Genomic DNA, 71,073 nt, shown 5'->3' on the forward strand with positions numbered 1-71,073 from the left:
AGTGGTCGCAATGAGGCTCCTTTTGATTCAACAGTCTCTTTCATGGAGAGAAAAACTTACCAGCACAAACTTCCTTTAAGGTGACTGTCCTGGATGCTATGCTATCCTTGCTTTCTCCCTCGCAGGTGACTATTAGTTCAAGGTCTTGGGAGGTGAGCTCCATCACAGAACTCCCTAAGGTTTCATCCGTGGCATAGAAATCTGAGATCCATCTGAGGTTCACCTCGCCTTTCCAGGTCTCTTGAGAGCAAATCAGCTGCCAGGTTCCATTTCCAGCCCCCTTGGAAATGCAGGTCAGTCGTAACTCAGAGTCTGGCAACTTTCCTGAGCAGGAGATGGAGAGACACATCACATTGTGAGAGACCACAAAATCACAGTGAGGCCAGAGAGGAAGGGGAAGCAGCAACGGCATGAGTCAATCCATAGATTTGCTTAGATTAGAGCAAGGAAAATACGTCTCATCCATTTCTGTCACAAGTAACAACACCACAACAATCCCCCCTCTCACATCATAAAGACACATTATGGCCACCATGATACAGGAGGGCAGGCACCCCACACCCCACCCTCTGCCTTCCAGCAAGCCCTCCTTACACCAAACCAGGGATTGAGGGCAAGATGATAACCTTCCAGGCTCAGGGACCCTCAGGGACCCCCTGACTCTTCCCCCAAAGTCTTTGAGGTTCCAACCAGTCCCACCAGATCCACAGACAGACTCCTAAACTGCCTCTCTGGAGATCCCAGTTTCAAAGCACACCAGCCACTCCCTGCTACCCCGTTTGGGAACCCACATGGTCTGGCCAATGCAGCCTATGCCCCTGTGGGAGGGAAGCCTGGAGGGAGCTGTGACGGATCCCCATGGTCCCACTTCCAGAGGGAAGAGCATGCAGGACACGGCTTGAACTCCATTTCTGACCCATCGTAGAAATGCAAGTCCTCAGCTGAACCAAATCTCCTGGTGTGGAAGATGGTGGACAGGGTGGGACAGGGAGCAAAATGGTAGATTTGTGGAGGGGCGGGGGTGGAATATAAGCAAGGCTCGGCCTGATCAAAACATCTTGAACTAATTTGCATTGCAAAAAATGGACAAAGAGCTATCCAAAAATCAGCTCTGGGCTCCCTCCAAAAAGTTCATCTCTGCAGAAACTGGATACCTAAAGATCACCCCTCAAAAGAAAAGCCCCCCACCCTTCCACATCAGCCTGGGCAAAGGAGGGAGGCCAGGAATTTGCTGCCATGGCTGGGATACTTACTACGCACCTGCAGGTTAAAGGACTCCTTTGCAGTTGTGTTTTGTAAAACAATGTCTGCCGTGTATGTGCCAGCATCCTCTTTCTTTAGATTCATGAGAGCTAGTTTTTGGCAGTCCTTAGAGACCCACAATCGGTTTTTATAGGCTGCGTGGGAGCGCTGGAGATGACATGGTTCCCGAAAGTTCACCACAGCAATATTTATGGAGTTGTTGCCGATACCTTTACTCCAGTAAATATTTTGATAGGGTGGAGGTTTCATCAATCGGAAAGTGACAGAGTACCCCAGATCACCATACAGTTCTTCTCTTCCACAAACTCCTGCAGGGCCACAGAAAACGTTCAAAGTTGGACCACGTGACTTTCCAAGAATCCCATTTCTGACCCTCAGACTCCCAGAAAACCTTTGTGAAGAAAGACTAAATGGCTCCAGGATAGAGGACTGTTGATGCATTGCCCCCCATCTTCACTCATATCTTTAATAAATCGCTAGAGATGTGTTGTGCTCTTTCTTGCTTCAAATGCTCTACTATCATCCCAGTACCGAAGAAACCCTCCATCAAGGAACTGAATGACTTCAGACCAGTTGCTCTGACATCCATAATTATGAAAACGTTTGAAAGGCTCGTGCTGGCCCACTTGAAGACCATCAGAGATCTTCTGTTAGACCCCTTGCAATTTGCCTATCGAGCAAATCCTACAACATCTTGAATCTCCAAAGACCTATGCAAGGGTCCTCTTTGTAGACTTCAGCTCAGCATTGAGCACCACCATTCCAGATATTCTTCTAATTAAACTGATTCAGCTAGGTGTGTCTGACCTTGTAAGTGGATCACAAGCTTTCTATCAGACAGGAAGCAGCAGGTGAAGCTAAATCACATCAACAATCACCTGTACAATTAGCACAGGAATTGAACTCCTGACAGTGTTAACAGAGTTAGCCTGCAATACTGGTTTGAAAGCAGTATTGCAGGCTAACTCTGTTAACCACCACCATGGCTCAACCAAGCTCAGAGAGCACCAAGGATCCCACACTTCAGTCCTGACTTATGAATATTCTCTATATCTCTGTACAATTATTGAAATACTCATTGCCTGTCTTTATAAATCAGCAGGATTTTGCTTTGAAAAACAGTGACAGAAGTATTGTTTCATTCACTGCAACAAAAAATTACATCAACAGAAAATTATAGCAGAGATTGATATTTTTATTTACATGCTCTGGATTTGCATTATTACTACAGCTTGGTCTGACATTGGGTTTTTAGTCCTATTAATTGAGGGTGTACTGTATCCCCACCCCCACCCCCACCTCCAAATAAGAGACATTGTTTATAAAATGACAAAAAATGAACCCATGTTTTATAAAAAGAGCCTTGGTAGTACAGTTGTTTAATGTACCCTGTTATTAACACAGCTGCCTGCAATTACTGCAGGTTCGAATCTTACCAGGCTCAAGGTTGACTCAGCCTTCCATCCTTTCTAAGGTAGGTGAAATGAGGACCCAGTTGTGGGGGCAATAAGCTGACTTTGTATAAATATACAAAAGTATGAAGGCTATTGCTTAACGCATTGTACGCCACCCTGAGTCTCCGGAGAAGGGCGGCATATAAATCAAATTAAAATAAAAAAATAAAAAAAAATGCAAAGAAATAATTACGCTAAAGCAAGTACCTAAGAGAATAAGAGAACTAAGAAAAGAATATTGGTTCCTAGCCACATTATTAAATAAACGGCATATACCATTTAGATGGATAATACCGGAAGGAATGGTGGTGTCGTGGCAAGGGAAAAAAATAAAAGTGGATTCACAGCACAGAGCACAGAACCTGCATGACCAAATGATGGGCATAGAAGGAGCAAATAGTAACAGGGAGGAACCGGAACGGAGGACTAAAAGGACACAAAAACAGGAAGAGCGAGAAAAACTACTAGAGGAAGGAGATAAAGAGGAAGAAGGGGAACCTCAAGAGGAAGAAGGAGTGAAAACAAGAGCTAAGAGAAAGGACAGGAAGTAATAGGAAATATCGCATAGTAGAATCACAAAGGAATGGAACAAAATTTAAAAATCTTATCATTAAATGTAAATGCTCTCAATTCTCTGGCTAAACGACATCAAATTTTTAGAAAAGTGATTAAACAAAAAATGGATATTGTGTGCCTTCAAGAGGTACACATAAGAAAACAAGATGAAAAATATTTATTACGTAAAAAATTAGGGGAATCATTTGTAACACTAGCGGAAGAAAAGAAAAGAGGAATAGTGGTGTACATTAGAGAAGGAATAGAGTGTAAGTTGAGATATGCAGATTCAGTAGGAAGAATATTGATGATAGAAGTAAAATTTAAATATAAAAGTATGTTATTGGTGGTTATCTATGCGCCGAACAGTGGACAATTAGAATTTTACCAAAAAAAGTACATCAAAAGATAATAGAAGAAAAAATAGGGAATATATGTTTGATCGGCGATTTCAACGCAATTGTAGATGTAAAAAGGATTATAGCAGTGATCAGAGTAATAAAAAAAAGAAAAATGTACTGCCTAGAACTTTTATGGATTTAGTACAAGAAGTGAATTTAATAGATGGTTGCAGATTTTATAATTCCGAGGTAAAGAAATTCACATATTATTCTAACCCCCATAAGTCCTGGTCCAGAATAGACATGGTTTGGGTAACCAAGATACTTATGCAAGAAATAGAAACAAATGTAAAATTTATGCAAGCACAAAATTTAAGAGAAAATTTTTATATAATGTTTTACAGATGGCATTTAGAACCTAAAAAGTTGGCTTGTATGTATCCGAATTTGCAATCTAAGTGTTGGAGATGTGATTGTGATTATCATATATGGTGGACTTGTAAAAAAGTTAAAGCATTTTGGATTAAAATATGGTGGATTATCCAAAATATTCTTAAAAAGAAGATAAAGTTTACCCCACAATTGTTTTTCTTGGGTATAATTGTACGGTTATAGAGACTAAATTGATTTTAAATTTAATAACTGCAGCTAGACTTTTGGTGGCGCAATACTGGAAGAAGGAAGAATTGCCTACTATTGAAGAGTGGACATTAAAAGTGGCAAATTTGGCAGAAATGGCAAAAATTTCAGCATATTTGAAAGATCACTCACAAGAAAAATATATATTGGAATGGAGAAGATGGATTGATTATATTCAAAACAAATATCGGACTAAAAAGTATCAAATAGCTTATGAATGAATAGAAAAGTTAAGAGTATGTATATTTAGTTAAGTAAAAGGTGAGTTAAAGTGTCGAGGGGGGGATAGGAATCTGTACTTAGTTAGCTTAGCTTAGCATATGACTGTTAATTGTTTTACCCTGTATTTTGTTCTGGGAAATCCGGGGGGGGGGGGGGGTAGAGGGGGGAAGGAAAGGAGGGGGGGGAGGGGAAATATTTGAAAAAAAAAATTCTTGTTTGTAAAACTTTTCAATAAAAAAAAAACAATTAAAACCCATTCACACCATTCATGGTCAGATCTTGCCAAATCGCAACAAAAATGTGGTGGAAGAATCCTTTGACGTGAGTGTTTCTAGTAGGTATCCCAATCATGTCAGGAAGTTCCTGGCCTCCTTCCTTTGCCCAGGATGATGTTGTTAGGCTTGCCAAAAGTAGGTCGTTAGGAAAGAAAGACCCTCCACTCCATTTTATTTATTTATTTATTTATTTTATTAAATTTCTATACCGCCCTTCTCCCGAAGGACTCAGGGCGGTGAACAGCCAGAAGATAAAACACAGAGATACAAAATTTAAAATAGATTAAAACGAATTAAATAATTGGGCTGAATTTTAAAATACCCCATAATTAAACAGATTAAAATTTCTATTTAAAATTTAAATTTAAAAGAGGAGAAGATTTAGGCCAGGCCAGCTTGATGAAATAAAAACGTTTTAAGCGCGCGACGGAAGGTGCGCAGATCCGGGATCCTCCCGGACACTTGGTTGAAGTGTCACTTGGTTGAAGTGATAGGTTTTTAAAAGAGGAATTAGTGGTTGCAGCAAAAGCAGGCTAGAACTAAAGCTCCTGGTCAAAAATTTGCAAATTTCTCCCCTTCTCACCATCCCATCCACCCACCCCGACCGGTTCGTCTTCAACCAATGGTGTGCCGAGGAGGTGTTTGGGGAACCGCTCAGATGTTTGGTGCCTCTTGGTGAAGTTTGCATTCTTTTCTCAGGCTTTGTGGACTTGAAGACTGGAACAGGCTGGTTCTCACACCTGTGGTTTCTTTGAAGCCTGTTACACGCCCTCCCTGTAGGCCAACTCTACCCTGTCCATGACAATTGCCTCCATCCTCTCCCCTAACAATTGGTGGCAGGACGCCAGTGAAGTGCCAAGTTGAAGATTGCAGTTCTGACATTCTGCCCCCTTTTTCAGAGATGTTAGTCCTGCAAAAACGCTTAAAACGTTTTTCTTTCATCAAGCTGGCCTGGCCTAAATCTTCTCCCCTTTTAAATATAAATTTTAAATACAAATTTTAATCTGTTTAAATTATGGGGTATTTTAAATTCAGCCAAATTATTTAATTCATTTTTAATCTATTTTAAATTTTTGTATCTCTGTGTTTTATCTTCTGGCTGTTCACCGCCCTGAGTCCTTCGGGAGAAGGGCGGTATAGAAATTTAATAAAATAAATAAATAAGGAAACACAAATGGGAGGGGAGATAAAGACAAATACGAATGCAGAGTTAACTGATGTTCAATGAGGTTTCAGGGCTTTGAAGACTGGCATAGGCTGGTTCTGTTATGTATAAATGCCCACCATTCACCATCCCAGGTATGATAAGGGTTAACTCTACATCCACCTAGATCCTCCCCTGACCCCTCCTTACCTTAGCTCCGCCTCCCAGGTACTTAAGTCATGGTCCAGGAGTCCAGGGGCCACTTCCAGCTAAATACCTGTAATAGAAACATTGATCAATAAAGAGAATTGGTTCACTGCATCCTGTGTTTGGAGTTATTGGGTAAGATCCTAGAAATCAGTCACAGGTTGGTAGCAGAGGACAGTTTACCCACAACTCACAGAGATGGCAGAATCAAGAACCCAGACAGAGGCAGAGAAAAGAATGGCCACCAGAGCCTACATCAAACAGATGAAAGAACTGCAGGCTCTCGAAGGTGCCACAGCAAGGACCACCACAACTGAAGGTGATGGAGACTACAACCCGAGTCCACAACTCAGGGACGAAGGGCCAAGAGAAGAAACCTACTACTGCGAAAGGGCAGAGCCACCAAGCAATGAAGAATTCCGATCCACCATCCTGGGGATGATGGAAGCGACTGCCAGCAAAGAGGAGCTCACCGCAAAACTCCAAAGCCTACTCGAAAGCAATGGAGCAGCGATGAGCACCCAGCAACAGAGAGAAGAAATCCTCAGCCCGGCAAGAGGAAGGTATCCCCAAGCTGAAGCTCCGGACGTAGAGGATTTCATTTCCGCGCCATGCTCTCGGTGGCCATCTTGGAATGGCCAACAGCCAATGGGAAGCCAAGATCGAATGGCAGGAAACAGCGAGAACCCCAACTTCACTGGGGAAGACCCCCAAAACAGCACCCAAGCAAGATCACAAGCCTGCGGGGGCTCACCCATTGAGCCCGAAGCAGACGAAATGATCGAAAACCTGGCTGCAGCACTCGGCTCAGCACTCAAGCCCCCAGGAGCCAGGAAGAAACAAAGCGACGCTCAGCACCCCCAAAAGAGCAGCAGGGTAGCTACCGGAACCCTTGCAGCATGCCAGCAGACACCACGCAGGACAACGCACCCCAAAAACTACACCCAAGACCCGGCCTCTTGCAGGACTGAATACCCGCAGGATTCACGCTCGCCACCCGCTGCACCAACTTCCCTAGGCCGCGGAATGAGGAGAAGAAACAACGACTCACCAACCACGCGGCCTCCACCAGGCTCCCCGACCCATCCGGAGGTCCTCCAGCGTCGCCCAGGATCCACCGCTGCTGCCGTGCCGCCGAATCCGGGAGATCCTCGACTTACGACAGCCACTGCCGCCGTTTTCAGGGATCCTCGACCTGCGACCGCCTCACCTCCTCGCCTTCTTCCAGCCTTCGCCCAAGATGCAGGGGCCCAGCCATGGCATCCGACGCCCAGGGAGGGCTACGGGCCCGCTAGGAGCGAGCCCAGCCCCCCACCAGCAGGCCTAGGCCTAGGCCTGAGAGCAGCAATAAGGAGCTCCTCACCAGACGACCTCCGGCGCGAAATGAGCCTCGCGCATGCCCAGTCGCCACCTACAGGAAGTACAAGGAACATAGAGATAAGTACAAGGAACATAGAGATAAGTACAAGGAACATAGAGATAAGTCAGTTCAGACTGGCAACAAGCATTCCCCCAGCATATTGTGAGTTCACTCACATAAAGAACCATGGACAGCACCAGACTGTAAGTAACATAACTTTTACTGCTGACAATTACAAATTGAAATTAGATGGGGCCAATCTCTTGGAGTGGTACCACCAACTACAGATTGCTTTTCTGAAAGAAAATATGTTGTACTTATTTGATGACCCACCCAAGAAGCCATGGACTTTTGAGATTGACTGTTTGCACCACAGGGCTTACTATCTGCTAATGTCTAGCTTGTCACCCAGCATTTACCCCAGTCTTGGCCGCCACTTAACTGTGGCAGAGATACTACAAAAAATACTTAATTTATTTTACAGTAAGAGTGCAGCCACTACAACCAAAATATCCAGGGAATTTTACTCAGCCAGGCATAAGGCAGGGACACCCATGGGGGAACATATACTCAAGCTAAACACCACCAGGGCAGAACTCATACAAAGGGGGGAAACCATTTCTGATAATATCATGAAAAGCATCATCATAAACTCCCTAAACCCCAGTTGGGAGAACTTTATCATGCAACTGGAGAGTCTCAACATAGAGCACCTCTCTTTAGAGACATTATCCAACAGGCTGATTGCGGAGGACAGCCTGAGAAGGGAACGCTCATCAAGCCTCAGGGAAAGCAGACCAACAAAAAGGGTAGACTTCCAGACCAGGGACCAAGATAAGCCAGAATGTTTTAACTGTGGGTCTAGGAATCACTATAGGAGAGATTGCCCCAGGGGGACAGGGACAGGGACCACGGCTACCGTAGGGAAAGGCAAGGCCGCAAACCAGGATACTCAGACAGGCGCTCCCCAGAAAGCAGGTTCAGGCGCAGGGATTCACCCAACTCCAGGGACAGGAGAGGATATAGGGATAGCTCCAGGGATAGTCAGACCGGGTCACTATACGAACTTAGAGACCACCAACACCCAAACACCCAGGCAAAAGGAAGGAACACATGGCTCATTGACTCAGGAGCCACCAATCACACCACTAACAATAGGAACATACTGGAGGCATTCACGCCTAAGGAATACCACATCAATGTAGCCAACCAGAACAAGGTATTGGTGAAAGGAGAAGGGAGCACACACATAGATGGAATAGGGAAGATAGAGGGGGTACTATTCATCCCAGAAATACCCCACAATATATTAGCAACAGTCAAACTAAGTAAAGACTTGGGCATTGAGACAACCTTCAGGGAAGGGAAAGCATATATGACCAAAGGAAAGAGAAGCATAGGAAAGATCATCATAGAAGGGGGACTATCCTACTTAGTGCCCCAAGAGCACTCAAACACTAACTCAGAAAGTAACGAGAAAGGGACAAGCATGCCCACAGAAAATAGAGGGGGTGAAGGAGAACACACTGCAGGAGGCAAACCCACCACAAACACAACACACAAAGGGAAACCACATGTTGGCAAACCCATTCATGATGGGTGCGCCCACTTACTACACAGAAAATTAGGCCATGCTAGTTTTCCAATGGTACAAAAGATGAATGAATGCTCAAATGGCTTGCCATTAAAGAACTGTAAAAATTATTTGGAGTGTTCTGTGTGTAAATGTTCGAAAATCAAAACCAAACCAAGGCCCAAGAAGGCCTCCCGCACCACCAACTCAATATTCCAATTAGTTCACATGGACGTGGTGGGACCCATGAGACCCTCTATTAAATACAAGAAGAGGTTCTTCCTTACCATAGTCGATGACTATAGCCGTTACGGATTTGTATACACCCTCAACCACAAAAGTGAGGTGTTCCAAAAATTTAAAGAGTTCTACAAAAGGGTAGAAACTCAACATAACGTAAAAATAAAGCAAATCATGACAGATAGGGGCTCAGAGTTCCTATCTAGGGACTTCTCCAATTGGACAAAGAAGCACGGGATACTACACTTCTCCTCTTCTCCGTTTTCGCCATTCCAAAATGGAGTATCAAAACGCAAAAACGGCGTATTACAAACAATGGTAAGGTGCGTCTTAGAAGACGCCGGACTAGGGCAACACTTCTGGGCAGAGGCACTCACATATTCAAACTACACACTGAACAGAATATGGTCAAGCGTAGTGAACAAAACTCCCTACGAGGTCATGTACAATAGGAAGCCTCAGATAGCACACCTGCACATATTTGGGGTAACTGCAGATGTACACATACCCAAAAAGTTAAGGAGAAAAGGGGACAAAGTGTCAAGGAGACTAAGATTCATGGGGTATGAGTCCGGAACCAAAGGTTACAGGTTCATCGACAAAGACAACAGATTTGTCGTGTCCAGATCAGCTGTGTTCCACGAGAACACAAACTGGTCAAGAATACACCTCAATGAGGTACTGCCCGGGCAAGAAACTGATGACAATGCTAGGACCAATAACAAACCAGACACAACCGAAAGCGAGACGCGCGAGAAACAAAAACCCAAACACAAAAGGGTAAACGCCAAAGAATGGAAAGAGAACCACCCCATCCTAAAGGTAAAAGTAGATGCACTCACTGAGAGGGAGGCCCAACACATGCACGACTCAGAAACGATACCCAGCAGGCCCATAAGACAGCAGATCTCGTCTGAGCTCTCCATATTTGCTCTTTTGGGAATTTAGTCAGCTTCTCTAAACTGGAGCTCAAGGTGATGTTCAGAGAGGCCAACACCTACCTGCCCCGTCCCGATCTAAGAGAGAAGACCATCGGGAAGCTTTTCTTCTCGGGGGTGAGGAGACCTTGGGATGCACCCCAATATTCTGGACAGCCATTTGTCTGACCTTGTAGAGCAGGGGTCGTCCAACGTTTTAAAGAGGGGGCCGATTCATTTTTTTTGCCTTTCTCCTTCCTAAGCCCCCGTTTAAATTGCTTTTAAAGACTTTTAATTTGAAGGAGTTCTTTACAAGCCCAGAGCTGCTTTTCCAGGCTGCACCGGCGAGATCACCCCTCAGCTGGCCCTCAGCTGGCCTTACAGCTGGCTCGCTGGGAGATAAGGCAGTTAGGGGCGGGGCAAGGGGCGGGGCTTAATCACACCACCCCGCGGGCCGTATTCTTTGCCCGTGGGCCGTAGTTTGAGGGTGCCTGTTGTAGAGGGTCTGCTGCTTGAGCAGGGGGTCTCCAAGGTCTTCTGCTAGTCTGTTAATCGGTGGAATGGCTTCCCTCCAGAAGTTGTTGATGGGGAGGGAGGGAGGAAGAAAAGAAGGAAGGAAGGAAGGATGGAAGGAAGGAAGCAAAGGGAGGGAGGGAGGGAGGAAGGAAGAAAGGATGGAAAGAAGGAAGGAAGGAAGGAAGGAAGGAAGGAAGGAAGGAAGGAGGGAAGGAAGGAAGGAAGGAAGGAGGGAAGGAAGGATGGAAGGAAGGAAGCAAAGGGAGGGAGGGAGGGAGGAAGGAAGGAAGGATGGAAAGAAGGAAGGAAGGAAGGAAGGAAGGAAGGAAGGAAGGATGGAAGGAAGGAAGGAAGTAAAGGGAGGGAGGGAGGGAGGAAGGAAGAAAGGATGGAAAGAAGGAAGGAAGGAAGGAAGGAAGGAAGGAAGGAAGGAAGGAAGGAAGGAAGGAAGGAGGGAAGGAAGGAAGGAAGGAAGGAAGTTCGCCTGATTCGCCAGTTGCGTCCCTTTCTGGATCGGGACTCGTTAAATACAGTCACTCATGCCCTCGTCACTTCACGCCTGGACTACTGTAATGCTCTCTACATGGGGCTCCCCTTGAGGAGCACCCGGAGGCTCCAGCTGGTCCAGAATGCGGGCCGCGCGGGTAGTTATGGGAGCAGCATGGCGCTCCCATGTGGCTCCCCTCCTGCGCGAGCTGCACTGGCTCCCTGTGGTCTTCCGGGTGCGCTTCAAGGTCTTAGTTACCACCTTTAGAGCGCTCCATGGCTTAGGACCGGGGTACTTACGAGACCACCTTCTGCCACCAATAGCCTCTCACCGCCCAGTACGCTCCCATAGAGAGGGGCTTCTCAGGGTGCCGTCAGCCAAACAATGTCAACTGGCGGCCCCCAGGGGGAGAGCCTTTTCTGTGAGGGCACCCACCATCTGGAACGAGCTCCCCCCAGAGATACAGAAGATTCCGGATCTGCGCACTTTCCGCCGTGCCCTCAAAACATTCCTGTTTCAGCAGGCCGGCCTGGCCTAACTTTCCCTTTATATTGCTTTTTGATTTTATTTTAAACTGGGATGTCTTGAATTATCTAGGACCAGAGTGTTTAGTATATTTTAATTGGTTTTTTATTAACGTTTGTATTAAATGTATTTTTATCGTTCGCTGTTCACCACCCTGAGTCCCTTAGGAATAGGGCGGTATATAAATTTAATAAATAAATAAATAAGGAAGCAGAGGGAGGGAGGGCGGATGGGAGGAAGGGAGGAAGGAAGACTCAATGACCCCAAATTCTTTTTACTCTTTGCATTATAGGCAGTTTTGTATTTTTACAACTGTCATTTACACTACCTTTTCCCATAGTATACTCCTCGACATATGACCGTCATAGAACCTCCAGTGGTCACTAAGTGATCGCAGCAGTCCTTAAGCCAATGCCGTGGTCGAATACTTAGGATAAACCAGATCTTTCAGTGATTTCCTTCTATAGATTGTCCTCGTCTTACGACCACAACTGAGCCCCAAATTTCTGCTGCTAAGCGAAACAGTTCTTCAGCAAGTTTTGCCCCACTGTACGACCTGCAGTTGTTAAGTTAGTCACGCGGTTCTTAAGTGAATCCGGTTTCCCCATTGACTTGGCCTATCAGACGGTCATTGATGGCTTGGTGGGCGTGGCCAACTTGACGTTGGCCGAGGGGAGAGATGGGGAACTCATCAAATTTGCAGATGACACCAAGCTGGCAGCAATAGCCAACACTCCAGCAGATAGGCTCAAGATACGGAAGGATCTTGACAGATCTTGAACATTGGGCGCTATCTAACAAAATGAAATTCAAGAGTGAAAAGAGCAAGGTTCTACTTTTAGGGAAGAAAAACCAAATGCACAGGTACCGTAGATGTGGTCCCTTGCTCAGTAGTGGTGACTGTGAGAGGGATCTTGGAGTCCTAGTGGACAACCATTTAGATAGGAGCCAGCCGTGTGCAGCAGCTGCCAAAAAAGCCAACACAGTTCTGGGCTGCGTAAACAGAGGGAGAGAATCAAGAGCCCGTGAAGTGTTAATACCACTGGAGGCGAAAACATATGAAGAACGGTTGCAGGAACTGGGTAATTTAATTTAATTTAATTTAATTTAATTTAATCAATTGAATTTATATGCCGCTCCTCTCCGAAGACCGCTCCTCTCCGAAGACTCAAGACTCCTCATGTCTAGTTTGATGAAGAGAAGGACTAGGGGAGACAGGATAGCAGTCTTCCAATATCTCAGGGGCTGCCCCAAAGAAGAAGGGGGCGGGAGAAGAAGCAACGGGTGGAAACTCATCAAGGAGAGAAGCAACCTAGAACTAAGGAGAGATTTCCTGACCGTTAGAACATTCACCCAGTGGGACAACTTGCCTCCAGAAGTTGAAGCTGAAGTTGAAACTACAATACTGGAAGCTTTTCAGAAGAGATTGGTCTGAGATGATTGGTCTGAGATGATTGTAGGGTCGCCTGCCTGAGCTAGGGGTTGGACTAGAAGACCTCCAAGGTCCCTTCCAACTCTCTTATTCTGAAATAATTGGAGAATTCTACTCAGTTCAAAGTTCAACTGATTAAGACAATAGCTGTGACTCGTGGAAACAGCAGATAATTTGGCTCAGCGAGGACATTCAAAATACACAAAGACATTATTAATAGGGTATATTTCTCACAGACGCTGGGACCCTGAACATAACACGCTCTCCTATTGTTGTTTGACTTATTAGCGTTTATTTCATGTCTAAAGTTTATTTGTGTCCAATCCAGAAAACGTTCAGCAAGTGAATGGCAGCTCAAATCTCTGGAGAAAGAGCAGACACCTTGATGTGCCGTGTAACCCCGTGAGAAAGAAGGAATGGTTAGGTGCAAAACTGACGGTAGGGAGATCTGATGCCATGAAGGTTGTTCAAAGCTGAAGAGGCCAAGAAACTCGAAATTTAAAGAGCTGCCGGTGTTTAAAGCAACTGAAGCAAACTCAGCTCTGAAACCAGAAGCTGCATTGAATCACCAAAATCGCCCCCTTCAAAACAAACTTTCTTTCTTTCTTCATCTAAGTGAAAGGATTGTCCATCTCACAAAGGAAGAGATTCTGGATGGTCTGCAAGGAAACTGAAACGCAGGCAACCCTTGACTTGCCATCACAATCTAGGCCAAAATTGAGGTTGCTAAGCGAGACGGTCCTTAAGTGAGTTTTACAACCCATTTTACAACCTTTCTTGCCACCGTTGTTAAGTGAATCCCTAGAGTGGAAACTAGACAGCCACTTATCTGAAATCTATAGGTTCTCCTGCTTGAACAGGGGGCTGGAATAGAAGCCCTCCAAGATCCCTTCCAGCTCATTCTATTCTATTCTATTCTGTTCTATTCTATTCTACTCTACTCTACTCTACTCTACTCTACTCTACTCTACTCTACTCTACTCTACTCTACTCTACTCCAGTTCCAACACTCACTCTTCACAACAGGATGGATCATAGGCTGAAAAAGCTTCCCTTCCTGAAGAAGGACAGCAAGGAGTCAGAGTCACAAATCAGCAACAATGACCTGCGTCAGTGGGACAATCAGGAAGTCCTCTTCTCTGGCTCCCACCCATCCGGTTCTTTAGCCAGTCAAAGAACCATGGAGGCCTTGCCTCTGATTGTGATGTCTTCCCCAGTTCAATTGGACATGAGGAAGAAGGTGCAGCCTCCAGCGCTGGTGCTGCCAGATTTGGTGCGCAGGACATCTGCCAGGACCCCTCTGAAGGCTTCTCAGGGGGAGATGAAGCCTGGCCTGAAAGAGCCCCCTCCCTTTCCAAGGAGGCCCAAGAGGGAAAGGCCTCGGGGGAGTAAACCCACTCCAGACGCCGTCCTGCCTTCATATCCAGGTATAGACGCTACAGGGCTGGGCTACCTATGGAACCACCTTGTCCCATCACATCAGCCCACCCCACACTACCAATCAATCTATCTATCAGAACACAGCCAGAAGGGACCTTGAAGGTCTTCTAGTCCAACCTCCTGCTCAAGAAGGAGATGCTACACAATCCCAGACAAATGCCTATCCAGTCTCTTCTTAAAAGCCTCCAGTGATGAAGCACTCACAACTTCTGGTGGCAAGAAGTTCCACTGGTTGATTGTCCTCACTGTTAGGAAGTTTCTCCTTAATTCCAGGCTGCTTCTCTCCATGAGTAGCTTCCATCCGTTGCTTCTCTTCCTGCCTTCTGCTGCTTTGGAAAATAAGTTGACCCCCTCCTCCATATATGGAATTGGAAAAAATTCCAATTCCATATATGGAGTTCAAAGTTCCTCCTCAAGACGGTTGTCTAAGAACATGAAGATCAGGGACTCGAGAGTTATGACACGTTTGACCCTTCCCTCAGGATCAGTCTGGTCTAAGCACATTTTTTCTCTCTTCGCTTTGAGAAGACTTGTCCCATCAAATTGCCCATCAATCTCTGTCTGTCTCTTCTTCTCAGAACTCTCTGACGAGTGCTTTAGAAATTTATGGGAGAGCAAGAAGCCGCTAAAAGGCAGACCCGTCAAGGAAGTCCTCATGAACCTCATGTTCATGAGGACATGAAAACCTCAGGTTTCCCCCAAGTTGATGTAAGACTACAACGGAGCACCAAATTTCTGCTGCTGAGGGAAACAGTCGTAAAGTGAACTTTGTCCCATTCTTGGTGATGCAGGCCAAGGAAACGTGGAATTGACCAAACCAGCGTGAGCTCTAATAATCCACTCTATTATTTGAGGGGGAAGAGAAAATGGGAGGCCGATTTGTTGCTGTTGCTTGTTTGTTTTGCATTGTGTTTTGTGGTTGCTGCACAAGCCGCCGAGTGCTCTCCTGAACAACAGCGGGAGGCCGATCGGTGTCAGCGCAAGCCTGGGCTTTGCAGGGGGCCTCGGCTGAATGATTGGCCCCAACTCTTCCTCCTTTCTTGGATTTAGCAATGCAGTGCAAGCCATCAAAACTTTAATATTATGTGCCGGCTATCAGGAGGAGTTCAGTCAGTTGGAGAAGGTTAGATGCTGGGACATGATGGTGACTCCTGATGGTTTGTTCGAAGCCATTTTCTTCCTGGTCCTGTAAGAAATTAAAAGACAAAAGAGGTTGGCTACAAGTGGCAGCGGGTGGGAGAGGGAGGGGAGGGGAGAGGGAGAGGGAGAAGAAAAGGCAGAGAGAGAGAGAGAAAGCTAGAGAGAGTGGGGAGAGGGAGGGGAGGGGAGAGGGAGAGGAAGAAGAAAAGGCAGAGAGAGAGAGAAAGCTAGAGAGAGTGGGGAGAGGGAGGGGAGGGGAGAGGGAGAGGGAGAAGAAAAGGCAGAGAGAGAGAGAAAGCTAGAGAGAGTGGGGAGAGGGAGGGGAGGGGAGAGGGAGAGGAAGAAGAAAAGGCAGAGAGAGAGAGAAAGCTAGAGAGAGTGGGGAGAGGGAGGGGAGGGGAGAGGGAGAGGAAGAAGAAAAGGCAGAGAGAGAGAGAAAGCTAGAGAGAGTGGGGAGAGGGAGGGGAGGGTAGAGGGAGAGGAAGAAGAAAAGGCAGAGAGAGAGAGAAAGCTAGAGAGAGTGGGGAGAGGGAGGGGAGGGGAGAGGGAGAGAGAAAGAGAGGAACTGGGAGGGGGAGAGAGAGGAAGAGGAGAGAGGGAGGGAGAAAGAGAAAGAGGGAAAGAGAGAGGGAGGGGGAGAGAGAGAGAGAGGGAGAGGGAGGGAGAGAAAGAGAGGGAGGGTGAGAAATTCTCTAAATGGAGTAATTCATTGAGTAATTGAATTCACATCATGATTTCTCTAGCTTGTTTTTTTCTCCCTAACCAGCAGATCTCCTCTGAGCTCTCCATATTTGCTCTTTTGGGAATTTAGTCAGCTTCTCTAAACTGGAGCTCAAGGTGATGTTCAGAGAGGCCAACACCTACCTGCCCCGTCCCGATCTAAGAGAGAAGACCATCGGGAAGCTTTTCTTCTCGGGGGTGAGGAGACCTTGGGATGCACCCCAATATTCTGGACAGCCATTTGTCTGACGTTGTAGAGCAGGGGTCCTCCAACGTTTTAAAGAGGGGGCCGATTCATTTTTTTTGCCTTTCTCCTTCCTAAGCCCCCATTTAAATTGCTTTTAAAGACTTTTAATTTGAAGGAGTTCTTTACAAGCCCAGAGCTGCTTTTCCAGGCTGCACGGGCGAGATCACCCCTCAGCTGGCCCTCAGCTGGCCTTACAGCTGGCTCGCTGGGAGATAAGGCAGTTAGGGGCGGGGCAAGGGGCGGGGCTTAATCACACCACCCCGCGGGCCGTATTCTTTGCCCGTGGGCCGTAGTTTGAGGGTGCCTGTTGTAGAGGGTCTGCTGCTTGAGCAGGGGGTCTCCAAGGTCTTCTGCTAGTCTGTTAATCGGTGGAAGGGCTTCCCTCCAGAAGTTGTTGGTGGGGAAGGTGGGAGGGAGGGAAAAGAAGGGAGGAAGGGAGGAAGGAAGGAAGGAAGTCTCAATGACCACAATTTCCTTTTACTCTTTGCATTATAGGCAGTTTTGTGTTCTTACAACTATCATTTACATTACCTTTTGCCATACTGTAGTCCTCGACATGACTGTCATAGAACCTCCAGTGGTCACTAAGTGATTTCAGCAGTCCTTAAGCCAATGCCATGGTCGAATACTTAGGATAAACCAGATCTTTCAGTGATTTCCATCTAAAAGTTGTCCTCGATATACGACCACAACTGAGCCCCAAATTTCTGTTGCTAAGCGAAAGTTCTTAAGCAAGTTTTGCCTCATTGTTTGACCTTCCTTGCCACAGTTGTTAAGTGAATCGCTGCAGTGCAGTTCTTACGGTGGTCAATCTGATGAATTAGTGAATCTGGTTTCCCCATTGACTTGGCCTATCAGACGGTCACAAAAGGGATCACGTAACCTCGAAACACTGCGACCGTCATAAATATGGACCGGCAAGTACCCAAATTTTGATCACATGACCATGAGGATGCTACAATGGTCTGAAAGTCTGAAAAATGGGCATGTCCCTTTTGTCAGTGCCGTTGTGACTTTCAGTGGTCACTAACCGAGGACTGTATTTTCTTTTTCTCTCCCCGTAATGGCTGAAAGTGGCATCTTTAGTCGAGGCTCTCAGGGCAGTTCCCTTCCTTGGCTTGGCTAATGCTCCGTATCTCCACTCTTCTTCCTCAGCTGCTGTATCACCCGGAGGTTGGAGACTTCTTTATGACGCAAGACATTCTCGATGATTCAGCCGTATCCTCTCATCCAGATCTTTAGCGTGAGAGGGCTGGGATATGTTCTTCAGCACCCCTTCGAGGTAAGAGATGGGGGGCAGGAAGGGAGTGGCTTCCAAGGTAGTAGCAGGTGTGGCCTCACTCTCTGGGAAGTCTTCAAGGCTGGGAAGGACAGAAGAAGGAGAAGAAGACAATCATCAGGAACAGGATGGACTCAGCTAGAGTGGTGTCTCTTCTACAAAGACGGGTGCACCCCTGGAAGATCTGAAGGATCAAGTAGATCTCAAAGCAGAACAAGAGGAAACAGATGGGAACTGATGAAGGAGAGAAACAACCTGGAACTAAGGAGAAATTTCCTGACTGTGAGAACAATTCATCCTTGGAACGACTTGCCTCCAGAAATTGTGGCTGCTCCATCACTGGAGCTTTTCAAGAAGAGACCAGGCAGCCATTTGTGCAGCATAGTCTAGGGTCTTCTGCTTGAGCAGGGGGTTGGACTGGAAGACCTCCAAGTTCCTTTTCAACCCTCTTCTTCTATGCTCTGTGGGCTTCTCTTGTGTTTGTCATGATCGCTGCAAGACTCAGAGAACTCCAGTGACCGTGTTTAATTGCTCGTTCCTTTCCCTGCTTCCTCCAGAAGAACATCTCAGGGCCAGTTTTCATGCCGGTCATCAACTGCGCTTGTCACCCAGAGAAGAGTGTAGCGAAGGAAACTCTCCGGACCCTCCATTTCCTCCTTAGGCGCCTTGTTGCGGACATCCATGCATTGAGGCGGTCCATCTAATTCCTCTCCTGTTGAAATATTTTCCTGACGAAAGTCAACCAAATCACGACAAACTGGTTTCCCCTCCTCTTTTTTAATTATTTCTGTAAGAAATAAGAAATGAATGAAGGAATCAATAAAAACATGAGTGAATGGATGAATAAAGGAATGAATAAACAAAGGAATAGATGGATAAATGAATAAATAAATGAATGGATTAATGAATAGATGAACCAATGGATGGATGAATGACTGGATGGATAGATGGAAGGATGGAAGGATGGATGGATGAATATCAAAGCTGTTCTGGCGAGGAAGCCCACAGATGCCTCTACTTTCAGTGGTGCATTTTGGGGGGTGGTGGCTTATGCCAAATTTTGCTCCAATTTTTTTTTATTTTTTTTATTAAATTTCCATACCGCCCTTCTCCCGAAGGACTCAGGGCAGTGAACAGCCACAAGATAAAACACATAAATACAAAAAATTTAAAATGAATTAAAAACGAATTAAATAATTTCAGCCCCCACCAGTTTGCCCACTGCCTCCCACCAACCAGGGCATGCCTGCTCTTGATGAGGAGACCCCCCCGAGGCTGACTCTTCTGCTCAGCCCCTTTCCCCTTCCCTCAGGCCTGGCCCACCTCTAGATTTAAGGAAAGCAGATCCGCGGGCTGAGGGCGGGCAATGGGCATGGTAGACTTGCTGTTTCTTCTCCCGATGGCTTTGGTGCTGGGGTCTTGATCCTGAAGCCTTTTGAGGAGGGGCTTTGTGATCTTCAGGTTAGCATAGAGGTCTGCGGCCAGCGCCTTCCATAACTCTCTGGTGCTTCTGTGCAGGTGGAAAAATGGATTGGGGGAAAAATCAGATTCTTTCCCCATTTTCGAAGAGACAGTCAATCCAGATAGATTAAATCCCCCCCCACCAACGGAAGAAAGGATTAGAAAACAGATGGCCAAATGAACCGTTTTAATACAAACAGGGTGTGTCTAACTGATGAGGACTTATAAGTCCAAAATAGATCTATCTTAGTCTCCTTAGTCTCCCAATGGGCAGCAGAGTGTTTGCTGGCTGCCAGGAAAAAAAAAGCCTAGAAACTAGTGGATTGTGATTTCACTGAATTAGGGTTCCATAAAAATCTTGGTTTATGTAGGAAGAACCTGGCTAAAGAGAAATACACGTAAAGCCTATGAAAAGGAAAGGAAAAAAAAAACAAATACTGTACCTTTACAGGGAGGATACATGGGATGAGGGTGTGGCTAACTGATGAGGACTTATAAGTCCGAGATAGATCTATCATAGTCTCCTTAGTCTCCCAATGGGCAGCAGAGTGTTTGCTGGCTGCCAGAAAAAAAAAGCCCAGCATCAGATGCTTGGCCACTGGTTCAGATTTATGACCGTTGCTGTGTCCCAAAGTCAAGCGATCACAGTTTGCGACCTTCTGACAAGGAAAGTCAGTGGGGAAACCAGATTCACTTAACAACCATGTTTCTAACTTGAGAGCTGCAGTGATTCACTTAACAGATGTGACAAGAAAAGTCCTAAAATATCTTTAAAAGGTCATTCCCATATCCTCTTCCCCCTCCCTCTTCCCTCCTTCCCTTCTTCCCTCCATCCCTCCCTCCCTTCCTTCCCTCCTTCCTTCTTTCCCTCCCTCCCTCCCTTAATTCCTTCCTTCCTTCCTTCCTTCCTTCCTTCCTTCCTTCCTTCCTTCCTTCCTTCCTTCCTTCCTTCTTTCCTCAACAACTGTTTCTAACCCAACAACTGCAGTGGTTCACTTAACAACCATGGCAAGAAAGTTCGTAAAATGGGGGGAAATCCACTTAACAACGGTCTTGCTTCAGAACAGCAATGTTGGGCTCACTTGTGTCGTAAGTCGAGGACCGCCCATATATTCCTCTGGGTTGGTATCTCCCTGTGAAGGAGCAAGGGTTGCCAACTGATCTGATTGCAGGAAGCTTACGTTGCTCCTGGGCCTTTGCTGCTTTTTCTCTGCAGCAATGAAAGCCTTCCGAAGCACGGAAACCCTGGTCCACTCCCGAAGTTTGCTTTTCAAGGAAGCCCAGGCAGGTAAAACGTTGGCCATTTCCCTGCCACATCTGCTGAGGAGTTGGCAAGCCACACCACACCCTCCGTGGCTGAGAGTTCAGTGGGCCGTCCCTCACGGAGGGCCTCTGCGCCACCGGAAGTGCCAGGGACCCCAAAACTGATCAAGGGAGGGGAGGTTTCCAGGAGCAGCGTGTCTCCAAAATTAACCCAAAGGTGCTTTTCCCAGAATGACCCAGTTGGAAGTTGGAGCAGTGGTGAAATTCAAAAATTTTCCCTACCGGTTCTGTGGGCGTGGCTTGGTGGGCAGTTGACCGGGTGGGCGTGGCTTGGTGGTTATGTGACTGGGTGGGCGTGGCTTGGTGGTTATGTGACTGGGTGGGCGTGGCTGTACAATTGACTCACACACAATGCAAAAGCTGCTTGACTTCACACAAAATGGCCCCTGCAACAAACAGGAACCTCACAGAATCACAGAGAGCTCAAAAACAAACTATCACACTTTACACAAAAATAACACAAAAGCTGCACAACTGACTCAAACGCAATGCAAAAGCGGCTGAACTTCACACAAAATGGCCCCTGCAACAAGCAGGAACCTCATAGACAATCAGGCACAGCTGATTTCTCACAGCTGATTGGTAGTAAAAAAATGCTAAAAAAAAGTTTTAAAAAAGCTCCGATATTGCCTGGTTCAGCTGATTGTCGTACTTTTTAAAGCATTTTTAAACTATCGGTTTGGGCAAAAGGTAGCAATTATTACTATCGGTTCGGGCTCACCTGCCCAAACTGGTAGCATTTCACCCCTGCCTTGGAGGTCTTCTACTCCAAACCACTCCTTTTTTTTTATTAAAAAGTTTTTTTTTAAATTTTACACATATTTTCCCTTCCCTCCTCTCCCCTCCTGCCCAACCCTCCCCCCTCCCCCCAGACTTCCCAGAGCAAATACAGGCTATAGCATTTAACAAACATATAAAAAAACATAAGCTAACTATCTATATAGATTTATCTCCCTTTTACACTTTAACTCCCCTTGTTCATAACTGAATATAACTATTTAAACCAATTATTGTTTGAAAATAATGAATCCAACTTCATTCTTGTCCGTTCTTCAATAATATGCAAATCTTCTTTCTTCCAGCATTGCACAATCAGCACCCAATTACAATTAACCATCACATCTCCAACCCTTACATATATTAACCCATTGACAAAATATTTTAACCAATCTTAAATAAACTATATTGTAAAAACCTTATTTGTACTTTTTACCCCATAAACTCATATTAATTCTTCCTGGGAACATGCCTTACTTAATAACTTTGCATAAACTTATTCATCTTATTCTCTACAAATACAAATATAATCAAATAACATCTTCACTATTTGATATCTATAAAAAATATTGTAAAAGACCTTCCCTCAACCCTTGCACCACTTATATTTTCCTTATACCCCACAAGTTTATATTTATTCTTCAACAAAACATTCTTTATAAGCTTATATAAATTTTCAGCAAAGCATTCCTTAAAATTAACTTTAGTGTTAATATACTTCAGGACAAAAGTGAAAGTTTGGTCAGTAGCCCATAACAATTCAAACGTAAGATTACTTAATATAACTTTTCAAAACAAATCATGTCCCTAAATAAAAGTCTAGTCATTCATTTTCACTACTACTATCCTCCCCAGGCAAAAAGATTGTAATTTTTCCATCTTGATTTTTTCCTGACTTTTTTGCGAACCTTCTTCTTCAGTCTTATTCCTCCATCTCATCATGTTGAGAAACTGACCGGGACATGTTCAGAAAGTTCAAACAAGGTATGCCGTATATATCGGGAAATTCCAACATTCCAAAATCAAATTCTGATTATTATTTTTTTACAGAACTTGGCTGAGGAAAGACTCGTAAGATTATGCCACCATCTGCTGGAAGAATTTGGAAAGACTTGGCAGAAAGTGGAGAACGAAAAGAAAGGAAACGGAAAGTGGAGAACGAAAAGAAAGGAAACGGAAAGTGGAGAATGAAAAGAAAGGAAACGGAAAGTGGAGAACGAAAAGAAAGGAAAGCCTTGGGGTAAGGTAGTCCTCGACTTACAACAGTTCATTTAGTGACCATTCAAAGTTACAACGGCACGGAAAAAGTGACTTAGGGCTGTTTTCCACAGCATTTCCCAGGGTCACACAATCCAGATCCAGACACTAGGCCACTGATTCACATTTACGACTGTTGCAGTGTCCCAGGGTGACGTGATCCCCTTTTGTGACCGTCTGACCAGCAAAGCCAATTCACTTAACAACCTTGTTGCTTATTTAACAACTGCAGAGATTCACCTAACAATGGTGCAAGAATGGTTCGTAAAATGGGACAAAACTCACTTAAAAATGTCTCACTTAGCAACAGAAACTTTGGGCTCAATTGTGGTCGTAAGCTGAGGACCAACCATGTTTCAACGGTCATCAGTGTGAAAAAGGGACGTAAAACACTTTCTTCAGTGCTATTGTAGCTTCGAACGGACACTAAATGACCGGTTATAAGTTGAGAATTACCTGTCCTGATATTTCTATGCCTTTTTGGTCTGCCTTTCTCCACTTTGGGGCATCTACCATAATTAGACGCTATTCTTTGCTAAAGAAAAGAAGAATTAGGGGCGACATGATAGCAGTTTTGCAGTATTTGAGGGGCTACCCCAAAGAAGACGGGGTCCAATTATTCTCCAAAGCACCAGAAGGCAGGAGAAGAAACCACGGAAACTCATCAAGGAGAGAAGCAACCTGGAATTAAGGAGAAACTTCTTAACAAAGAAGACAATTAACCAGGGGAACAGCCTGCCACCAGAAGTTGTGGGTGCTTTATCAGTGGAGGCTTTTAAGAAGACAAAGTTATCTTAGATTGTGTAAATTCTCCTGCTTGAGCAGGGGTTCGGTTAGAAGACCTCCAAGGTCAGGGGTGAATCTCCTGGTTCGGACCAGATTGCCCGATCCGGTAGCGATGGCGGCGGGTGGTTCGGAGAACCGGTAGCAAAAATCCCTGCATCCCCCCCCCCACACACACACACCATGCCCAGCTGACCCGCACGATCATCAGAGGCTTTTTTTTTACTTTTAAAAGCATTTTTTCTACAACCTCTTCCGCTGAAAAAATGTTTCCGCCGATCCCAGCTGAGTTGCCTGATTGGCAGAGAGGCTTTTTTAAAAAATGCTTTAAAAGCCTCTGACAATCCCAGCTGTGTTGCCTGATCGGCAGAGGCTTTTCAAAGCATTTTTTTGCATTTGCAGAAAAAATGCTTTGAAAAGTTAAAAAAACAAAGTTGGCCATGCCCACCCAGTCACATTACCCCCCCCCCCAAGCCACGCCCAAAGAACCGGTAGTAACAAATTTTACATTTCTCCCCTGTCCAAGGTCCCTTCCAGCTCTATTCTATTCTTCTTCTTCTATTCTAAAAACAATTTCCCCTAGGAGACGCACATGAATATATGATTATTGACAATGTCTGTACTGAACAACTCCCTTAATCCATTTAAAAGTCATTAAATCGATCACGGACGCAGGATGACCTGGTTTATGACCGGTCCAACTTACAACCTATGAGGCTGGGCTCATTCAGGGCTGAAAGTTGAAAGGACTGCCAGGAACAGATATGAGGAGGGGACCAGTGCTCGGCCACCTTCTGGCTTAACAAACTAAGTTGAGAAACGTCGCATGCTTTCCAAAGGAGATCAGGGCCCATGGGAAGACGCCTTTGGGATCCAGAGGTTTTCCTGAAGGCTTTTATTCAATGCTCCATCTATGTGGATAATAATGAGCATCTTTTTGGAGGACATTAGATCTCCCCCCACGGAGTGTTCAGCTCTCTGCATCTGCCCTACTCTAGGCGTTCCTATTTCTGTTGGAAGACGACCAAGAGTGGAGATGTTCCAGATATCATCGATGGTTGATGGTTGCTACCGCCCTTCTCCAATAGCACCTGTGGCTCTGTGACCTTCTCGTGGAACCTTCTCCTCTCTCTGACATTAAATTGTTCTGTCTATCTCCAGGGCCTGTTTCCACAATCTCCCTGCCAGGTCTTGTTTCTGCGACGTTCCTTCGTGGTCCTTCGCGATGTAAGAATTATCTTCACGCTTCCTCGCTTTCCCCAAAGACCAGCTGGAAGGCAGGTGCCCAGAGGGTCATGGGTTGCCCCTTCCCCACTTTGGAAGAGCTTTATAGCTCCCGCTGGCTTTAGAAAGTTCAAAGCATCCTTAAGGATCCATTTCATCCTGGGCCCCCCTCTTTTTGAACTATTACCATCTGGCAGACGGTACAGGACAATAAAAACAAGGACAAATAGGCTGAAAAACAGCTTCTATCCCAGAGCAGTAACTATACAATTCTACGTACAGTGCAATATTAATACAATACCAGGGTTTTTTAATTCAATTGCATACAATGTGAAGGAAGTGTGTTTTTGTTTTATTATTATAGGGTTTTTAAAAAGTATAATATACAGTGAGGATGGCACTTAATTTCATTCTATGAGGTGCCATGACAATAATGAAAACTATGAAACTATGAAACTATTATTGCTTGGTCTCGGAGATCCTCCTGATGACTTTGGAGGGGAGTTGACTACTAACAAGACCCGGCTTGATCAGATGGCCACACTGCCGAAAGATTTCTTGCATTGAGTCAGCTGCAGCCTGAGCCACTGAGGCTTCGGAATCGCCTTGCAGATCCTGGAGACCTGAAACGAATCCAAAAAACAAAGGATTTCCGGGATCAACCGTGAGAACCAGCCCTGATCAGCGAAAGAGCTTCTGGAGAAAAACTCCTTGTTTCAAGCGAGGGAACTTTGAAACTCACCGAGGAAAACTTCTTTCATTTGTTTTGAAGTCATCACTTCTGGTTGCATGTATTGCGCGCAGCAGCCTGGGCACGTAAAAAGAAAACGTTGGTGGGGTTAACAGAGACGGCTAAATCGACTGATTCAGGAAAAAAACGTGCAATTCATTGGTTTCCACTTGGAAGAGTCGCTTTGGGACTTTACGGGATGGTTCCAGGGATTGGGTCTGTCTAATAATAAGAAGGACTAGGGGTAGCTGTTCTTCCTATGTTTTTGTCTCCAGGTCTCACTGGAGGCTTTCAAGAAGAGATTAACGAAGAGATTGGACAGCCACTGGTCTGAAATGGGATCGGGTCTCCTGCTTTAGCAGGGGGTTGGACTAGAAGACCTCTAAGGTCCCTTCCAACTCTATTACTTTATGTTCTAGGACTGTGCAAACAACCATCATCTTGGAAAAAAATCTAAGCAGCCTTGAATCCAGTTAATACTAGAATGGGAGGCCAGCTGGAAATATTTCCAGAGGAAAAACCACGGCTGTGGGTTTGCCTATACAAGAGAGAGGGATACAGGCCAGGTAGTCCTCAACTTCTAACAGTTCATTTAGTGACCATTCAAAGTTACAATGGCACTGAAAAAAGTAACTTACGACTGCTTTTCACACTTAGAAGCGTTGCCACATCAAGATCAAAATCCGGATGCTTGGCAAACCGACTCGTATTTATGACGCTTACAGTGTCTTGGGGGTCAAAGATCACTTCGGCTGAGCCAAATCCGGGAGGAAGCCAGATTCACTTAACAACCATGTGACTAACTTAACAACGGCAGCGATACCCTTAAGAAAGAGGGCAGGAACTGCCTGAGAAACTGTTGCGCGATCGTAGCAGTTCCGGAGAAGCCACCCGGTATAAGAGCAGCTTCCAGTCTGATTAAGCGACATGGCTTAATTCGGCATAGATTCTTTTGGTGATAAGGCCGCCCGCCTGTCTTGGGTTTTCCTGCCCTCCTTCCAGAGTTGGCATTGGTGATTACCAATTAAGAGGGCAGCTGCCTCGCGATGGGAAGAGTTCCGGCTCCTCAGGAATCCCAGCATCTGATCCAACATCGCAGGAAGGTTTTGCTTGCATTTATTCATCTGGGGAAAACAAGGCAACAAACAAGCCAATGAACTATAGAGCTTCCTTTTTTAATTTTTTTTTTTTTTTTACCAAGGGGCTGCTTTCTTGGTTAGGTTTCTAGTCCTCGTGTCCTCAACAACTTACTGTACTGTACTAAACTGTGACATTATTATACTATGCTATACTTTACTATACTAATTGATATTTATGTTATTAGAGACAGTTTTATCCAAATTAAAAGCATAAAGGAAAATAAAGAAAAATAGCAGATAGTGAAAAAAGAAAAAAGAAAAAGAAAAGGGAAAGAAAAATGATAAGGAAATGGCTTCTAAACTTATAAATGCATTTATATTTTGCCCCCCTCTACGTCCTAATTTCCTTTTCCCACAAACTGCCATTTCCAAGCCTCAAACCCACAAACCAGCAAGGTTTCTAGTCCTCATGGTTGCATGGAACCTCTGCTGTTCCCGAGAGAGCAAAAACCCAAGAAGAATCCCTCTAGTCAGTTGAGTCTAGTGCTTAACGCCTCAGGCAAGAAACCAGGAACCGGTGAGTTCTAGTCCCGCCTTCATCATGATAGTGAGCTGGGGGACTTTGAGAGTTCTAGTCCCGCCTTTGGCATGAAAGCTGGATGGGTGATTTTGGCTAATTACCAGGAGACGGTGAGTTCTAGTCCCCCCTTGGGCAAGCAAGCGGACTGGGTGACTTTGGGCCAATGAGCAGGGAATGGTGAGTTTTGGTCCTGCCTTAGGCATGAAAGCCAGCTGGGTGACTTTGGGAGTTCTAGTCCCTCCTTAGTCACGATGGCCAGCTGGGTGACTTTGGTGCAGTCCCTCTCTCTCAGGGCAACCCACCTCACAGGGTTGTTGTGAAGAAAAGAAGAAGTATTAGGGATGCCCACCATCTTGAACTATTTATAAAAATAAGAAAGGCAGGGCAAAATAAAGAAATAAACGGTTAGTATACTCTAATCTGGAAGAAAACAGGCCAGCTTGGCTCCTACTTACAACCACGTAGCAGATGTTGGAGTACATGCTATGGAGACTGGTGTACATTTCATAGTCAAACAAGTTGCTGGGAAAGCCCCCCCAGTTCATAAAGGACACGCAGGAGTCGAGGGTCTTCCTGGAGACCTGGCCGAGGGAGGAAAGAGGGAGATCCTGTCACCTAGTTGGGTCATGAAACAAGTCTTCAAGGAAACAACCAATTTCAGGGAGCACCAAGGACCCCACAACTTCAGGATTGTCCAGAATCTCTTTGCATTCTCCAGAGTGTCCACGTGGTACAACCACGTTGCTCTGAGTGAAGATGGGGGTACAGAGTGGTCTCTGTGAAGGTAGCATGATCAGAGCAGGAGCTCAGGTTAGCCAGCCCTTCAACTCACCTCTTTCGTCCGATCATTTGACAGTTGTATGAATAGGGGAATAAGGCTGTTCAGGATGTTTTCAGCCATATTACTGTTCCGTATCTCCTTCAGTCCTTTCAGGAGCATGCCAAAAATGGTGATGGAGGTATTCCTCAGTTCGATGTCGTCCTACGAAGGAAGAGAGACAGGTTAGTTCCTCCAATAGCAGAATAGCCATGCAGAAGTTTCTTGAAGGAGAACACACAAGTTCAGAGCACACCTATTCCCAGTTCAATGTCCATGGAGAGGGAGGGAGGAGGGGGAGAAAGAGAGGGAGGGAGGGAGGGAGGGAAGAGGGAGAGAGAGGGAGGGAGGGAGGGAGGGAGAGGGGGAAACCATTTTGTCATGATTTGGTTGACTTACATCATGAAAATATTTTAGAAGGAGCGGAATGAGGTTGACTGCCTTCCATGCATGGGTTTCTATCTTGAGGTGTCTGAGGAGGAAACGCAGGGTCCTTATAGCTTCTTTTGCCACGTTCTTCTGTTCGTGACAGGCGCAGTTTAGCACTGGCATCAACAGTGGCTCCAAGATGTTCTTCTGGAGGAAGCAGGGAAAGAAACGAGCAATTAAACATGGTCACTGGAGTTCGCTGAGTCTCACAGCGATCATGACAAACGCAAGAGAAGGCCACAGAGCATAGAAGAAGAGGGTTGAAAAGGAACTTGGAGGTCTTCTAGTCCAACCCCCTGCTCAAGCAGGAGACCCTAGACTCTGCTGGACAAATGGTTATCTAAACTCTTCTTGAAAAGCTCCAGTGATGGAGCACCCATAACTTCTGGAGGGAAGTCGTTCCAAGGATGAATTGTTCTCAGGGTCAGGAAATTTCTCCTTAGTTCCAGGTTGTTTCTCTCCTTCATTAGTTCCCATCTGCTGCTTCTCGTTCTCCTTTCAGGGGTTTGGATAATAGGTTGACCCCCTCTTCTTTGGGGCAGCCCTTCAAATATTGGAAGACTGCTATCAGGTCTCCCCTGGTCCTTAACAGAATCACAAAGATGGAAGGGATCTTGGAGATCTTCTAGTCCAACTCCCGGCTCAAGCCGGAACCCCTAGATCATTTCAGACAAATGGTTATCCAAACTCTTCTTGAAAAGCTCCAGTGTTGGAGCATCCAAAACTTCTGGAGACAAGTTGTTTCACTAATTAATTGTTTTGGGTGTCAGGAAATTTATCCTAAGTTCTAGGTTGCTTTTCTCCTTGATTAGTTTCCATCCGTTGCTTCTTGTTCTGCTTTCAGATGTCCTCCAAGAGGATCTGGCCTCTACTTGCACCTTCAGATCTTCCAGGGTTGCAGCCATCTTTGGAGAAGAGACACCACTCTAGCTGTCCTCTTTCTGCTGGTTGCCTTCTTCTTCTCCTTCTTCTATCCTTCCCAGCCTTGTAGACTTCCCAGAGAGCGAGGTCACACCTGCTACTACCTTGGAAGCCACTCCCTTCCTGCCTCCCATCTCTTACCTCAAACGGGTGTTGGATGAGGTTCCCCAGTCCTCGAACGCTGAAAGTCTGTATCAGCGGATATGGCTGTGTCATCCATTCCATCAGCACCTTGAGGATGTCTTGGATGACAAAGAATTGGCAAATTTCCGGATGGTACAGCAACTGAGGAAGAAGAGTGGAGATACGGAGCATTAGCCAAGCAAAGGAAGGGAACTTCCCTGAGAGCCTCTACTAAAGATGCCACTTTCAGCCATTACGGGGAGAGAAAAAGAAAATAAACACAGTCCTCGGTTAGTGACCGCTGAAAGTCACAATGGCACTAACAAAAGGGATACGTCCATTTTTCAGAATTATGACCATGGTAGCATCCTCATGGTCATGTGATCAAAATTTGGGTACTTGCCGGTCCATATTTGAGTTGAAGATGTGGCTCTTTCGTCAACTTAACTGATCCGTTATGGGTGTACATTGTTATAATTTTAAATTGTTTTAATTGGGTTGTTGATTTTAATTTATTGTGATTTGTATTGGATATTGTTTTTGTAAGCCGCCCTGAGTCCCTCGGGAGAATGGCGGCATATAAATATATATATATATATGACGGTCGCAGTGTTTCGAGGTTACGTCATCCCTTTTGTGACTGTCTGATAGGTAGTGTAAATGATAGTTGCAAGAATACAAAAAATAATGCAAAAAGTAAAAGGAATTTGGGGTCATTGAGTCTTCCTTCCTCCCTTTCTCCCATCCTCCCTCCCTCAATCTCCTTCCTTCCTTCCTTCCTTCCTTCCTTCCTTCCTTCCTCCCTCCCTCCCTCCCTCCCTCCCTCCCTCCCTCCCACAACTTCTGGAGGGAAGCCATTCCAGTGATTAACAGAATACCAGGAGACCTTGGAGGTCTTCTAGCCCAACCCCCTGGTGAAGCAGGAGACCCTCTACCATGTCAGACAAATGGCTGTCTAGTTTCTTCTTCAAGACCTCCAGTGATGGAGAACCCACAACTTCTAGTTTCTAACCATAAAGTTCTGTTGAACCCTGGGCAACTTTCCTTGAGCTCCAGAAGGTTGGGGTGCATCTCAAGGTCTCCTCACCTCCGAAAAGAAAACCATCCCAATGGTTTTGTGTCTTAAATCGGGGTGGCGCACGTAGGTCTCGGCCTGTCGGAACATGACCTTCAGCTCATGTTTCGAGTAGTTGAACAAGATCCTAAGAGAATAAAGATGGAGAGATCAGACAAGATCTGCTGGTTAGGGAGAAGAAAATCACCAAGCTAGAGAAATCATGAGCTGAATGATCGATAAATGAATTACTCAATGAATTACTCCATTTAGAGAATTTCTCACCCTCCCTCTCTCCCTCTCCCCTTCCTCTCTCTCTCACCCTCCCTCTCTCTCACCCTCCCTCTCTCTTTCACCCTCCCTCTCTCTTTCTCCCTCTCCCTCTCCCCTCCCTCTCCTCCCCTCTAATCTTTCCTCTCTCACACTTTTGCCTTCTGTGTGTCTCTCTCCCTCTTTCTCTCCCTCTTTCTCTCCCTCTCCCCTTCCCTCTCTCTCCCCTTCCCCCTATCTCTCTGCCTCCTCTTCTTCCTCCTCTCCCTCTGCCTCCCCTCCCTCTCTCACCCACTGCCCCTCGTAGCCAAGCTCTTTTGACTTTTAATTTCTTACCGGACCAGGTGGAAAATGCCTTCAAACACACTTTCAGGACTCATCAGCATCGCCCAACATTGAACCATATCTAAGTCCTTGAACTCCTCCTGATAGCCGGTGCGCAAGATGAGGTGTTTGACGGCTTTGACTGCGTTGCTAAATGAAACAAAGGCAGAAGAGTTGATGCCAATCATTCAGCTGATCCCCCTGCACTTCCGACCATTACAGTAGCCCTATGGTCATGTGGTCAGAATTCAGACTCTCGGCAACTGAGCCATATTTATGACGGTCACAGTGTCTCAGAGTCACGCGATCCCCTTTTGGGACCTTCTGACAAGCAAAGTCAACGGGGAAGCCAGATTCACTTAACGACCATGGGACTTAACCACTCTGGCAAGAAAGGTTGCAAAATGGGACAAAGTTCACTTAACGACTGTTTCCTGAGCTTTGCAGAAATGGAGAAAGGATCCAGATTGGGCCCAGGAGATTCCTTACCCCAGATGGTAGGTCAGTTCTGACCCGCCCTTGCCTGCTCCCAGCAGAAAATAGATGTGCGTCACGAGCGCCAGGAGCAGGCTGGAGAACTTATGCTGGACAATGGTTGCTGCCTCAGGAAGCGAGAGGAGGAAGGAGAGCGCATTGGTGGCCTAGAAACAGGAGGAGAGGAGAGTCAGCTCGGGCTCATCAGGTTACTTAGATTCATCATCATCTATTTCTTCTTTTAACGACCCCCTAATCCCTTGCGGGGTGGAGTCTGGGCAACTGAATGGAGCTGAGGCTTTCCTGGCTGGATGCCCTTCTTGTCGCCAATGCAGAGTTTTGTTCGGCAGATACATTCTCATTGTGCCCAGAGAAAGAAAAAAATCCTCATGTCCATGAAACCTGAGCCAGGAATGTCCATGTCTGAGACACGGAGCCAAAGGTTGCTAGAAGTGGGACTTCTGAAACTCCCATTCTACACCCCCTCCAGACTTTGAGAGGCCAGTGGGGTGTAGATACAGGACAAAAGGGAGACAACGAGTAGCGCAAGTGAGACAGAACTGGGGACAAAGAGATCGGTAACCTCACGTTTCTCTGTTTGTCTTCATTCCTAAGTGGGCTCTTGACTCTCCACCTCTTAGGGGTCCTTGGAGGGGCCCTGGGTGCTGTCTGAGCGTGTGTTTTTTGGTTGCAGATGTTTCATGACCCAGCTAGGTAACATCATCAGTGCTGGAAGAGTTAGGCTTAGAGGTAGGGTTAGACTGGTTGGGTCGTGAAACATCTGCAAGAAAACCACCAAGCTCAGTAAGCACCAAGGACCCCACAGTTCAAACCTGGACTACAAATCTATTGGTCTTAATTAATTAAATTTCTCCACCGGCCATCTGAGCAATCTGACACTGGGAAGTTTACAACAATGTAATAAAACAATATAACACATAATAAAAATACAGATTAAGAATATTTAAAATAAGATATGACACAAAGTACTCCGTTGGGTGTTTGCCTTTGTTGGTTCCTATCATGTATTTTCTTAAATCAAACTCTTTTTTAGTTATTTCTGTAAGAAATAACGTAAGAAATGAATAAAGGAATCAATTGAATTATGAATGATTGGATGAGTAAAGGAATGAATAAATGAAGGAATGTATGAATAAACGAATAAATCAATGAACGGATACATGAATGAATGGATTAATGAAAAGATGAACCGATGGATGGATGGGTGGATAGATGATAGATGGCTGGCTGGCTGGCTGGATGAATGGGTGGATGAATGGATGGATGGATGAATATCAAAGCTGTTCTGGTGAGGAAGCCCACAGATGCCTCTACTTTCAATGGGGCATTTTGGGGGGAAGGGGGGCTTACGTCAAATTTTGCTCCGATTTCAGCCCCCACCAGTTTGCCCTCTGCCTCCCTCCAGCCAGGGCGTGCCTGCTCCTGATGAGGAGACCCCCGAGGGTGACTCTTCTGCTCAGCCCCTTCCCCCTTTCCTCAGGCCTGGCCCACCTGCAGATCTAAGGAAAGGAGAGCCACCGGTTGAGGGCTTACCGCAATGGGCATGATGCATCTCCTCCCAATAGCTTCGGTGCTGTGGCCTTGGTCATCAAGCCTTTTAAGGAGGGGCTTCATGATCTTCAGGTTAGCATAGGGGTCTGCAGCCAGCGCCCTCCACAGCTCCCTAGCACTTCTGTGCAGGTGGAAAAATGGATTGGGGAAAAAAATCAGATTCTTTCCCCATTTTCAAAGAGACGGCCATTCCAGATAGATTAACCCCCACAACGGAAGAAAGGGTTAGAGAACCGATGGCCAAATCAACTGCTTTAAGGCATGGAAAAAAATATAGCTACAGGTAGTTCTCGACTTGCAACCGTTTGTCTAGTAGCCATTCAAAGGAGGGCCTCTGCGCCACCGGAAGTGCCAGAGAACCCAGAACTGGTCAAGGGAGGGGATGTTTCTAGGAGCAGTGTGTCTACAGAATTAACCCAAAGGTGCTTTTCACAGAATGACCGAGTTGGAAGGGACCTTGGAGCAGTGGTGAAATTCAAAAATGTTCCCAACCGGTTCTGTGGGCGTTGGTTGGTGGGCATGTGACCGGGTGGCCGTTTCTTGGTGGTCATATGACCAGGCGGCCGTGGCTTGGTGGTTATGTGTCCGGGTGGGCGTGGCTGCACAACTGATTCACACACAATGCAGAACCTCACTGAATCACAGAGAGCTCAAAAGCAAACTATCACACTTTACACAAAAGTAACACAAAAGCTACACAACTGACTCACATACAATGCAGAAGCAGCTGGACTTTACACAAAATGGCCCCTGCAACAAACAGGAACCTCACAGACAATCAGGCACAGCTGATTTTCTCACAGCTGACTGGTAGTAAAAAAATGCTGAAATTAGAAATTACAAAAAGGTTCCGACATTGCCCGGCACAGCTGATTGTCGTACTTTTTAAAGCGTTTTTTTTACTACCGGTTCGGGCAAACAGTAGCAATTATTACTATCGGTTCGGGCGAACCAGACCAAACCAGAGGATTTCACCCCTGCCTTGGAGGTCTTGTACTCCAAACCGCTTCTCAGGCAGGAAATCTTATCCCATTTCAGACAAATGGCTGTCCAATCTCTTCTTGAAAACCTCCAGTGATGGTGCACCCACAACTTCTGGAGGCAAGTTGTTCCACTGGTTAATTGTTTGCGCTGCTAGGAAAGTTCTGCACATTGTAGGTTGCTTCTCTCTTTGATTCGTCTCCATCCTTTGCTTCTTGCCTGCCCTCAGGTGGTTTGGAAAATAGGTTGACCCCCTCCTCTTTGTGGCAGCCCCTCAGATATCAGAACACTGCTATCCTGTCCCCCCTCAATCCTTCCTTTCATTGAACTAGAGAGACCCAATTCCTGCAACTCTTCTTCATATGTTTTAGGCTCCGGTTCACTAATCATCTTCGTTGCTCTTCTCTGCACTCTTTCAGAGTCTCTGCATTGTTTCTACAGTGTGGCGACCAAGAAAGTTAAAAAACCAAGGAGGTCCAGCTGCCTTTTGGAAAAGCACCTTTGGGACAATCATGACCTGGATGGTGGAGACAACCAGCCTAGGAAGCTCTCAGAATTCAGATCGACTGCACAGCCAACCAGCGACTGCACTGGCCCTCAACCAACCCAATGCAACCTCCCCCCCAATCAGCACATGACCTGCCCACCCCAAGCTACAGATATTCACCCCTATCGCAAATGGTTGAGAATCTCTGTAGAGCACAAGAAAACAGGAGGCACATCTCCTTGAGGTTCTTCTTACCCATCGCACGCCACCGAGCACTCGAGGAGAATATCCACGACTTTGTTCACCCGTTTGGACGCCAGGTGACACACTGCCTTTAGCATTTGTTGTTTGGTGGCAGGGTCCAAGATCTTCGGGAGACGTCGGTAGATCTCCTTGAGGATCATGGGCAGCTATGGCAAAAGAGAAATCCAAGGGATGACCGACTTTCTCAACAGCCCTAAGATTACCTGGTGGTCTCCATCCAACCCTAGCCTTCTTAAATCCAGCCGAAGTGTTGTCACCAAGTCAACAAGGTCTCACCCATTCTCATCTTTCTTTTCTACAAAATCTCCTCTATCCCTTTTGCTCCAAACCCTGCCATTTTCTTACCTCCTCCATTTCCATCCCACATTCTTCCAAGAACGAATTGAGCAGGAGTCCCGCAGTGTGTGAAATGTTTTTGTCCAGGTGTGTCAGAGCTGCCAGGGCTTTTAAGATCAGGTCGTTTATTTGTGATGGGCTCAGATGCTCGCCAAAGGCCTATCGGAAAGAAGAAAAGGAGACCATGAAGAGATGCATCAGGGTTTTGACAAGCCAGAGACTTTGACCCGTATCTGGGGACAGCACCCCATGTAGAGAGGCAGGCCGTATTCCATGACATCCACCACGTGATATTAGGATGTGGGTGAAAGAAGCCAACATGGCAGCCGAGATCGCCTGCTCCTAGACATTGTGGGGGATGGATATCCACCCTCCGGCCTTTGGAGCCTGCCGTCCCCACTGTGATATTGACTTTTTTGAGTATCTCCAGGTCAAGAGGAGGAGAGAAAGGAAGGTCAATAAGAAGCCAGGCAAAATGCTGAACGAAAACGTACCGTAGCCATTTTGGAGACGTTATTATAAAATATTGTTGGCCCCGAAAAGGAGAAGTCTTCCCTCAGCCAACTGACGACCTTCCCCTTCTTGTTTCTAGGTTTCTCATCCATTTCTTTGGCTTTGGAGGGAGGAAAACAAGAGAAGGTCAGATTTTGGCATTCGGAACTTCTGAACATCCTTCGTCTGACGGCCGGTTTAGTCGTTCCAACAGAAGAGAAGCTCTGTAGCTCAGGGCTGACCTGAGGGGTCCCTGGTGCTCTCTGGGCTCGGTGGTTTTCTCGTTACCTAGTTGGGTCACGAAACCTTCACAAGAAAACAACAAAGCTCAGAGACACCAGTCCTCCTCCTCCCCCCTCGCTCCCTCTTTCTCTGCCCCCCCCTTTCTCTTATCTCACTGATCAGGAACGAAACAGGTACAATGACCTCTTTAGTGGTCCAATTACAGGCAGTCCTCGATTTACGGCCACCATTGAGTCCTAAGCAAGACAGTTATGAAGCGAGTTTTGCCTCATGTTGCGATTTTTTTTCTTGCCAACGTGGTTAAGTGAATTGCTGCAGCAGTTAAGTTAGCAACCCGGTTGTTAAGTGAATCCGTCTTCCCCATTGACTTTGTTTGGCAGAAGGTCACAAAAGGGATCACATGACCCTGGGACACTGCGACCGTCATAAATCGGAGTCAGTGGCCAAGTGTCCAGATTTTGATCCCGTGAGCATGGGGATGCTGCAACGGTCGTAAGTGTGAAAGACAATCACAAGTCACTTTTTTTCAGTGCCGGTTAAACTTTGAATGGTCACTAAATGAATTGTTGTAAGTCAAGGACTACCTGTAACCCCTTTTCTAGGTTAACACAATAGATGGGACTGTAAATGGAGGGGAAATATAGGGCTACATAAGAGACAAATTACATAAATGAAGGAATGAAGGAATGAACCAACAAACGAATGAACAAAGGAATGAATGAATCAAACCGGATTTAATCCAGACTACCTTGGTCTGATGTGCAAATGAAGCATTAGGTTGTGAATTGATTGTGTGCTGCCTGGGGAATTCTGGGCATTGAAATCCACATGGCTTAAAGTTGCCACTGGGTTAAGCTTTTAACTAGCCAAATTTAACCGATCCTTTTCTTTAGGTAAACCATTGATATAAGTGCCTGTCTTTCAACCGATTGTGGACGGCTCCCAATTAAAAATTAGAAGACACGTAAAATGGGGTTGAAACTATAAAATTAACAAATAATGTATTGCAATTATAAACCCTCTTTAGCTCTTTCCTTAACAATGCCCACTCAACCCGTAACTTGGTTAACCCGTTTTCTGGCTTCCTGCAATACATGCAGCCATCCAATGACTAAAAGGTGGCTTTGCAAAACACGCTAAGACCCAATCCATGTGCCAAGACTCACAAGCCCAGGCTGGCTGATGGCAGATGCCTAGCCTAACTCTGTGGTCGGCAAACTGCAGCTCGCGAGCCACATGCGGCTCTTTGGCCCCTTGAGTGTGGCTCTTCCACAAAATACCACCTGCGGGCGCGCACGCACAGTGCGATTGAAACTTCGTGGCCCATGCGCAGAAGTCGGTTTTCGGCCTGGGCGAGTCTATTCTGAAGAAGTGGCGTTAGAAGAAGTGGGGGTGTCTTGCGGGCGAGAGACGGGAGACGCGGCGCAGGTGGGCCATGGGATACGCAGCGTGGGAGAGGCGCACGCGATTCATGCACGAGTTGCGTGAGCCAGTCAGTCAGCAATCTCCTTGTGCAGTGGTTAGTGCTAGTCGCATCCGCAAATCATGCGCGGGTGACAAAAGTAACTACTCGGAGCATAAAGTTACCTGTATTTTTCCAACCAGCTGCAAATCCTACAGGTATTTTTGTCATCAATTTAAGAATTGTAATTATTTTGTGTTGGTGGCTTTATTATTATAAAATGAAACATTTTTTTAGGTGCCCTGTTTGACATGGCTACAAAGAAAAAGCAAAGAAAAACGGAAGACGAAAACCATGAATTTAAAGTTGAACGGACCGAGACTTTCGCGTTTGTTCAAAACTTAAATGGCCTTCCGACCTGTCTTATTTGTCAGGAAAAATTGGTGCATAACAAGAAATAAAATTTGGAGAGACACTTTAAAACTAAACACGTGTCATTTAGTAGTAAATATCCTGTCGGTGATGCAAGGAAGAAAGCAGTTGAGGAACTTCAGAAGAGTCAAGAAAAATCAAGTTCTGTATTTAATTACTGGATTCAATCTTCCAACAATGTTAATATTGCAAGTTTTGTGGTTAGTCAAAAGATTGCTAAGAGAGGAAAACCATATACAGACGGCGAATACATAAAAAGTTGTTTTATAAATGCATCCGAAGAGCTATTTCGGGATTTTAAGAACAAAGCCGATATTCTAAAAAAAATTAAAGAGTTACCATTGTCTGCTAAAACAGTGAAAGACAGAACAGTCAAAATGTCTTCGAATATAACCAACCAGCAAGTCGAAGATCTTAAATTGGTTTCAGCTTTATCAATAGCAGTTGACGAGTCTTGTGACATAAATGATACAGCGCAAGTTTCACTTTTTGTACGATTTATTTCATCTACAGGTCCTAAAGAAGAAATTTTAGGATTATTGCCACTCAAAGGTCAAACACGTGGAGAGGACATGGCAATGCTGTAATTGAGTACATTGAAAAACATCATATTCCACTCAATAAAATTGTCTTAATTTCAACAGACAGGGCGAAAAGTATGACCGGCGTAAGAAACGGGTTTGTTGCTATTTTGAAAGAAAAAATTAATCACGAGGTACTTACTTACCATTGCATCATTCATCAAGAAGCGCTTTGTGCTCAGACATTTCCAGAAGAAATTTGCAAAGTTATGGAATTGGTGATTAAGATTATCAACTCCATTATAACTAAACCTCTTAATCATTGCCAATTTAAAGGATTTTTAGTTGAAATGGAGAGCGAGTACGCCGATCTTCTGCTGCATAACAAGGTACGTTGGTTATCAAGAGGAAACGTTTTGAAACGTTTCGCTTCCTTATTAACAGAAATTAAAGCATTTCTCCATGAGAAGGGGATTCGCTATCCAGAACTAACGAACAATCAGTGGATCCAAAAATTTTATTTCATGGTAGACATTACATCTCATCTAAATCAGCTTAATCGTAAACTACAGGGGAAAGGAAACACCATTTTTTCGATGTTAGAAGAAGTTATTTCATTCGAAAACCAATGATCTCTTTTTGCTCAAGATTTTGAAAGAGAAACTTTGATTCACTTTCCAAGCCTGTTGAAACATCGCCAAGAAAATAATTCTGATATTGACATTTGCTATTTCAAAACAACACTTTTAAATATGAGGGAAGCTTTTCTCAACAGGTTTCAGGAATTCAGAAACAGCAAAGCGACGTTAGCCTTTGTTAAAAAGCCTCTTAATGCTACTGTAACAGAATTAAATTTTTCTCCCTTTAATATTGACATTGGCAACTTTGAAATGCAATTGCTGGATTTCAAAAACAAAGAATTGTGGAGCTCGAAATTTGAAGGTCTTTGTGCCGATACAGAAATATTGGAGAAAAATAAATGTGAACTTAGTTCACAGCACAAGTGGTCTGCTTTGAAAGACCCGGAGAAGGAAGATATGATGATTTTTAACACCTGGAATAGTATTCCTGACTCATATCATCAACTGAAAAAAATAGCGTTTGCTGTTTTTTCCTTATTCGGGTCTACATAGTTATGCGAACAATCATTTTCAAGCATGAACCTTATCAAGAGTAAATTGAGAAGTTGTCTTATTGATGAGAACCTGGAATCGTGCCTAAAATTAAAAACAAACCTGACTTACTCAAACTTTCCAAGGAGATGCAAGGCCATTGTTCACATTAGTGTTTGTCAGTCATTGTCATGATTTAATTTTATGGATATTGTAAGGTCAATTGTAAGAAATTTAATTTTATCAATAAATAATATCGTTATTAAGTATGAGATCAAGTTTGATTCAACGTACCTATAGTTTAACTAAGACTTAAAACTTTAAGTAAAGTTTATTAAGTTAATTTTAGGGAACGTTGTGGAGTGAAAGAAGATGTAGTGTCGGGGAGATGGTTTGGACATATAAAGAGGATGAACGAAAGGAGATAGATGAAAGAAGTATACAGGACGAGTGTGGATGGGAGAGATGGAAGGGGTCGATCTCAGCGAACGTACCTCCATCAGATTGAGGATGTTCTTAGCAAAGGCCAGTTTAGGAGTACCCTAATTAAGTTAATAACAATCTACCTACCTATCTAGTTTAAGTTTAACCAATTTGGCTCTCCAAAGAAATTTCAATCGTTGTACTGTTGATATTTGGCTCTGTTGACGAATGAGTTTGCCGACCACTGGCCTAACGGATCCACTTAACGTGAGAAACTCAGTCTTCAAATGACCCCTGGCCCTGAGAGGTGCCAATACCAACGGCCAATTCCAGGCATCTCTGCCCAGGCAAACGACCGGGGTCTTGGTCACGCCACAAGCTGTGCCACCCAGTGCTCTCCTGGGCAGTGCGCATCCCTGGGCTCCTGGCAGCCCTTGGAGTCCAACTTTCTCACCCATTTTGCTCATGATGAGGTGGTGGAGGTGGTAGGCGGCCTCTGCGGACGTCTGGCCAACTTCTTTGCTGGTGTCACCAACGTGCAGGCCCAGCAAAGCCACCAGCTGTCCCAGCAAAGAAAAGTCACCTGTGGTCTAATGAAAGGAAGCAAAAAGGAGGGGAAAGATGAGAAGGGGGGCTCATGAAGGTTTCAGCCAGCTGAAATCAGAGCATAGGAAGCATAGCACCATAGAATCCTAGAATCCTACCTTTTAGAATTCTAGAATCACAGAATCTTAGAAACATAAAATCTTAGAATTTTAGAATTATCCAATATTTGAATCTTAGAAGACTAGAATCATAGTCATAGATTCATAAAATCAGGGAATCCTAGAATCTTTGAATAATAGAATCTTAGAATCATAGAATCTTTGAATCTCTAAATCATACAATCTTTGAATCTTTGAATCTTTGAATCTTTGAATCTTTGAATCTCTGAATCTCTGAATCTTTGAATCACAGAATCATAGAACCTTAGAATCCCAGAACCTCAATTGCTGGAAGGGACTGTGGAGGTTTTCTCCTCCAACCCCTTCATCAAGCGCGACTCCTTCTATCCTCCTGGTCACATCCCAAAGATGCTTTTTCCAAAAGGCAGCAGGACTTTCTTCTTTTTCTTCCTTTCTTTGAAAACATCTCACTTTGCATCCCAAACGGTGACTTACGTCGAAATTGACGTTTTCAGAAACGAACTTCAGGAGGTGTCTGATGCTCTTGATGGCCCTCTCTCTCTCGTGTCCCTTGGGAGATTCAATCCAGGGATTAATGTGCTGCCCGGTAAAACAAAGGAGGAGGAGGAAAGGAAGAATTTGTGATTCACAGTTGGAAGAGCCACAGAAGTTGCCAGGACTGGGGAGAAAATCTAAGGAACTCAACAAATTTGAGACATTGGTCAATTGAGGTCTATTTTAGACTGAAAACTAGAGTAGCAATTGAAGATTTCTGGAATACAACTAGTCTTACAACAGTTCATTTAGAGCCGTGGTGGCACAGTGGTTAGAACGCAGTATTGCAGGCTAATTCTGCCAACTGCCAGAAGTTCAGCAGTTCCATCCTGATCGGCTCCAGGTTGACTCAGCTTTCCGTCCTTACCAGGTCGGTAAAATGAGGACCCAGATAGGAGAAGATTTAGAGAGGGCTGTAAACCACGGTGAAGCGGTATGTAAGTCTAAGTGCTATTAGTATTTAGTCACTGTTCAAAGTTACAATGGCACTGAAAAAGGGACTTACGACCATTCTTCACACTTATGACCATTGCAGCATCCCTATGGTCACGTGATCAAAATTTGAACACTTGGCCAATGACTCATCTTTATGACGGTTGCAGCATCCCAGCTCGGTCACTAAATGAATGGCTGTATGTCGAGGACTTCCTGTATAAGTAGTCCTTGACTTACGACCAGAATTTGGGGTGCTTACCAAGGTGGATGTTAGGCGAGTTGTGACTGGCTTTATGACCTTTTTTTGCCAGGGTTGAACGAATCCCTGTGGTCCTTAAATGAATAATGCAGTCATTAGCCGAATCTCGCTTTCCCCGTAGACTTTGGCTTGTCGGAAGCCAGTTGGGCAGTTCGCCAATGGTGTTCAGGTGACACCCCCCCCCCCCAGGATACTGCAACCATCACAAATACAGGTAGTCCTCGACTTATGACCACAATGAGTCCAAAATTTCTGTTGCTAAAATGAATCCCATCGGCATCGACATAATCTGCATCAGTCAATTGCAGAAGGCAGCTTTACTCGGAACAGCTGCGAGGCTCTATGACAGGGGTGTCAAACTCGATTTCATGGAGGGCCGAATCAAGGTTGTGTTTGACCTCGAGGGGGGCGTGGCCGAGGTGGGAGTGGCCAGCTCAACGTCTCTCGTGTCAGGGGCACCTGTGGACTTCCCTGAGACCCTCCCTCACTCTTATTATAATCTCCTCCCTCCCTCCCTCCCTTCCTCCTTGCCGTGGGACAAGAGAGACACGAATATCAGAGAAATAGTGGAATAGAATCATTAGTGAAAAGATGCCAGAGGAGGGACAAAACAAATGTAAATGACAAAAATGAACATCATTTTTTAACTATTGAAATGAGTTAAATTGAATGGTTGAATTGTCCCATGGGACGAGTTGTCCATCCAATAGTCACATTTATCTAGCCCGGGTCCTTGGGAGGGACAGAATCGCCAAATCCAGCCTAAACATCTGGCTGACCAACCCCGAGAAAGAATCACTCTTTACCGTCAAGACATCCTGCAGGGAATCCAAATTGGGAGCCTCGGACAGCAAGGCGGTGAGCATGGTGTTGCAGGTGGTCACCATCTGGTCATAAAAATCCTAGAAGGAGAAAAAGAATATCTAAAGGAAGAAGTGGTGTAAAGGAAGAAAGAGGAAGAAATCCAGGGCTGGGGAACTTATGGCCCTTTTAGGACGACTGGTGGACTGCAACTCCCAACAATCCTGAGCCAGCCACGGACTTCTGGGAGTTGAAGTCCACCCTTCTGCAATCAACGGAGTGGCCCGTCTTGCAGGGCTGGTTTTTCTTCCAGAGTTGGAGGAAATGCTTTCTCGGCTGAACACGAGGAACAAAAGGACATTGGGCTCGATGGATGGATCCAGAGTTTTGGAGGAGATTTTGAATCATGCTTATTTCCAGGTGGATCTCAGATGGCTTGGCTCCATCTGGACTGCTCACCTGAGTTTGAGCTGGTTGTCCTGGGCTGTTCACGTTCAGTTTTGTCACCAGGTAAGCCGGCAAGGAAAACACCTTCTGGATGCTTTTTCTCACCACTTTAGACCTCATCTCGGAGTTCAAGGGGGGCTTCATACGGCTGATGAAAGACGAGAAAAGAGGAGGAGAGTGAGAAGATCATAGACTCATTAGGCTAAAAGGGACCTCGGAGGTCTTCTACTCCAACCCTTGCTTGATGGTCCTTAAACCATCCCAGTCATATGGTTGTCCACTCTTTTCTTGAAAACCTCGAGTGATGGAGCACCCCCAACTTCTGGAGGCAAACTGTTCCACTGATGGATTGTTCTCGGTGTCAGGAAATTTCTCCTGGATCTCTCTTTGATAAGCTTCCATACATCGCTTCTCATCATGCTCTCAGCTACTTTGGAGAGGAAGGTGACCCCCTCCTCTCTGTGAGAGCCCCTCAAATATCAGAACTCCCCTCATCATCCTGGTTGCTCTTCCCTGCACTCTTTCTAGAGTCTCAACATCTTTTTTATATTGTGATGACCAAAACAGGATGCAGGATTTCTCTCTCTCTCCCTCCCTCCTTCCTCTGTCTCTCTCTCTGTCTCTGTCTCTCTCTCTCTCTCTCTCGGCAGGTACATACCTCATGCAGGTGATGGTGATGATCGCTTGATGGAGATTTTCGATGGACAAGGGTTTCGCGGGCTCATCTTCAATGACTTCCTGAAAAGAGAAGGAAACCCATCTAAGAAAGAACCTGAGATATGGCCACCATCCAGCTGGCCCTCTTCCCAGCCCTACGCTTTTTCTGGTTGACACAGGAAGTCCCCAGCTTACAACTGGTCACTTAGCCACCATTTAAAGTTTTGAGGGATCTCTCCAGGACTACTTATGACCCAGATGCCAAGTTCCGAGAGGCGCCCCTTCCTCAGCGATCCTGTGACCCCATTTCGGTCACTTGGCCACCAGCTTGCATTGATGGCAGTTTGCAGTGTCCCGTGACCATGATTTAAGTCAGGGGTGGGTAACTTTGGCCTCTTGATGACCTATATAAAATTGGGAAGCCAGCTTCCCTTAACAGCCGTGCGATTAACTGAACGAAAAGGATTCGGCTTACAACGGTGGCAAGACAGGTCGTACAATGGGCAGAATTCCCTTAACAAATGTCCCACTTAGCAACAAAACCTTTCAGGCTCAATTGATTGGCATTCAATTCGGTTCAAATTCACTTCCAAAAAGAAAGACGCCCAGGAGCACCTGCCTCCCTCCCTCTCCCCACTTACAACGATGTTTGTGACCAGTTCCTGTTTCTGGGGCAAATCGAGGTCTTGCCTCCTGCTGTTGGCAACAGCTTTGGTGATCATGATGATGGACCTCATGAAGGCTTTCTTCAGCCCTTCGTCCTGGAAAACCCCAGTGGGAATGAAAAGAAACCAGAAGGAAGAGGATGTATTTATTTATTGAAACCTTTACGTAGCCGATTGTCTTTGGTTGAACTCTGGGGGCCCCCAATCAAAGCATCCCTGGACACTCTGGGTTCTAGTCCCACTTTAGGATGAAAGGCAGCTGAGAGACTTTGGGCCAATCACCAGGAGATGGTGAGTTCTAGTTCCTCCTTAGGGAAAAAGGCCAACTGTCTTTGGGCCAATCACCAGGAGACTGTGAGTTCAAGTCCCGCCCTAGGCACGAGAGCCAGCTAGGTGAGTTGGGGCCAGTCTCAATCCAAAACACGTCACAGAGTTGTTGTGTGGAAAGGAAGAAAGAGTGTAATGCACGAGCGCTGCCTTGAGGATAATAAATGCAACAAGACCATAGATTCTCCTCCTCCTCCTCCTCCTCCTCCTCCTCCTCCTCCTCCTCCTCCTCCTCCTCCTCTCCCACAACATGCTAGTTGGGTCATGAAATGTCTTTAAGAAATCAAACAAGCTAAGGACTCCAGATTATAATTGTTCTTGTGATTAAACTCAGCATTAAGAGAAGTAGAGGGTGGAAACCTGCCTACCTTTTTCATGCTGGAATACTGATAGAGTATTTCTGAGACAATGTTGTCCAGGAAAGGCATCATGTCCTCTACTTGCGCTCCCAGGACTGCCTGGCCATAGCAGAGTATTAATGTGGTCCGAATCCATCTCTCGGAGAGAGTCTGTGAGTCCTGTCAGTCCAAAGACGAGGGGGTCAAACTCTTTCCCAAAGCACCAGAAGACAAGACAAGAAGCAATGGATGGAAACTGATGGAGCTTCTTAGTCATCCAGGTCACGGTTGCCCCAAAGGGGCTTTTTCCAAAGGCAACTGGACTTTGTTTTTCCTTGAAGAGGTTTCGCTTCTCATCCCAGAAGCTTCTTCAGGTCTGACTTTGGTCAAAAGAGAAGAAGCTTTTTGGATGAGAAGCGAAATGTCTTCAGGAAAAAACCAAGCCCAGGCCTTTGGAAAAAGCACCTTTGGGTCTACTCGAGGTGTTTGTTGGGGCAGCTCCTAATCTTCTCTAGCCTTATAAAATAGTTCTCCAGGAGATGGAGATGGAGAATTTCAGCACCACCTACATCCTCAGCGCTGGTCTCGGGTCTAAGAGATCTATGACCAATCTGAGGAGACCTGACAGCCTGGAGCCTAAGTCCTTCTAAGCACATTGGACTTTCCTTCCCAGAATCCCCCAGCCTCCTTCTGTACTGAGTTTCAGACCTTGCAACCCCATCCCTGGTCTTACCTCAATGGGGGCTTCTACTGCAAACGGTCCTCTTGTCTGCCTGAACTGGCCAGCCTCCTCCAGGGCCACCAGAATCTCAGGCAGGTGGCAAAAGGATGCCATTCGAATGGATTCCGAGATTCCCTAGGCAAAGCGATGTTTGTGAATTAGGACATTTATTGATTTATTGGTTCGATTTATATGCCGCCCTTCTCCGGAGACTCAGGGCGGCTTACAATGCTTTAAGCAATAGCCTTCATACTTTTGTATAGACCTGCTTAGTAGGGCTTTCACCCCCCCCCCAAGCGGTGTTCTTTTTTATACAAAGTCAGCTTATTGCCCCCACAATCCGGGTCCCCATTTTACCTACCTCGGAAGGATGGAAGGTTGAGTCAACCTTGAGCCTGGTGAGATTTGAACTCACAGTAATTGCCGGCAGCTGGCAGCTAAGTGCTACTTAACAGCACTTTAGTCCGCTGCACCACCAAGGCTTTTATTTGCACCTAACCCTTTGTCTTTACCTTCCGCTTTCTCCTCCCCTTCTCCACCTCCTGCTCCTCCTCCTCTCTGCAAACCCCAGGCCCTTCTAGCACTGATGAAATTACCTAGCTGGCTAATGAAATGTCTGCAACAAAACAACCAAGCACAGAGAGCACCAAGGACCCCACAGTCCTCCTCCTCCTCCTCCTCTCTGTAACCCCCATTCTCTTCTAGCACTGATGATGTTACCTAGCTGGATAATAAAACATCTACAGGAAAACAACCAAGTTAAGAGAGCACCAAGGACCCCACAATTCTCCTCCTCCTCCTCCTCCTCCCTTCACCTCTATTCTGCAAAACCTGTTCTCTTCTGGCACTGATGAGGTGACCTAGTTGGGTCACTAAACGTCTGCAAGAAAACATCCAAGCTCAGAGAGCCCCAAGGACCCCACAAAGATGGAGGTCTCAGCCCCCGCAGGCATCCCACTGCCACTCACCTCTCGGTCTGTTTCTTCCTGGAGTGAAAAACTTAGAAGGCTTTGGAGCTGTTCCGTCACCAGGTCCTTCTGTGTTGAGTTTCGTAGTTTAACGCCATAATATTTGTAGAGGCTAATCTGAAGGTGGGAAAAAGAGTCCGTGAGTCCTAGGGAGCTCCACCAAACGGCCAGGAAAAGGAAATATAGGAGAAATTATGATCAAAAAAGGACTCCGTGTGGTCAAGCACACGGAAACTGGTCCTGGGTGACCTGATCGGGGAGATGGGCAGCATACGAATCTAATAAGTCAATAATTGCCATTTTGACTTTCTTCCTCTTCTTGAAAAGCTACTTTAACCCCCCTTCCCCCATCCCCATAGGTGCCCTTTGCTGATTCTCTGTTTGGCCGTCCTGAGATCCTTTATGGTTTCTGTGGAGATCTGGCAGCTTCATCTTTTTACGTGCATTAGCTCTCCGTGGTGGATTGGGACAACTTGCCATGGCCCTCTTGGCTTGGCCAACTAACCATGGCCAACTAGCCATGGCCTACTTGCCGTGGCCAACTCACCAGGGAACAAGAGTTACACTAATAGCAGGGTTCCAATACCTCCAGGGTTGCCAAAAAGAGGAGTGGGTCAGCCTATTCTCCAAAGCACCCGAAGGCAAGACAAGAAACAATGGATGGAAACTTATCAAGGAGAGAACCAATCTAGAACCAAGGAGAAACTTCCAAACAGTGAGAACAATTAACCAGTGGAACAATTTGCCTCCAGAAGTTGTGGGTGTTGCATCACTGGAAGCTTTTAAGAAGAGATTGGACAACCGTTTGCCTGAAATGGGAAAGGGTTTCCTCCTTCAGTAGGGGGTTGGACTAGAAGACCTCCAAGGCCCCCTTCCAAGTCTGTAGTTCTATTAATCATTGTCTGTCTAATATTGAGGAAATGGTGGAACAGAAGCATCAAAGAAAGGAGGCCTCAAAGGAGGGACAAATGAAACATAAATGACAAATGTTAAAATGATTTTTAACATTATTGGAGAGAACGGAATGGTTGAATTAACCCGCGGTGAGTCTGCTGTGGCTCGTGGGCAGCCACGGTGAGTTGGCCATGGCAAGCTGTCCTCTTCTGATGTTGCATCTAAGATAACTGCGGCCCTAAAAGTGTAAAACCTCCGCATATTTACCTTGTCTTTAGACAAGACCTGGGACGTGCTTTGCTTCTGGTCGATGGGCGGCAATGCGCTTGTTTTCCTCCTGGGCAGTTTGTGGTCTGAAGGAATCTGCTTTGCCAACAACAACAAGAACAACAAAAAAGAAGTTGTGAGAAAGTGAAGGAGCAGAGGAAGGAACAGCTTTCTGTGTGTTTCCAAGGGGAGGATTGGTTTCCCTTCTGCGTCCGGATGCATATTATAAGTAATTTGACTTTTCTAGCTGGGACAGACACGAAGCACGTAACAAGGACCATCCGGATTGTATCAGCTGGAGCTGAGGCAGCTTTTGAGATGAACGGTTGGAAAATCTCTGCCACAAATTGTGAGAACTTGATTTATCACCATTTATTGTTGTGGCCCTCCAGCAGCCGAATCAGAGGAGGAGGAGGAGGAGTAGGCGTGGGAGTCAGGGCCAGCATCAAGGCAACCTGAGAGCTCCGAGGGGGAAGAGGGAATGGGGCTGGCAGAGAGAGAGACAGAGGAGGAGCCTGGGCCATCCGTCAGCCCTCAGATGGTGAGTCAACAGACCGCAGGTCTGGAGGTGGATGAGGAAGAGGAGGAGCAGCTGGGTCCAGTGCCTGACGCGCGGATACACAGAAGGCAGAGGAGAGGAGAGCAGTGGAAATCTATGGGCCGGTCCTTGGGACAGACGAGCCACCACGGCTAGCGAAGCCCCTCCCTAGCTCTGGGGATAAAAGGCAGGGGGCGGAGATGAATAGATGTGGCAGACAACGATTCTTCTCCCTGCCGGATGGAGTTGTTAGCCTGCGGTGAGAGAGAAACTTTTTGTCGGGGCTGCTGGCTCTCCTCATAAAGGAATCTTTGAGTTCACTTCAGAGGGTTTGTCGTGTTTGGGTCAGAACATTTATTTACTGACTGTTCGAAGTTATAACGGGTAGTTTACAACTGAAAAAAAAGGACTGTTTCTCACACTCAGGACCATTTCGCATTTCCGTGGCATGCCGAGAGCTTCCGGTCCCTGTTGTTGCTGCCCAGCATTCAGTGCCAGACAGTGCAACAGGGCGGATGGTTGTCTTGTAGGTCTTAGATTTAAGATGGGTGGCCATTCGTCTGTCCAGTAACACACTGGTGAGTTCTCGCCAACGTATCCAGGCTGCATTCTCCTTTGCTCTCACCTCGCCATTGATGTCACCATTGACATTGGAGGTGGGATCCCAGATACCAAAAAATGTCCACCTTCTTTAGGTTTTCTCCATTGATTTGAAGCATTCCAGGGGTGGTGACAGTCCCTAAGTACCCAGTTGTCTTGATGTTGAGGTGGAGTCCAAAATGGTTGAGGCGATCATTCCATGGTCGTTCCATGATCCTTCCAGCAAGGACCCCATAGTTCAGCAAATTCTCCATAACTACATTTGTCTACTTTTGGGATAAATGATCTCCACCGAGGCAGCCCTGGCTTCTGGACCCTCTCCACGATGGACCTCAGGGCCCACCGCGACACAAACCCAGCTGCTTACCTGGAAAGGACGAAGATGGTCCAAGATGGTCTCTAATATTTCTCTCTCGTCCATCAGATCCAAGATTTCTTTGACGGGTCTGCCTTTCAATGGCTTCCTGCTCTCCCATAAGTTTCTGAAGCACTCGTCCGAGAGTTCTGAGAAGAAGAGACAGACAGAGATTGATGGGCAATTCGACAGGACAAGCCTTCTCAAAGCAGAGAGAGACAAGGAGTGCGTAGTGGATCACCAGGCTGAGCCTGAGGGAGGGGTCAAATATGTCAAAAGTCTCGAGGCCCTGATCTTCCTGTCCTTAGACAACCATCTTATATATGGAATTGGAATTTTTTATTGCTTTGAAATTTCATGATGTTGTAATTTTATAATTTAAATCTAGCCTTTGAAAAAGGCTAAGAGGGAGGGGTCTTTCCTCACCTCTGAGGGTAAGATGTTCCCTAATACAGTGGCAACGGTAGAGAAGACCCTCTTCCTAGACCCCACAGTCGAAACTCTTTGACTGATGGAGTCTGCACCATAACGTCCCTACCTGATGAAGGATGATTGCAGGATTTGGATTTGGGTAGTCTAGGAAAAGGAAGGAAGGGTGTACTAGTGACATGAGAGCAGTCTTCCAGTATTTGAGGGGCTGGCACACAGAGGAGGGGGTCAACTTATTTTCCAAAGCACTAGAAGGTAGGAAGAGAAACTTATTGCTTAATGCAATTGGTCTCTGGAGAAGGAAGACCTCTAAGGTCCCTTCTGGCTCTGTCCTGATGGATTGATTGATGGATGGATGGATGGATGGATGGATGGATTGTGTGGGGTGGGCTGATGTGATAGGACAAGGCTGGTTCCATAGGTAGCCCAGCCCTGTAGCGTCTATACCTGGATACGAAGGATTTCTCCCCGGAGCCCTTTCCCTCTCGGGCCTCCTTGGCAAGGGAGGGGGCTCCTTCAGGCCAGCCTTGATCTCCCCCTGAGGAGCCCTCGGAGGGGTCCTGGCAGTTGTCCTGCGCAGTAAATCGGGCAGCACCAGTGCTGGAGGCTGCACCTTGTTCCTCATGTCTACTGGAGCTGGCGAACCCTTTACAAGAAGGGGCAAGACCTGCGTGGTTCTTTGAGTGGCCGAAGAAGTGGATGGGTGGGAGCCAGAGAAGTCAGCTTGCTGACTCTTCCACTGCCGTGGGTCATTATTCGTAATTTGTGGATGGGACTCCTTGCTGTCCTCCTTCTTCAAGAAGGGCAACTTTTTTAGCATGTGGTCCATCCTCTCGTGAAGAGGGAGTTCTTGAACTGGATGGAGATCCTGTCAATAAAGGAGAAGTTTTGTAACTCCAGATTGAAAGGAGGGGTCCTTGGTGCTCCTATCTATCTATCTATCTATCTATCTATCTATCTATCTATCTATCATCTATCTATCTATCTATCTATCTATCTATCTATCTATCTATCATCTATCATCTATCTATCTATCTATCTATCTATCTATCTATCTATCTATCATCTATCATCTATCTATCTATCTATCTATCATCTATCTATCTATCTATCTATCTATCTATCTATCATCTATCTATCTATCTATCTATCATCTATCTATCTATCATCTATCTATCTATCATCTATCATCTATCTATCTATCATCTATCATCTATCTATCTATCATCTATCTATCTATCATCTATCATCTATCATCTATCATCTATCATCTATCTATCTATCTATCTATCTATCTATCTATCTATCTATCTAGTTGTCTATCTATCTATCTATCTATCATCTATCTATCTATCTATCTATCATCTATCTATCTATCTATCTATCTATCTATCATCTATCTATCTATCATCTATCATCTATCTATCTATCTATCTATCATCTATCATCTATCATCTATCATCTATCATCTATCTATCTATCTATCTATCTATCATCTATCATCTATCTATCTATCATCTATCATCTATCTATCTATCATCTATCTATCTATCATCTATCATCTATCATCTATCTATCTATCTATCATCTATCTATCTATCTATCTATCTATCTATCTATCTATCTATCATCTATCATCTATCTATCTATCTATCTATCATCTATCTATCTATCTATCTATCTATCTATCATCTATCTATCTATCTACTTATCTATCTATCTATCTATCTATCTATCATCTATCTATCTATCTATCTATCATCTATCTATCTATCTATCTATCTATCTATCATCTATCTATCTATCTATCTATCTATCATCTATCTATCTATCTATCATCTATCTATCTATCTATCTATCTATCTATCTATCATCTATCTATCTATCATCTATCATCTATCTATCTATCATCTATCTATCTATCATCTATCATCTATCATCTATCATCTATCATCTATCTATCTATCTATCTATCTATCTATCTATCTATCTATCATCTATCTATCTATCTATCTATCTATCTATCTATCTATCTATCTATCTAGTTGTCTATCTATCTATCTCTATTTATCACATGTTCTTCCTGGGTCAACAAGCTCAGGCTGCCCAAGGAGCTGCTGATGTACAGAGGAATTTGGGAGTCTCTCCTTTGTACCTCTACAACTGTCTGGTTTGGCACAGCAACCAAACTAAAAGTCCCCTAAAGAGAGAAGACGGCAAGGAAATTACAGGCAGCAGAGAGAAAGCAGAGTTGCTTAACTCGTTCTTTGCATCGGTCTTCATGCAAAAAGAAACTATAGCCCAACCTACCAACAACGTAACTGTGAAAGACAGACTAGAAATAAAAGTTGAAAGGCTTCAGCGAGGTATTTGACAAAGTAGAACACTCCCCTCCGCTCTGCTCTGTTCTACTCTGCTCAACACAACTCAACTGAACTCAACTATCCTCTACTCTCCTCAACTCTCCACAGCTCCCCTCTCATCCCTTCTGCCTTTATATCTCTGCCCCAGGGGCCGTGACATCACCGCATTATGTTCTCATGGGGGACAGCTGGTGTCATGACCCAAGGGGCCTCTTACTCCCCAAGATAATAGGGATGGGATATGGAGGGTCCCCTGGATAACCCCCTTGATAACATTAGCGACATTATGGGGAGCAAAGCTAGGGGTCACTATGGAATGACCCACTGTGATGGTGTCCCTCAACGTGCTAGATCTCAAAAGAACCTAACCAAGATTAAGGCTGATCAACTTTGTTCTTTGATTGGCTAAGTCTGCCACTGAGCATAGGACTAAAACATTCCAAATTAATAAGGGAGTAAGGCAAGGTTGCCCCCTATCCCCTTTATTGTTTATTTTGGCCTTAGAAGTTCTTTTACGGAAAATTAGAATTAATGAGGAAATAAAAGGACTGAAGATCAGGAAGGAAATTTACAAGACGCAAGCATTTGCAGACGATGTAGCCTTAATCCTTGAAGACCCCATAGAATCAGGACCAAAAGTGCTAGAGGAATTAAGTAAATATGGAGAGGTGGCAGGCTTCACATTGAACAAAACCAAAACCAAAGTATTGATTAAGAATACAACTGAGAGCCAGAAAAACAAGTATTAGGACTACAGGTTGCCAAAAAAATTAAATACCTAGGAATTTGGATTACATCAAGATGTTCGACCTTAAAAGACGACAATTATACTCCCCTAATTAGGAAGATGAAACAAGACCTTGACAGATGGAAGAAATAAGATGATCACTTTTGGGCAAGATAGCCACAATTAAGATGAATATTCTCCCCAGAATACTATTTTTATTCCAAAACATACCGGTAAATTTAGAGAAAAAGTTTTTTTTAGAATTAGACAAAATCATCAGAGAATTTATATGGGAGGGGGAAAAACCGAGGTTTTCTATTAAAATTTTAAGGGGCAAAAGAGATATAGGTGGATTTGGACTCCCCGATTGGGAAATATATTACAGGGCAGCTAAGCTAGTCTGGATAAGAGATTGGATCACCCTGGAAAATGAGAGGATTCTTACCCTAGAAGGCCACGATTTGCAAAAAGGGTGGCATGCCCACATTTGGGATGTAGAGAAGAAAAGGAAGACATATTTCCATAGACATAAAATTAGAGACTCATTGATACAAACATGGACCCCGATTAGGCAAAGATATTACAAAAAAATTCCAAGTTGGCTCTCAACGATGGAGGCCCTGATCCACCCCACTAGATGGAGGATGGAGAAAATGGGCAGATACAAAGATATCTTAGACAAAGGAGGGAATCTTAAATCAAATGATACTTTACGAGAGCAAGGAATAACTTTAGATTGGTGGACCTATTCACCAATAAAATCTAGATATCAGAAAGACAAAGAACAATACGGTTTAGAACTTGGATCAAATGGATTGGATAAAGTCCTGATGGGAACAAATAAAAAGATTCTGGCCAAACTATACAACTATTTATTAGGTGATGACAAGTCCGAAGATATCACAAAGAATCAAATAAATGCATGGGAGAAAAATATAGGGCGTGATATAAATTTTGGGGAACGGGAGGAGGCATGGAATAGGAATCTTAAATTGACTACAGCTGCGACATACAAGGAAAACCATTATAAAATGCTACATAGATGGTATTTAGCCCCGGCCAGACTAGCAAAGATATACCCTAATATACATCCTAATTGTTGGCAATGTGGCCACGGTCAAGGCACCTTCTTTCACATGTGGTGGACATGCCCGGAAGCGAAAGGATATTGGAACAAAATCAGGAGATGGTTATATGAAATAATTGGCGAAGATATTGAATTAACACCAGAGATATTTCTCCTGGGAATAGTAAAGAAGCCATATGGAAAGGAAAAGATACATTTAATGATCCACATAATTAGAGCCGCCAGATTGGCATACGCACAGTACTGGAAAGAGAAAACCCAACCACCAGAAGAGCTCACAATTAGGAAAATATTGGAGTGAGCAGAGATGACTAAATTAACTCATGAATTAAACGATGATGAGAAGTCAGTTTATTATATTGTGTGGGAAAGGTGGTACAAGTGGATGCATGATAAAATGAAAGAAAGACCTAAAGGTGTGTTAAATAACGGTAAAAAGTGATTTGAAATATCACCAAGTATTATTGATGTATATAGTTAAAACACTGCACATCTGATACTAACTGAAAATGTCAGTACACTTATGTTTTTTTTCTTTTTTGTAAAAAATCTCAATAAAGTTTCTCAAAAAAACCACAAAAAACATTAGCGACATTATGGGAAGCAAAACTAGGGGTCACTATGGAATGACTCAGTGTGATGGTGTCCCTCAACGTGCTAGATCTCAAAAGAACCTAACCAAGATTAAGGCTGATCAACTTTGTTCTTTGATTGGCTAAGTCTGCTACCGAGCTTGGTTTTTTAATTTTTCTTATTATGAGATATGAGATATATGAGATATGATATACTGGTGTAGGGTTTCCTGCATGGGCAGGGGTTGGATTAGGAGACCTCCAAGGTTCCTTCCAACTCTCTAATTCTATTCTATTCTATTCTATTCTATTCTATTCTATTCTATTCTATTCTATTCTATTCTATTCTATTCTATTCTATTCTTATGGAGTCCTTGGCTTACAACCGTTCTTTTAGTGCTGGTTCAAATTACAACAGCACTGAACAAAGTATTTTTCACACTTATGACCATTCTGGCATCTCCACGGTCATATGATCAGAATTTGGACCTTTGGCAAGTGACTCACATTTATGACAGTCGCCGTGTCCCAGGAGTCACGTGATCCCCTTTTGCGGCCTTCTGACAAGCAAAGCCAAGGGGGAAACCTGATTCACTTAACAACCATGTTACTAATTTAGGAATTGCAGTGATTCACTTAACAACTGGCAACAAAAATGTTGGGCTCAGTTGTGGTCGTAAATCGAGGACTACTTGTATATATGATTTTTTGGGGGCTCCAGTTTCTGCACTGCCCATCATCGCTGAAGTGTTGTAGTAGTTTTGGTAAAACTCTCCAACGATACAAAAGCTGCAGTTGAAAACAAAGTCTTTTTAAAAAAAAGCCAAACAGGTTTGTTTTTTTAAAAAAGGTAAAAGGGACAATTGCAGAGTTGAAAGGAGAGGAAGCTCCTTCTTCCCTGTGGAAATTGGGATCGTAGAAAACACCCAGGAGCATAGAAGAGTCCAAAGGCAGATGCAAGAATAAATGTGATAAATGTATTTATTCATATAACAAAACATATTAACTATATACAAAGGCTGTCTTAATATCCATTAGGGTAGGGGGCACACAGCGTGTGTGACTACCCCTATCAAAGATCATGTCTCATGGAGAACAAACGTAAAAGAGAGCATAGTGGAAAGGTTAGAGGGGGTTTTATACTCAGTGTAAGCCCCTCCTCTCCACATAGGGGTGGGGGCACTTCCTGCCTCCACTAATGTCTGTATGATATATGTGCCAATGGCTTGCAAATACTTGACAGTTCCCCTCCTTGCGAGCCAATGGCATGCAAACATACAAATGCAATGCACAACAAATTTTACCCTGTGAGACATAACTTTTTACACAGATCTTTGTGCCTATCTGCTGGTAGAGGTTTTGTGAAAATATCAGCTGTTTGATATTTGGTCTGACAATGTGATAAAGATATAAATCCCATCTCTACTAGTTGCCTAACATTTTGATAGCGGATATCGATATGTCTGGACCTTTTTCCCACCGCATAGGCTTTGGCAATGCCTATGGCCCCGGTGTTGTCTTCTATAATTTGGATGGGCAAAGTCGGTGGTGTCCAGATGCTAGAAATTAAGGCATCAAACCATATCAGATCGTTCCCTGCCTCTGATAAGCATGCATATTCGGCCTCAGCGGTGGAGCACGAAACAAATTTCTGTTGCCCCACATGCCAATGGATGGGTGCCTCATTTAATAGTACCAAGAAGCCCGAAGTACTCCTACGTGTCTTGGTATCTCCGGCCCAGTCCGCATCTGCGAAGCATTTTAATTGGGCCTTGTCTCTATTCTCAGGTTCCAAGCGAAGCACGTAATCTGCTGTGGTCTTGAGATACCTTAATAGCTTTTTAATGGCTAACCAGTGGAACTGGGTAGGATGTTCCACTTGTCTAGATAGCAGGTTTACGGCCAGGGCAATATCTGGACGGCTCCAGTTACTTATATATAGTAATGAGCCAATCACTGACCTAAATAGAGTATTATTTTGGAACTCTGGGCTATCCTTGTGTGCCAATCCATAATAGTCGGTCTGCATTGGGATAGCCGTTGGCTTGCTATCTTCCATTTTACATTTCACCAAGAGTTCCTCTATCTTTTCCTTTTGGGAGAGAGCAAAACCTTTTGGTGTAGTGATGATTTGTACGCCTAGGTACTTGTCCACATATCCTAAAGACTTTAGAGTGAACTTTTTTTGTAGGGTCCTGGCAAATATAATACTTCCCCCCTTGTCAGGCCCTATATATAAAAGATCATCGACATACACTAGGACTTTCTCCAGCCCCCCTTTGGTATCCCTTGTGAAGGTACATTTATCAGCTGGAGATGGATGGAAACCCAGTGATTTGAGAGTTTTAGTCAGGCATTTGTACCACAGTCTGCCTGATTGTTTGAGGCCGTACAAACTTTTCTTCAGAAGCCAGGTGTGGCCTTCCTGCCGTTGAAATCCGGGGGCACCTCTGACGTAAATTTCTTGTTTTAGATGTGCGTGTAAATAAGCAGTTTGCACATCAAATTGAAAAATGTGTTCCCCATGTGCTGCTGCGGTGACCAAAGCAGCCCTCACACTTTCCGCTCTCACGGTGGGGGAGTATGTTTCATCAAAGTCCTGCAAGTAGCGCTGTGCGTAGCCTTGTGCTACCAGCCGGGCCTTATAGAGGAGTTTGTTGTTGGGCATTGGCTTGACCTTGTAGACCCAACGGGTGCCAATTGCTTTCCTCTTTTTGGGGACTTCCATGGGGATGAAGACTTTCAATTTTTTGAGACTGTCCATTTCCCGCTCCATTGCCACCCTCCACCTGCGCTGTTCTTCCTCGGGAAGCTGAAGGACATCTGAGTACGTTTTAGGGGCCATGGTAACGCTGTTGACCGAGGCAACACAGCCAATGTCCAACCTTTTGGGTGGCACCCCTTTATTGGAGCGTTTTGATCGTCTGGGAAATTGCCACTCACCATCATCATTGTCATCCGGAGCATCGGTGTCAGAATTGGAGCTGCCGGAAGTATCTTTCCAATCAAAATGGGGCGGGCCTCTGTCCCAGGCGCTGCGAAGATATGGTCGTTTAGGTGAGGCAGGAGGTGTGAAGTCACCCAGGGATTCCTTGTCTGAATCGTCAGAGTCAGGTAGGGATTCATCACCATCTGGATCTTCGCTGGTCAGTTGCTTGGAGTTTGTTGGTTCATCCTCTTCAGGTGGTGCTGCTTGTTCAGTGTCGCTTCTAATAGGGGAATAACCGGGTTCATTGGAATGAATTTTTGACCAATTTGACCCCTCCTCAAAGGAAGCTGATCTAGAGACAATGACAAGGTTATTTTTGTCTACAAACCTAGAGGCCTTGCTGCCGGTTGCATAACCTATAAATCTGAGCCTCCTTGATGCCTTGCCCCCCTTTCTTCTGAGGTGCTTGGGAATATGGACCCAGGCATAGGAACCAAAAATTCTCAGGTGTGAGAGGCTAGGTTTCCTTCCATGGACCAGGAAGTATGGGGTTTGGTTAATGGCACTACTCCACGTCCTGTTGACTAGATAATTAGCCATTTTGACCGCTTCTGCCCAAAAAACTTGGCTCATGTCAGCATCTGCAAGTAGGCAGTTCATAACATTCTGCAGCACTCCATTTCTCCTTTCTGAAATACCATTCTCGGACGGAGTTCGAGGGGATGATTTAAAATGGAGGATACCTCTCTCCTTCATCCACTTTTCAAAAATCTCGGATGTAAACTCAGTCCCCCTATCACTCTGCACCTGAGCGATGCACACCTTGTGTTGCGTTTGGATCTGGTTGTAAAGATATTTGAAGTTGGTAAAGACTTCAGTTTTGTCCTTTAAAATAAATACATGGCCATAACGAGAGTAATCATCTACTACCGTTAAAAAATAACGCCCCCTACCAAGGGAGGGTCTAAAAGGACCAACCAAATCCATGTGTACCAGCTGATAAGGGTACCTTGCACGACGGGAAGAGACCTTAGGTATAGCAGCAGTTTTAGATTTTGCTGCCTTACAGATGGCACATTCCAAATAGGTATTACAATTCTTTATCTTAAGCCCATCAGAAAAATCTTGCATTTTCTTAATAACTGGGAAGCTGGCATGGCCAAGCCTGCGGTGTAATATATGAGCACAATCCAAATGTAAAGGTTTACCCATGCATACTTTATCAACCTTATGTATCTTACCATTACAAGCTTTGGTCTGTTCAGTAATGAGAGTAGGCACTGGATTAAAGGTCACCTTAGAGTTCCTCAGGGTTGGCTGAGGAGTTGTGACCTTAATGGGCTCAGCCTTAATGGCTTTGGATGTCCTAGGAGCTGGTTTAAAAGCTTCATTGGTTTTAGGTCCAGGGTCCTTGAGTTTGGACAACCTGGGGGCTGGCACAGAAGCTTTCTGCTCTATCTGGGCGTTAGCTCCCTGAGCCCTCTTGTTAGGTTTCTTGTGCCTTTTGACCTGTGCTTTTGGGGAAAAATAAGGCAAATTGTTGATTTTTACAATATCGCCAACAACACTCCCATTTTCGGAAACATAACCTCCACCCTTCTCAAAAACCAGTTTTACATTTTTATCCTCCATCAATTTTAAGATGCTTAAAAGGTTGTTCTTGATTGAGGGAACATACAGTGCCTCTGTGACATCTCCTATACCAGGCACATTGATCATGCCTTCCCCAGTTACCTCTGCCTTGTCCCCAGTGGCAACTTTTACTGAGGACTTGAGTGGGTGTAAAACCTTAAATTGTTGGTTTGTGTTGGCTATATGCGTTGATGCACCTGAATCAAGAAGCCACAGCCCCTCAGCATCCTTTATCTGGGAGGTGTGATTGTCACTAGTGACACTACAGAATTGGTATCCTTTATGACCACCTCCCCCTCTTCCACGGCCTCTTTTATTTTTACTGTGCTTAAGTCCAGCCGTGTTGGCCCTAGAGCGAGGGCACTCCCTTTTAAAGTGACCTTGTATGCCACAGTCAAAGCAGGTGGGAAGGGTATTAATCCTTTCACTTGTGTCCTGGCGCCTCCTCTGAGGCCTAGGCCTGTGATATGCCTCCTTCATTTCTTGTTGTTCCTCATCTCTGCGCCTTAAATCTTCCTCAATAAAGCGGCCAGAAAAGTATTCTATATTTCTTTGTTCCCTAGAAACCCCTTCTAGAGAAATAATAAAGGGACTCCAGGATTTGTCTAGGGAGTTCAACATCACACTAATTAAAGTGGATTCAGAAACAGGCTCCCCCCTCTGTATAAGCTCATCCCTCATGGCTTTAAGCGTTGCCAAATGTTCCCCCATTTTGACACCAGGTCTGAGTTTATAGTTGTGGAACATTCTTGACAATCTGCTGGTTGCAGCCATATTGTCACTATGGAACAAATTATATAGGGCAGTCCAAACTTCCTGAGCTGTGAGGCCGTCTGAAAGACTGGCATACAGAGCTGTGTCTATAGAACTTAACAGAGTTATGTAAGCTCTTTTATGCAGGAACTCAATTTCAGGGCTCCAAGGTAAAGGGGGTGGTCTTTTGATCATGTCCAGAGTATTTTCTCTTAAGAGAATTATCTGAATCTCTTTACACCATTTTTTAAAATTCTGACCACTTAAATGTAATTTTTCAAAATTATTTGGCAAAGTTACAAAATTATTGCCATTAAACTGCATGGGGAGTTGTTCAAATGGCTGAAAAGATCCTGATGTGAATGGCATTGGGATCCCTAAGCCTGGGATCGATTGCTTAGGTCTGGCTCCTTTTTGTAGTCCTTCTGTAGTTTGAAGCAACTGGGCACGTGCAGGAAATGGAGCATGCTCCAAAGCCTTTTCTTGTTGGAGCTCCGATCTCCCTCTCTGAGCTCTGAAGTCAGGTCTGGCTGGAGCCTCAGAATAGGTCCGGACATCAGCGATGTGGCGGGGAAGCCTTGGAGGAGTGGGAAGAAGGCCTGGAGATCTTTCTGGAGACTGGAGGCCCATCAGATGAGGTCCATGGGCTGGGTAGGCCTGGAAATGTCTCTGGATCTCCTCTTCTCCATCAGAGGAGCAGGATTGCAGCTCCGGGTCATCCCAGCAGGGCCGGAAAGGTGTGGGGGCCTCAGCCTGGGCCTCCCTGGAGCATTCAGTGAGTGGTGAGTGCCTCTGCAGTGGGGGGTGGGAGGCTGTAGGTCCATCTGGGTTCCTCCGGGGGTGGGAGGTTGGGTTTGGGGCCCTCCTTGAGTGGGCAGCTGGGTCTGGGGCCTCGGGGGGGCCGGTGGGTGGTTGCTCCATTAGTTGCAGGGCAGCGACCAGGGCCTCTATGGCCTCTTTGATGTTTGCCATAGCAGGCGGGGCCTGGCAAGGGCCTTGTGGGCTCGGAGTGGTCCTCTGGGCCGCTGGAAGGCTGAACTGACTGGCTGGCGTTGTAGGCCTGGGCTGTGGAGCTGGGGAGGGCCTGGCTCGTGGTTCTGGCAAAGTGCCCAGGGGAGCAGCCATCTTGGAGGAAGTTGCCTCCGGAAGTGGCCTGGCGGCCATTTTGTTTGGCGGGAAACTGGGTGGGGGGGCAGTCTCTCTGGCGGCAGGCGCCATCTTGGAGAGATCAGGCAGGGGAGTCCTTACCGGGATGGCAGGCATCTCTGGTGCTGCCTCCTCAGGCCTCTTTCTGGCTGCTGCCCTTGTCTTCAGGAGGCAGGCGAGCGCTGCTCTGCACTCCTCTTCTGACATCTCAGCCACTTGCCTGTCCAGGCTTTCATCTGGTCCTTCTGCCCCCTCTTCGTCAGTGCTGAAGAAGCCTTCTCCAGCATCGCTTGGTTCGGCCCCTGGGATCTCTTGCTGCATCTGGGTGGCCTCTGGCTGCCAGGGTGTAGCAGGATGGAAACCCCCTTCAATGTTTTCCATCGTTGATTCAGTCTGGGGCTGCTGTGAAGTTCTCCTCCGTTGAAGGCCTCTGGTCACAACAGGGGAGCTTCTCTCACAGGTTATTTTGGAGGGCATCTCGCCTTTTCAACAGCTCCTGGAGTGGAGTTCTGCTACCATTCCCTCTGCTACCATTCTGTGGAAATTGGGATCGTAGAAAACACCCAGGAGCATAGAAGAGTCCAAAGGCAGATGCAAGAATAAATGTGATAAATGTATTTATTCATATAACAAAACATATTAACTATATACAAAGGCTGTCTTAATATCCATTAGGGTAGGGGGCACACAGCGTGTGTGACTACCCCTATCAAAGATCATGTCTCATGGAGAACAAACGTAAAAGAGAGCATAGTGGAAAGGTTAGAGGGGGTTTTATACTCAGTGTAAGCCCCTCCTCTCCACATAGGGGTGGGGGCACTTCCTGCCTCCACTAATGTCTGTATGATATATGTGCCAATGGCTTGCAAATACTTGACATTCCCCAACCCCCCCCATGGCTTGCAGGGCCCCCTTGGGCCCCCAGACAGCTGGCAGAGTTGAGTCTTCATGCTCTTGGGGAAGGTCAGGAGGTTGGGGGCTGCCTCGTCTCTGGGGCTGGGCTACCTAGACGTACAGCCACAATTCAGCTCAAGAGGCTTGGCAACTGGCATGTACTTATGACGGTTGCAATGTCCTGGGGTCACATGACCCCTTTTCTGACTTTCTGACCAGCAAAGATGATGGGGATGTGAGGGATCTCACTAAGATCGATGGTTCGTTGAGGCCACTTCCAAGAAAAGGCAGCACGCAAGGATGCAATCACGTTGAATCTTTATGTAGAAGTAAAGTAGAGTAAAATGAGTTCCCTGGCATGGAGGCATCCATGCCTGGACTGAGCCCTGTAGGAAGTTAGAACAAGAGCCAAAGAGCAGCCCCTGTGCAGGGGTTCTTATAGGGGCCCCTGGCCCCTCCCTTACCAAGATGTGTGAGGGGGCCAGGGGGGCATTAATTCTCCCCAGTGGGTGCCTCTTTGCTCCCATCTGGTGGCCTTTTAAGAAACTACCATGGCTGGCACAAAACACCTAACACGAGACTTATTTGTCAGAAGTGTTTTGCCACCTCTTGGATCAATCCAGGGGCCCCCAGCCATTCCCCCTCAGGAAATTCAGCTGGATGGAGCCAGGGAAGAAAGGAGGTCCCTGAGGGGCTGAGGTCCCCTGTGGAAATGGGGAAGCCCCATGACTGAAACAAAGGGTGGGTTTGAAAATAGGGAGTCGGGGCTGAGACGGAAAGATGGAGGGGAGGAAAACCAGGGTAGCAGCCCCCTCACACACCCAGAGAGAATAGGGAAGGCTCCCTGAGGCCCCAGCATGATCTTTAGCTGTGGAAGCTCCCTCAGCTTCCCTCACAACGGTGTGGTGGGGAAAAGAACAGGGAATACTCCTGAATATTAAACAAAGAATCAAGCAGCAAAAGTGGGTTTTATTTGTGATGGGGGGGAGGGCAGATGAGGCAGTTTCTGGGGCAATTGGGATGTGGGAAAGGAAAGAAGGGAGTGGCCACACAGAGTGACATGGACTAGCCCTGTGGCCACCTTTTGAGCCCTCCCCCCAATAGCCAAACTGGTAATCATCTTCAGTGAGTTGCCCACGGAAGCAAGCACCCTTGTCCCAAAGAACCCTCTTGAAAGCCATCAAAGAAGACCACGGACATCTGAAGCGAAGGAACTGGGGAAGGTTCATCAGTCGCATCCATCAGTTGGGTTTGACATGGAGCTGAGATGTCTTGCAGGTGGTCGTGGTCTCCTCTGGGAGGCTGGCAGGAATCGGACCAGCATCCTCCTTCCTCCAGCTGCTAAGTAGAAAGCAAAGTAGAGGTTGAGCTTTAGTAGACAGGATGGACCAGAAGGTAGAGGTCTAGAAAGCAAAGGGAAGGGAAGGGAAGGGAAGGGAAGGGAAGGGAAGGGAAGGGAAGAAGGAAGGGGAGAGAGGGAGGAGGGAAAAGGAAAAGTTGGTTTTCACAGGAGGGCTTCTTTAAAATGGTACCTTTTCTGGATTTCACCACCAGAAGAAGCCCCAAACAGCCAAGAAGGAGAAGATTTCCCACTTTGCTAAGGCACAGCAGGGCCCAGAGAGGCAGCCTTGAAGGGTTCTTGGTCTGTCCTGAAAAAGAGTAACAGCCCCTGTTAATCCTTTCAGGAGGCCCCAGAGAATGGAGGTGCTTGTCTGCATTTGCAGCAGAAGAAGCACTAGGCCCAGGCAGATAAGCAGCCCCTGGAATGGGACATATCATTCTGGCTGGCTGGGATGTAGATTTTACTCCCCTTCCACGCCAAACCCTCCTTTATCAACAGGTCATCTTAATGTCTCTGGAACCATTCATCATAACAAGAGCCTTGGTGGCACAGCAGACTAAAGTGCTGTTAAGTAACACCAGCTGCCTGCAATTACTGCGAGTTCAAATCTCACCAGGCTCAAGGTTGACTCAGCCTTCCATCCTTTCGAGGTAGGTAAAATGAGGACCCGGATTGTGGGGGCAATAAGCTGACTTTGTATAAAAAAGAACACCGCTTTGGGGGGGGGGGGGCAAAAGCCCTACTAAGCAGGTCTATACAAAAGTATGAAGGCTATTGCGTAACGCATTGTAAGCCGCCCTGAGTCTCCGGAGAAGGGCGGCATCTAAATCGAACCAACAAATAAATAAATAAATAAATCTGTCCCCAAACTTCCATTTGGCTGCTCGCCCAGCCTTCCACTTGCTCCCCCAGATCACTGTGACTCCAGGGGGGACAGGTTGATCCTCTGCTTCTGCTGGGGCTCGCTGATTCTTCCGTCACTCTCTCCCTCTGGAGCACGGGCTCTTGCTCCAGCTTCTCAGCCCTCTGTTTGGGCCTTCGGCTTGGCTGCCACTGGGGTCTCTTGAGAGGAGTCTTCCCTTGGCTTCTCCCGCCCTTCCATTTCTTTGTTGGTTGCCAACATCTTGAAACTGCCAACCTCCTGGTGGGGTCCAAGTGGGCTGCTATTTGGAGAGCTGGTTTGATGTCAACTGTCCAGTGGCAGCGTGGAAGCTTTCTGGAACACTGACATCCACTTGGCAAAGCCAAAAAAAGAAATTCCCGCAACATTATTTTACCAAGAATATAAAACTTTATGGAATAAACCACATTGGCACGGAAGAAGTGAAATCAGCTCTGGGCTTCCCATGCAAAAGCGAGCATAGGTCATCCCCCACTTTTCCCACCGGCCACCCACAGTCCATTACATCCACCAATAACTCCTGTGCATTTTGTTATGGGAACCAGGCAACCGCACTGGGACATCTGCTTGGGGTGGGAGCAGCGTCTCATGGGATGCCATTCCCCCTACCTTTGCATTCCATTCCACCCCCTCCCTTTTCTTTGTCAAGCTGCAAGCAAAGCAGACTATAGGTGGAAGTATAAGTCAGTCTTGACACGCACCCAGACTCCGTCAAGCAACCAGAGCAGGTGTTACCAGGGTGCACCAATCTGTACCCACAGTTACTTGTGCTGACCCCCAGTGGATCAGCTGAAGCTCTTGCACGGTCTTCAAAGGCTTGTCCCAACACAAGTTGGATCAGCATGTGTGACAGTGGCAGGAATTAGTGTGATTGTCACATGAGATGGATGTATGCTAAGCCCTCCTGGGCACAGCTGCACACAAGCCAAGAGTCCATAAGGACCCCTGAATGGCACAGAGGTTAGGGAAGTGTGACCCCATGGAAACAAGATCCCTGAATCTACTGTCACTCAGATTTGCTAGGACTGAGCCTGAGCCTGATCCTTCCCATCCAGACCTTGATAATCCTCTCCAGTTACATGTCACACAATGAGAGTTTGGAGTACTGCCTCAACCCCTTTGAGTCTCACATACATCCCTGAGATTTGGCACCCAGATGTGTGTGTGTGTGTGTGTGTGTGTGTGTGTGTGTGTGTGTGTGTATGTAAAAGAGTCATCTCTATTCTTTACTACAATACATTTGTCCATATGCTGGAGGGACACTGCCATTCTGGAGGGAAGGGTGGGGCGCTTGGAGGGAAGTTCTGTGATGTGTCTTTTACCTTGCTCCTGGGAATGGGTGGGGGGAGGGATGAGCCTGGGACCATCTGTTTCATCTCAATTCCAGAGGAGCCAGACTGCTGGGCCTGAAACAACTTCTTACCACCTTCTCAGCTCGGAGTTCCCACAACATCTTCACATCTTGGGATTGGCTCCCACTGCACCAGACAATTGGGAGGGTTTTTGAAAAGTGACTTTTAACCTAATGTTTCTGCATGGGGAGTTCAAATCCTGCAATTCTCCATGTTATCTCTCTCTACCTATATATATAAGGATGTATGTATGTATGTATGTATGTATGTATGTATGTATGTATGTTCAAGCATAACTCTGGAATGCCTTGAGCAAACTTAGTACATAGATGACTTGCCCTCTGGAGACAAACACTGTGGGGGTAAGACACCCCTAAAGCCCCTCGGTGTGTGTGTGTGTGTGTGTGTGTGTGTGTTCTAGCATAACCTTCTGGAGACAAACACTGTTTGTTGAATGTGTGTGGCCCCTTTTCATCCCAATTCTCAGCTGCCTCTGTCCTGCTGCCAGCTCAACTGGAGGTGTCCAGAAATCAAGGGGGGAATTTGGCTTTGGCGGCAAGGGTGACCTTCCTGTGTCAGGCAGAGACTGACCCAGAGGCTCTGTCCAAACCCCTTTTTCCCATTGTCTCATTGAGTGCAGTTTGCAAAGGTGATACTAGCCAGGGGAAACATGTAGAATGGGGATCAGGGCAGACTCTGAATGGGGAATGGCCCCCTTTGAGAGGGGGGAGTGTGTGAACATGAAAGAGATCATATAAAAGGCTGTTCCTTCCCGGTCAGAAGACCCATGTGTGAATCTAAGATAATCACAACAATCAACACAGGAAAGGAGAAGAGGGGAAGCTTGGCCAGAAGACCCTCCAATCCCAGACATGAACAGAGATCAATCAGTAATCTGAAGGGGAAATTTAAGAATTGCTGGAAGGAAGGGCAAAGGGGTAATTTGCAACTTCAAGATGCCCAGAGGGGACTTCTGCTGTGGTCAGGAAACACAAATTTGGATCATGAGTGGTTAAATGTATAAAGCAATGGAAACAGTCCCACTCAGTGGTCAACCTGTGCCTAAGGAAGTGGACCAATCCACTAGGCTCCGGTCATAGGAGGAGAAGTGGTCGCAATGAGGCTCCTTTTGATTCAAAAGTCTCTTTCATGGAAAGAAAAACTTACCAGCACAAACTTCCTTTAAGGTGACTGTCCTGGATGCTATGCTATCCTTGCTTTCTCCCTCGCAGGTGACTATTAGTTCAAGGTCTTGGGAGGTGAGCTCCATCACAGAACTCCCTAAGGTTTCATCCGTGGCATAGAAATCTGAGATCCATCTGAGGTTCACCTCACCTTTCCAGGTCTCTTGAGAGCAAATCAGCTGCCAGGTTCCATTTCCAGCCCCCTTGGAAATGCAGGTCAGTCGTAACTCAGAGTCTGGCAACTTTCCTGAGCAGGAGATGGAGAGACACATCACATTGTGAGAGACCACAAAATCACAGTGAGGCCAGAGAGGAAGGGGAAGCAGCAACGGCATGAGTCAATCCATAGATTTGCTTAGATTAGAGCAAGGAAAATACGTCTCATCCATTTCTGTCACAAGTAACAACACCACAACAATCCCCCCTCTCACATCATAAAGACACATTATGGCCACCATGATACAGGAGGGCAGGCACCCCACACCCCACCCTCTGCCTTCCAGCAAGCCCTCCTTACACCAAACCAGGGATTGAGGGCAAGATGATAACCTTCCAGGCTCAGGGACCCTCAGGGACCCCCTGACTCTTCCCCCAAAGTCTTTGAGGTTCCAACCAGTCCCACCAGATCCACAGACAGACTCCTAAACTGCCTCTCTGGAGATCCCAGTTTCAAAGCACACCAGCCACTCCCTGCTACCCCGTTTGGGAACCCACATGGTCTGGCCAATGCAGCCTATGCCCCTGTGGGAGGGAAGCCTGGAGGGAGCTGTGACGGATCCCCATGGTCCCACTTCCAGAGGGAAGAGCATGCAGGACACGGCTTGAACTCCATTTCTGACCCATCGTAGAAATGCAAGTCCTCAGCTGAACCAAATCTCCTGGTGTGGAAGATGGTGGACAGGGTGGGACAGGGAGCAAAATGGTAGATTTGTGGAGGGGCGGGGGTGGAATATAAGCAAGGCTCGGCCTGATCAAAACATCTTGAACTAATTTGCATTGCAAAAAATGGACAAAGAGCTATCCAAAAATCAGCTCTGGGCTCCCTCCAAAAAGTTCATCTCTGCAGAAACTGGATACCTAAAGATCACCCCTCAAAAGAAAAGCCCCCCACCCTTCCACATCAGCCTGGGCAAAGGAGGGAGGCCAGGAATTTGCTGCCATGGCTGGGATACTTACTACACACCTGCAGGTTAAAGGACTCCTTTGCAGTTGTGTTTTGTAAAACAATGTCTGCCGTGTATGTGCCAGCATCCTCTTTCTTTAGATTCATGAGAGCTAGTTTTTGGCAGTCCTTAGAGACCCACAATCGTTTTTTATAGGCTGCGTGGGAGCGCTGGAGATGACATGGTTCCCGAAAGTTCACCACAGCAATATTTATGGAGTTGTTGCCGATACCTTTACTCCAGTAAATATTTTGATAGGGTGGAGGTTTCATCAATCGGAAAGTGACAGAGTACCCCAGATCACCATACAGTTCTTCTCTTCCACAAACTCCTGCAGGGCCACAGAAAACGTTCAAAGTTGGACCACGTGACTTTCCAAGAATCCCATTTCTGACCCTCAGACTCCCAGAAAACCTTTGTGAAGAAAGACTAAATGGCTCCAGGATAGAGGACTGTTGATGCATTGCCCCCCATCTTCACTCATATCTTTAATAAATCGCTAGAGATGTGTTGTGCTCTTTCTTGCTTCAAATGCTCTACTATCATCCCAGTACCGAAGAAACCCTCCATCAAGGAACTGAATGACTTCAGACCAGTTGCTCTGACATCCATAATTATGAAAACGTTCGAAAGGCTCGTGCTGGCCCACTTGAAGACCATCAGAGATCTTCTGTTAGACCCCTTGCAATTTGCCTATCGAGCAAATCCTACAACATCTTGAATCTCCAAAGACCTATGCAAGGGTCCTCTTTGTAGACTTCAGCTCAGCATTGAGCACCACCATTCCAGATATTCTTCTAATTAAACTGATTCAGCTAGGTGTGTCTGACCTTGTAAGTGGATCACAAGCTTTCTATCAGACAGGAAGCAGCAGGTGAAGCTAAATCACATCAACAATCACCTGTACAATTAGCACAGGAATTGAACTCCTGACAGTGTTAACAGAGTTAGCCTGCAATACTGGTTTGAAAGCAGTATTGCAGGCTAACTCTGTTAACCACCACCATGGCTCAACCAAGCTCAGAGAGCACCAAGGATCCCACACTTCAGTCCTGACTTATGAATATTCTCTATATCTCTGTACAATTATTGAAATACTCATTGCCTGTCTTTATAAATCAGCAGGATTTTGCTTTGAAAAACAGTGACAGAAGTATTGTTTCATTCACTGCAACAAAAAATTACATCAACAGAAAATTATAGCAGAGATTGATATTTTTATTTACATGCTCTGGATTTGCATTATTACTACAGCTTGGTCTGACATTGGGTTTTTAGTCCTATTAATTGAGGGTGTACTGTATCCCCACCCCCACCCCCACCTCCAAATAAGAGACATTGTTTATAAAATGACAAAAAATGAACCCATGTTTTATAAAAAGAGCCTTGGTAGTACAGTTGTTTAATGTACCCTGTTATTAACACAGCTGCCTGCAATTACTGCAGGTTCGAATCTTACCAGGCTCAAGGTTGACTCAGCCTTCCATCCTTTCTAAGGTAGGTGAAATGAGGACCCAGTTGTGGGGGCAATAAGCTGACTTTGTATAAATATACAAAAGTATGAAGGCTATTGCTTAACGCATTGTACGCCACCCTGAGTCTCCGGAGAAGGGCGGCATATAAATCAAATTAAAATAAAAAAATAAAAAAAAATGCAAAGAAATAATTACGCTAAAGCAAGTACCTAAGAGAATAAGAGAACTAAGAAAAGAATATTGGTTCCTAGCCACATTATTAAATAAACGGCATATACCATTTAGATGGATAATACCGGAAGGAATGGTGGTGTCGTGGCAAGGGAAAAAAATAAAAGTGGATTCACAGCACAGAGCACAGAACCTGCATGACCAAATGATGGGCATAGAAGGAGCAAATAGTAACAGGGAGGAACCGGAACGGAGGACTAAAAGGACACAAAAACAGGAAGAGCGAGAAAAACTACTAGAGGAAGGAGATAAAGAGGAAGAAGGGGAACCTCAAGAGGAAGAAGGAGTGAAAACAAGAGCTAAGAGAAAGGACAGGAAGTAATAGGAAATATCGCATAGTAGAATCACAAAGGAATGGAACAAAATTTAAAAATCTTATCATTAAATGTAAATGCTCTCAATTCTCTGGCTAAACGATATCAAATTTTTAGAAAAGTGATTAAACAAAAAATGGATATTGTGTGCCTTCAAGAGGTACACATAAGAAAACAAGATGAAAAATATTTATTACGTAAAAAATTAGGGGAATCATTTGTAACACTAGCGGAAGAAAAGAAAAGAGGAATAGTGGTGTACATTAGAGAAGGAATAGAGTGTAAGTTGAGATATGCAGATTCAGTAGGAAGAATATTGATGATAGAAGTAAAATTTAAATATAAAAGTATGTTATTGGTGGTTATCTATGCGCCGAACAGTGGACAATTAGAATTTTACCAAAAAAAGTACATCAAAAGATAATAGAAGAAAAAATAGGGAATATATGTTTGATCGGCGATTTCAACGCAATTGTAGATGTAAAAAGGATTATAGCAGTGATCAGAGTAATAAAAAAAAGAAAAATGTACTGCCTAGAACTTTTATGGATTTAGTACAAGAAGTGAATTTAATAGATGGTTGCAGATTTTATAATTCCGAGGTAAAGAAATTCACATATTATTCTAACCCCCATAAGTCCTGGTCCAGAATAGACATGGTTTGGGTAACCAAGATACTTATGCAAGAAATAGAAACAAATGTAAAATTTATGCAAGCACAAAATTTAAGAGAAAATTTTTATATAATGTTTTACAGATGGCATTTAGAACCTAAAAAGTTGGCTTGTATGTATCTGAATTTGCAATCTAAGTGTTGGAGATGTGATTGTGATTATCATATATGGTGGACTTGTAAAAAAGTTAAAGCATTTTGGATTAAAATATGGTGGATTATCCAAAATATTCTTAAAAAGAAGATAAAGTTTATCCCACAATTGTTTTTCTTGGGTATAATTGTACGGTTATAGAGACTAAATTGATTTTAAATTTAATAACTGCAGCTAGACTTTTGGTGGCGCAATACTGGAAGAAGGAAGAATTGCCTACTATTGAAGAGTGGACATTAAAAGTGGCAAATTTGGCAGAAATGGCAAAAATTTCAGCATATTTGAAAGATCACTCACAAGAAAAATATATATTGGAATGGAGAAGATGGATTGATTATATTCAAAACAAATATCGGACTAAAAAGTATCAAATAGCTTATGAATGAATAGAAA

The 71,073-nt window shown here is 45.4% G+C and overlaps 3 protein-coding genes across 3 annotated transcripts in view; all 3 read right to left on the reverse strand.

Moving 5' to 3' along the window:
* Positions 1–1,704, reverse strand: part of LOC139322432 (SLAM family member 5-like) — an 11,277-nt gene extending 9,573 nt beyond the window's left edge. Inside the window, exons 1-2 of the mRNA XM_070951532.1 lie at positions 1,254–1,704; positions 61–324 (exon numbers count right to left, since the gene is read on the reverse strand). Coding sequence (XP_070807633.1) covers positions 61–324; positions 1,254–1,704 — 715 coding nt within the window. The remainder of the gene's footprint in view (positions 1–60; positions 325–1,253) is intronic.
* A 23,556-nt stretch (positions 1,705–25,260) lies between these two features.
* Positions 25,261–50,650, reverse strand: LOC139322234 (maestro heat-like repeat family member 5). The gene is made up of 26 exons (XM_070951268.1): positions 50,236–50,650; positions 49,372–49,508; positions 47,867–47,962; positions 46,706–46,822; positions 45,750–45,872; positions 45,047–45,196; positions 44,328–44,447; positions 43,688–43,767; positions 43,042–43,177; positions 42,588–42,683; positions 41,028–41,132; positions 40,322–40,457; positions 35,737–35,855; positions 35,252–35,401; positions 34,898–35,052; positions 33,157–33,295; positions 31,618–31,769; positions 31,141–31,278; positions 30,568–30,682; positions 29,499–29,642; positions 28,407–28,583; positions 28,023–28,172; positions 27,646–27,771; positions 26,553–26,655; positions 25,544–25,609; positions 25,261–25,424 (listed from the first exon to the last, which is right to left on the reverse strand). The coding sequence occupies exons 1-26, from the start codon at positions 50,615–50,617 to the stop codon at positions 25,261–25,263; spliced, it is 3,576 nt and encodes a 1,191-aa protein (XP_070807369.1). The 5' UTR covers positions 50,618–50,650.
* A 12,469-nt stretch (positions 50,651–63,119) lies between these two features.
* LOC139322433 (SLAM family member 5-like) lies at positions 63,120–68,297 on the reverse strand. The gene is made up of 4 exons (XM_070951533.1): positions 67,847–68,297; positions 66,654–66,917; positions 63,424–63,540; positions 63,120–63,232 (listed from the first exon to the last, which is right to left on the reverse strand). Exons 1-4 carry the CDS (start codon positions 68,295–68,297, stop codon positions 63,120–63,122), a joined length of 945 nt encoding a protein of 314 aa, XP_070807634.1.
* Between the last annotated feature and the right edge of the window lie 2,776 nt (positions 68,298–71,073).

This window comes from Pituophis catenifer, unplaced genomic scaffold, assembly GCF_029215685.1.
Source record: "Pituophis catenifer annectens isolate HBS135680 unplaced genomic scaffold, rPitCat1.0.hap2 SCAF_10, whole genome shotgun sequence".
Lineage (NCBI taxonomy): Eukaryota > Metazoa > Chordata > Lepidosauria > Squamata > Colubridae > Pituophis > Pituophis catenifer.

Bases quoted from the DNA above. Each gene is read 5' to 3' on its own strand.
- LOC139322433 (XM_070951533.1), bottom strand. From the start codon at position 68,297: ATGCATCAACAGTCCTCTATCCTGGAGCCATTTAGTCTTTCTTCACAA. The intron at 66,918-67,846 runs GTAAGTATCCCA...TCTCCTGCTCAG, and splicing joins CTTTAACCTGCAGGTGTGTA to GAAAGTTGCCAGACTCTGAG. The intron at 63,233-63,423 runs GTACCATTTTAA...CTTTCTACTTAG, and splicing joins GGTGGTGAAATCCAGAAAAG to CAGCTGGAGGAAGGAGGATG.
- LOC139322234 (XM_070951268.1), bottom strand. From the start codon at position 50,617: ATGGACCACATGCTAAAAAAGTTGCCCTTCTTGAAGAAGGAGGACAGC. The intron at 45,197-45,749 runs GTAAGACCAGGG...TTGGACTGACAG, and splicing joins CAGTAGAAGCCCCCATTGAG to GACTCACAGACTCTCTCCGA. The intron at 33,296-34,897 runs GTAAGAAGAACC...CCACCTGCACAG, and splicing joins TGCTCGGTGGCGTGCGATGG to AAGTGCTAGGGAGCTGTGGA.